The sequence below is a fragment of the Apium graveolens genome, chromosome 9, assembly GCF_009905375.1.
Source record: "Apium graveolens cultivar Ventura chromosome 9, ASM990537v1, whole genome shotgun sequence".
Taxonomy (NCBI): Eukaryota; Viridiplantae; Streptophyta; class Magnoliopsida; order Apiales; family Apiaceae; genus Apium; species Apium graveolens.
In genome coordinates, this window is record NC_133655.1 from 204,573,619 (window position 1) to 204,645,707 (window position 72,089).

General features: G+C 37.8%; 2 protein-coding genes across 3 annotated transcripts; one reads left to right on the forward strand and one right to left on the reverse strand.

Annotated features, from left to right (window-relative positions):
• Positions 1-15,086: 15,086 nt before the first annotated feature.
• LOC141685883 (uncharacterized) lies at positions 15,087-15,404 on the reverse strand. Its single transcript, XM_074490959.1, has one exon. It carries the CDS (start codon positions 15,402-15,404, stop codon positions 15,087-15,089), a length of 318 nt encoding a protein of 105 aa, XP_074347060.1.
• Positions 15,405-45,950: 30,546 nt separating this feature from the next.
• Positions 45,951-47,410, forward strand: LOC141684658 (CASP-like protein 4A3). 2 transcript variants are annotated; one of them, XM_074489732.1, is made up of 3 exons: positions 45,951-46,311; positions 46,484-46,628; positions 47,069-47,410. In XM_074489732.1, exons 1-3 carry the CDS (start codon positions 45,983-45,985, stop codon positions 47,249-47,251), a joined length of 657 nt encoding a protein of 218 aa, XP_074345833.1. In that variant the 5' UTR covers positions 45,951-45,982; the 3' UTR covers positions 47,252-47,410. The 2 variants fall into 2 exon arrangements, with proteins under 2 accessions (XP_074345833.1, XP_074345834.1); XM_074489733.1 differs by having other exon boundaries at positions 46,484-46,569.
• Positions 47,411-72,089: the final 24,679 nt, after the last annotated feature.

A 72,089-nucleotide genomic window follows, 5' to 3' on the forward strand; every position in this document is an offset into this window, starting at 1 on the left:
TGTAAGACCAAGAAAGTGTATTTAAAGACGAAGAGTGGAGAGAAGGTAGTATTTAAGGGGCAGAGGCAAGAGCAACTATTTCTTACAATTGTTCAGGCTAAGAAGCTACTTAGAAAAGGTTGTGAGTCATTCCTAGCTTATGTGGTGGATTCAGAAAAAGGCAGCCCTAACATAGAAGATATTCCTGTAATTAACGAGTTCCCAGATGTGTTTCCCGACGAACTACCAGGCTTGCCACCAGATCGACAAATCGAGTTCGAGATCAACCTTGCTCCAGGAACGGAACCAGTTTTAAAGGCCCCATATAGGATGGCACCAGAAAAAATGAAAGAGTTGGCGAGCCAGCTACAAGAATTGTTGGATAAAGGAGTGATACGGCCAAGTACGTCGCCATGGGGAGCACCCGTTCTGTTTGTAAAGAAGAAAGATGGGAGTATGCGATTATGCATAGACTATCGGGAGTTGAATAAGGTAACGATCAAGAACCGCTACCCGCTACCCGCTACCAAGGATAGATGACCTTTTTGACCACCTGAAGGGAGCAAAATGCTTTTCAAAGATCGATTTGAGATCGGGATACCATCAATTAAAGATCAAAGAAGAAGATATTCCCAAGACAGCATTCAGGACCAAAAATGGGCATTATGAATTCCTAGTAATGCCGTTTGGACTGATCAACGCCCCGGCCGCATTTATGGATCTGATGAATCGAGTATTTAAGAAGTATTTGGACAAATTTGTCGTGGTATTCATTGATGACATCCTTATTTATTCTAAGTCGGAAGAAGAACATAAGCAGCACCTCTGGATAGCATTGGAAATACTTCGTCAAGAGAAGTTGTATGCCAAGTTTACCAAATGTGAGTTCGGGTTAAAGGAAGTTCAATTTTTGGGGCATGTCATTGGAGATGAAGGAGTTAAAGTGGATCCGGCAAAGATTGAGGCAGTTATGAGTTGGGAGAGGCCAAAGACTCCTACGGAAGTGTGAAGTTTTCTAGGGTTGGCAGGATACTATAGAAGGTTCGTCAAGGATTTTTCGAAAATCGCCACGCCATTGACCAAGTTAACCAGAAAGAATCAGAAGTTCGAATGGAGTGCAGAATATGAGGATAGCTTTCAAGAGTTGAAACAGAGATTGGTAACCGCTCCGGTGTTAGTGCTACCAGATGATCAAGGGAACTTTGTAATATTCAGCAACGCTTCACATAATGGTTTGGGTTGTGTGTTGATGCAACACAGTAAAGTGATCGCATATGCGTCAAGACAGTTGAAACCGCATGAGTTAAAGTACCCGACGCATGACTTGGAACTAGCCGCCATAGTGTTCGCACTTAAGATTTGGAGACATTACCTCTACGGAGAGAAGTGTGGAATCTACACGGATCACAAGAGTTTAAAGTACATTTTCACTCAGAAGGAGCTCAATATGAGGCAGAGGAGATGGCTGGAATTGATCAAGGACTATGACTGCTCGATAAATTACCATCCTGGAAAGGCGAATGTTGTGGCCGATGCTCTGAGTAGGAAGGAGAGACTGAATATGATGATAACATCAAAAGAGTTATCTAAAGAAATCGAGAGATTTGAACTGGAACTTTGTGCTTGCGGAAAAGTTGAGGAAGTTTGTCGTGCAATGACCTTTCAGCCAACACTAGTGGAAAAGATAAAGAGGTGTCAAGAAGAAGTAATGGAGAAAGAGAAGAATCAGTTATCTGGAGAGGAGATTAATACTCAAAGGGATGAGCAAGGGATACTAAGGTTTTCTTCCAGAATTGGATTCCTCATGTACCTGAATTAAAGAATGAGATCCTCCACGAAGCCCATAATTCGAAATTTTCAATCCACTCGGAAAGTACCAAGATGTATCGAGACTTAAAGAAGAACTTTTGGTGGCCAAATATGAAGCGAGACGTGGCAGAATGGGTTGCGAAGTGTTATACTTGTCAGAAAGTGAAGGCAGAACATCAACGACCAAGCGGATTAATTCAGCCTCTGAAGATTCCAGAATGGAAATGGGAAAATATCGCTATGGACTTTATAGTAGGACTACCGCGAACGAAATCCGGGCATGACGCAATTTGGGTTATAGTTGATCGTCTTACGAAGTCGGCGCATTTCCTTCCAATAAACGAGAAGTCGTCATTGGACAAATTGGTTCATCTGTATGTGCGCGAAATCGTACTGAGGCATGGAGTACCCGTATCAATAGTTTCAGACAGAGATCCCCGATTTAACTCGAGATTCTGGAAGCAATTTTAGGAATGTCTTGGCACGAAGTTGAATATGAGCACGACATACCACCCGCAGACTGATGGTCAGAGCGAAAGGACAATTCAAACAATCGAAGACATGTTGCGCAGTTGTGCAATCGATTTTGCAGGAAGTTGGGACGACCACTTGTCGTTGATTGAATTCCCTTACAACAATAGCTATCATTCCACTATTGGCATGCCACCATACGAAGCTTTGTACGGGCGAAAATGTAGATCACCAACAAGTTGGAGGAAGTAGGAGAAGGAAGAATTCTCGACTCGGAATTGGTACAACAGTTGCATGATTCAGTCAAGTTAATTCAGAAAAGGTTGCTTGCTGCTCAAGATAGACAGAGGAAGTATGCGGATCCAGCGCGTAAGGATGTTCAATTCCAAGTTGGCGAAGCTGTTTTGTTGAAGGTGTTACCTAGAAAAGGGTTGTCTAGATTTGGCATGAAAGGGAAGTTAGCACCTAGATACATAAGTCCTTTTGAAATTTTGAGTCAAGTAGGGAAGGTGGCCTACGAGTTGGCCTTACCACCTCAGTATCAGCATGTGCATAATGTGTTCCATGTGTCGTTGCTTAAGAAGTATAATCTTGGCGCCAGCCATGTGATAGCATATGAACTTGTAGAAATTCAGGCAGACCTATCATTTATGGAGCAACCGGTTAAAATACTCGACTTGCAAGAGAAGAGCCTTAGAAATAAGTCAGTAAAGTTAGTAAAAGTGCTTTGGAGGAACCCTAAGGTCGAAGAATTGACTTGGGAGTTAGAGTCTGATATGCGTTCCCGGTATCCTCATCTGTTCTCTTAGATTCTGGGGACAGAATCCCTTAAGGGGGAGAGGATGTTACAACCGGCATTTCCGTGTAATATTAATTGTAAAATTTGGTGTAATTATAAAGCCGAATGCCAATATATTCAACTAATGTAAGCTTGTGTGAATGAGAATATCTGCGTCTTAAATTTTCGATACGTGGTATATGATTTTTCAAATCAAAAGTTTAATTATTTCTTTCATTTTTGATTTATAAGGAATATCTTAAACCTTGAATAAATATCTTTTTAAAAAGTTATTTGTTCACAAAATTCAAAAGTAGTTTTATAAATTTTTTAAAAATCCAAGTTATTTTATGGTATAAATTTTATAATTTTTGAACTTGCATTTTATTTTATAAAAATAAATCTTTATAAGTGTTAATTGTCATAATTAGCAAATTACATAGTTGTCCTTACATGCAAATCCTTTCTATTCAATTCAAAGGGCTAAAGAGGCAATTCCAACCCCACTAACTCTTATTTTTCTAGCCAAATTCCTTCTTTACCCTTGCATGCAAAATGAACCAAGTATAAGTGGAGGGATAGTCTTGTAAATTCCCATTCCCACTCATTTTTGTCAAATCAAAAACCATAAAACAAGCAAGTGCCATTATCATTTCACACTCCACTTACCACTACACTCTTTCTTCCCTCCCTCCTCCCTCTCACTCTCGGCCCTCCTCTCCCTCCTCTCGGGTTTTCAGCCGAGACCAACCCCCTCCCCATTTTCTTCATTCCTCCACCAAGTTTCCACCTTCTACACAAGTAAATGTTACTTCCCATACCTTGATCATATATATTTCAAAGAGTTTTGAGTAAAAAGTTCAAGTTTTAAAGTTGCATGTTAAGGTTTTAGTTGAAACTCAAAATACAACCTTGATTCTTGTGAGTTTAGGGTTGTTTTTGAAAAGGACTACAAGGAATGGATAAGCGCCAAGTCTTGAGAAGGAAACTCTTGATGATTAAATGGCCATTCCCTTCCATTTCATTCGGCCATGACCATAGGGGAGCCGAATGAATGGTCCTTAAGACTATTCTTGTTGCTTTGTTCAATTTTTGCATGTTTATGTGATAATGGCTTGAATTTTATGGGGAAAATTTGATGAAACTCCTTGCATGCTAAGTGATCATCTGGATATAACTCATTCTAGGCTTGCATGTAAATTTCTTGGTAAAACATATTTAGAAAACATGTTGTTTGGCTTGCAAAACTCGAGGACATGCATGCATGTGGATTTCTCTTAGAATGTTATAAGATTTTGATCATTTGGAAAGATTTTGTTAGTGAGCTTTAATTTCAGTAGAAATAAGGTGTTAATATTGATTAATGCTCCTTGATGCATGGTAATAATGCGTGGTTATCTTTTATAAAAATGCATATCTTGTTATTTCAAAAACTAGATGATTTGTGAGTTGTGAAGTGTAGTTTCTTTTGTTTTGCCATAATTGTGCCATAGGTAAAGGATGATCTCTACCAAAATTATTTTGAGAATAAGGGAGTTAGTTCAGTAGATCACCATGATTAAGTCTTGGTTTGGGTATTGGGTTGTTGGTAGTTGAGTTTGTCAAGTCAAAACCTTGGAGAAAGGAGAGTTATAGTTTCTGCAGAAAAATCAGTTTAGTACCCTGAGGTTTAGAGTGAGTTTTGACCATGTCATTGATGTGCACTTTGAGGCCCAAGCCACCAGAAGTTAGTATTGGGAGTATATAAAAGGTTTTAGGTGTTGGTTGGAGGTTTGCATGTCATTTGGTTAGGTGCACAAGTAGAATAGCAAAATCTGTGCAGCAGGGGACAGTTTTGTGGCAACTTAGAAATAGGGAGATTTGACCATGTCATGGGTAGGCCCTCATTAGGCCCTGTTGGGTCTTAGTTAGAGGGAGTGTCAGAGAAGTTTTTCCAACCATATTTCATAGGATATGAGTTAGAATCATGTGTCAAAAGTTAATTCAAGTCAGGGCGTTTTCTACCCAGAAAAACAGGGGAACCTTGGACTTTTAGCTTAGGCCCAAGAAGGCCCAAGCCAGGCCCTTGAACCACATCAAGTTTAGGAGATGCCCTTAGGTCAGTAGAGTCTTGTGTAAAAGTTTTGAAGGAAAACTTGTAGTTTAAGAGTGTCTAATGCACTCAAGAAACTTTAGTTGTCATTCTGAAATTTGCACCAGTAAGCACTTTCACTTATCACATAGTTTTAGAATACTTAGGAGTGAGATTTAGGTTGACCACCATAGTTGTAAGATAGTATAAGGTCAGTAAAGCAAAAGGCACAAGTGAAGGTCAATAGGTCTTGGATAGTTTAGTAAAGGCACATCGACTTAGGAAGCCAAAAATTTGAAGACTTTGTCTAGTTTAGCGACCAAGTGACTTAAGTTGTGAGTCGAGATCATCCAAGCCTAGTGTTGCATTATGGTGTATATGGTGTTATTTGGTATTAATATATGATATGTGATTATGTGGCTATGTGTGTACATTTGTAATTTAAAAGTGAATATAAAATTAAGTGCATATAGGCCTAAGTGCCATCCGTGTTTAATTTTGGGTTGTAAATAGGTTAAGTTGGTGAGAATATATTATAATGAGGATTATTATTATTTATGTAGGATCTCGAGATGAGAGAAAACTTGCCATAAAGGTCGAGTGAAGCTCCAGTTGCTCCTACCAGTCAGACCAGACCAGCCTTTCTCAAGGCATGTGATTCGACTTGACCTTCGTATTTACTGCTAATAATTCACACATTGCTACAACTATCCTGTGTCATTTGATATATTAAATGAAGCGTATCTTATGTTTATCTTTGAATTATATAGAGATGCCATGAACCCTCGAGTACGTATTGCAGGTAGTTCAAAAGTCTTTTCATGATTGTTGAAGGCCATGATAAAATAAAGAGTTATTATAATTCTTGATTGATCCTCTTGATTAACATGCTAATGATTCCTAAGTATTAATATCTCATCTTGATACTTGAACCCCTATAGAACCTTACCTTGAACTCTGATAGTCAGATACTTACTAACGTGATTCCTCATTGATTGATACCCTCTTTCTTATCCTAAAGCTTGACAATTCTGATATGTCCTGAGTTAAAGATCATTCTTCATACCTTAACACCCTTAGTATTCATGAAGCTTACCTTCTTGATGATCCAGCACTTGAACCTTGATGAGAAACCATTGCTTAAAGCCCAATTTGGCATTACCCTTTTATAATATCCAATAGCCTCACTAAATCCCCTTATCTAAATCTTTGATATATGAAAACCATTCAATTACTTTAATAGAGTATAGTTTTGTGAATCATGGCCCTAAGATTTAGTACCATATTTCCCGTGTTTCGAGTTGATCTATAATCCCTTGATAAAAATGTTTACTGTAAAAAGAGATTTTGTTATAATTCGGCATCAGTTTTTGAAATAAATAAAATGTGGGTTTTCAGTCCCAAAGGGGGATAAATGTTTTCTTTGAATGGTGGATCTGGACTGAGACGCGAGTCCTTTCCACACTTATATTAGGCTTAAAAGTTGCCTAGGGATTCCCATTAATGTTTTAGAACCCAGCGAGGTTCGGGATTACTTTACGGCTGATCACCGGCCGTAATCCATAGCGTCATAAAATGATTTTGATTAAGACATGATTTTGAAATTGTTTTGATACAAGTCAAAATGATGTCATCACTCATAGTTTTATCCCTCGTTATCATTGGTTATGTCTTTCCATTGTCATTCTTTAATGTATATCTCGATTTATGTATTGTATCGTACTATTAGCACTTGTTGAGCATTTGGCTCACTCCTTGCTTTACCCTGATATTACAGCTAGCAGCTATGGTTAGATTCAAGCAGACTGCCCGTAAGACCTGTGATGCTGATGATTATGTTCGAGCCCAGGTAGAATAAGAGATAGTAGTTTTGTGTGAGGACTCGCTATTTAAAATCAGTTGTAATAGATGGTAGTGTTGGGCTGTTCCAAACCCTAAACTGTAAGATCTTGGAGTTGGTTATGTATACTTCTTTTTAAAATGTTGTAATAGTTATATTTAATTTGCTGCTTAAGTTGGGGGCGTGACAAATGGTACTCCCCTAATAGCTTCTTCCCTTACTAGAAAATCACCTTGTGTTTACCACCTCTCCCGTACAATAGGATCCGTAGCTACAAACAATAATGGTGTGGTGTAGTGTACATGCGTAGGATCTTTTTCTTCCTCCCTGCTATTTGTCCCCCTTAGTTGAGGAATCCTCCAAACTATTACTTAAGCTTTTATCTCCCCCTTAAAGAAGGAATGTATGCCGTCGTCTGAAGGAGTTCTCATATTTCACTTGGTTAGAAAAGAAATACCAATTGTTTCTCTTTCTTCCTCACTGTGAGTGTGTGATTCTGTTTAGTGTACCTCACATGTATTTCACTCTTCTCTCCACTCGTGTTTACACTCATTCTCACAAGTGTATCACTCCACTCATAGCTCCAAAAATCAGCTGTACCTGCAAGGAAAATCACCTTAGCCATCCTTAAGGAGGTCACAGGTGGTCCAATGAGAGTTCACAAATCCCCATCCTTGTTAAACTCGTCAGATGAATCTGAGTCATAATTTACAAGTTGCTAGTTTCCCTTTTAGGGTTCTAGATTTGAATTCTGGGAAGGTAAACAATGATCCAACGAATTTAGCATAAAGATCAAAGTTCCCTTCTAATGTCTGTGAAGACATTTCCTTGTGACTCATCAGGTAATATCTGAATCATTATCAACAAGTTGCCGATCTGCACCTATGTCAGATTCACTATCCGCAGATGCATCCAGGGGATTTAAGCCTGAAGAGGTAGACACTGACCACTGACATATGGCTTTTGGATCAGTATCCTCTCATAACACCCGTAAAGGCAATTGGTCCATTAATGAACCTTAAACAATCGAATCTGACCTTAAAATGGTTGAAACTCTTGTTTCCGTCAACTCATCCTTTGTGTGTGTGACCTCTCCTTGTGTATCAAGAATTGTTTATGTTTGAAGTGGTGATACTACATCGGATACCTTGGCCGACAGGCAAATTTCAATAGACGCACCCTGTTGAGAGAATGAATCTAGTAACTGTTTTTGTGCCTTTTCAGCCATTACATCTTTTTGAGAAGATGTATGGGGGCTAGCAGTTGTCTCGGTTTAAATATTACTCATCTATGTAGGAGACAGAGCTACTGGGTTGACTACAGAACCTTCCTTATGTGGTGCACTAAGGCACTATCTCCCTCACGCTCATTCATACTACATTTAGTGGTAAGAGAGTGTTGGTTGGTTCTGTTTCTGTGTTTGTCTTTACAGTCTGGGATAAATGTTGTGGATTTTCAACCTCATGACTGTCAATGAAAGAAAGCCATTGGAGACTGAACCTGTATCACAGAACATAGGGCAATATAGAGAGATAAAATGTACTTAAGATCTATAATGAATGAAAATTATACATTTAATCTTTTGAGAGAGATGATGTACAATAATGATTTCAAAGGATTTTACATGAAATAAGAAATCACTAATGTAGAAAGAAGTTTGATTTACTCCTAAAACTCACTGCACATATTAAAAAATATGATTGTGTCCAGTGATTAGAGAGTTATAAATATGACGATTGCTTGAGCAGTACACTAGTTCATACCAACCTGAAGTGAGATTGTGAAGAAGAGATTGCATAGTCCAATAGATCTGCAACTGCAAAGTCCATGAACTGAGGTGCATTGACTTCCTCTTTTGACTCACCAACCAGGAGTACACTTGTACACATCTTACTAGAGTCCAATTCCAAGTGTAATGTGCATCAGGTGCCTGATATGTTGTAATATTCTCAAGTCTCGTCACTGGTGCTATATGTTAGATACTGCTTCCTGATAATAACCTAGCACAATATACAAATTTACAATGATAACATTCCCAGCTTACGAACAGCCATATCCCTCAGATAAACCTTTGTTGTTATCTCCAAAGGTAACCAGTGGGCCAGCTTTCTCAATCCACATTTGATAGCAGGGCTCTATCTCCGGTCATATGTCTTGATGATCCACTTGTCAAGAATCCACACTACCGGTTACACCTGTATACTGCCCTGCACTTCAAATGGATTAGACCTTCCTCGGAACCTAAACTTGGTTGGGCCCGGCATACTTGTAGAATTGTCCTTTGTCAGGCAAAACAACATTTTTAATTTTAATGGTCTCAACATCCTCAATGACTGAACATTTGACCTTGTAAACAGCCTTAACAAATTTCTGTTTAGGCTTAGGTACAAATGTCTCCTTTCTAGCCTTAGAAGGACTAGCAGTCTTAGACCTATCATGCTTCTTGTTATTCACATGCTGACGAGGAGTAGTCTTATCATTAAAAACATGCTTACCATTAAAATAAGCATACATCAAATTAAAAGCACAAGACATACAATTAGCAACACCACATGCTTTATGAGAGTGATTAACAGCAGGCAATTTATGCATGGTAGACATGTCATTTTTGTTATCCAACTCATGTGTGTCTGAGTTAGTCTCAGTTGCTTTCACAACTTTGACTGGAACTTTCGACACACTTGACTTGGAAACAACCTTCTCATTAGCATGATCTTCAGCACATATTTCTTCCTGAATAACAGAAGAGGTCGCATCAAATGGTTCAGCAATTGATGTTTTATAGAGGGGTTCATCAACACCCTTAAGCACATGTGGTACTTCCCTCCCTTTAGCACAGACATGAGGAGGGGAGTTTATGCCTAATTCTCCAATAGCAACATTGTAATCATAACCTATTTCAGATGTTTGATTAACAGCTTGCTTACTGTAGAACTCTTTAGCCTTCGAACAAGAATTGAAGTAGGCTCTAACCTTAGTCTCAAGACCGGTGATCTTGTCTTTGAGAATAGTTTCGAGTTTTCTATAACAGTCAACTCTATTCTCTAGAAAAGATACTTGTTCTTTTAACTTGGCTTTATTAAATGTGCACAAGTCTTAATTCATTGACCTCTTTCTCAAGGTCTTTGATCTGTAAACTTAACAGTTCATTATCACGATGAGCACATTCTAAGTTACCTCCTAGATGATAAACTAATTCAGCATCAGTATATTTTACCTCTTTTCTTGACGATGAAGCTTTTCCATCAATAGCCATAAGAGCAAGATTCCCTTCTTCTTCATCTTCACTATCAGTATCATCCCAGCTTCTTCCCTTTTCCAGATAAGCCCTTTCAGAGTTACTCTTCTGATTTGAATCATAAGAGTTCTTCTTTACTTGCTTTGGCTTCCTGCATTCTGTGGCAAAGTGTCCCAACTCATTGCAGTTATAGCATCTAATGGTGCTCCGATCAACCATCCCTGTTTTGTATCCACCACTACTGGTGTTAGAGGATGAAGATCCACCTTTCTGGAATTTGTTGTAGTTGGACTTGTACTTGAACTTGGGATTTCTCTTGAATCTGACATTGGAGAATCTCTTGACAATTTGGGCCATTGACTCATCTTCTAATTGCTCCAGCTCTTCCAAGGAATAAAAATCATCACTGGATTGATTTGTAGTAGGAGGATCATATTCTGCTACTATCACATTTTCCTCAGCCTTGGAAAACTGTACCATTCTCTTTGACTGTTGAGATTGTTGTTGTTGTTGACCTTCAGCTACAAGAGCAGTAGATGTGCTGACCATTCTATCTTTCCCGTAGACTTCCTTCTGCTGAATCTGCTCCAACTCATAGGTTTTTAACACACCATAGAGTCTATCCAAAGAAATCTCACTCAGATCTCTAGCTTCTCTAATGACAGTGATTCTATGTTCAAGATGAGTTGGCAGTGTTAAAAGGAACTTTTTGTTGACCTCCCTGATTGAATAATATTTCCCATTTATGTTCAGGTTGTTGATCAACGCATTGTACCTCTCAAACACTTCAGTAATTCCTTCTCCTGGATTTGATTTAAAATATTCATACTCAGAGATTAGGATCTCCAACTTGTTCTCCCTAACTTCCTCAATGCCTTCATTAATCACCTCAATAGTTTCCCACATGTGTTTGGAATTTTTACAGTTCATCACATGTCTGTTCATCAAGGGATCAAGGGAATCAATTAATATTAATTGAAGGCTGGCATCCAAAGAGGCTTCTTCCTTTTCAGCAGGAGTAAAATCTTCAGGCTCTTTTGGATAGGTTCTAGCTTTGGTAATCACAACATCATCTTCTATTACTTCTGGTTCAATAACCATCGGAGTTTTTGGACCCTTCTTTAACAAGTTCAGATATTTGGGATTTGCAACTTGTAAAAATAATAGCATCTTCTTCTTCCACATGATGTAATTTTCTTTATCAAATAGTGGAATTTTAACGGTTCCAACTTTTTGTGAAATCATTATGAATTTTTGAATAAATAAAAATTCAAGGAGTTTAAAAATCACAAAAGTCTAGGATCTTGATTTGTTCGTTAATCAGAAGGCTCTGATACCAATTGTTAGGTCCCAATGTGTTTGTAGAAGGGGGGTTGAATACAAACAGTACCGAATAATCGAATTAAATACGGAATAAAAAATGTGAAACAAAATTCAAGTTAAATAAAAATATTATTAAACTTGAAAGGTGTTACAACAACTGTATCGATTACAAGGAATTAATCTCAAATTAATTATCACAAATTTAGAATAAATTCGACATGAACTTTTTCTATTTTTGCAATAATTAGAATCAAATGCTAAACGCGATTTGAGATTAAGTTTTAGGGATTTTGATCCGCTAGATTGTTACAGAAGAACAAGAGAATGATTTCTAGTTGATTGGATTTAACTTTGCAAACTAGAAATTTGATCTTGAATTTAGCAGAGAAGATATAATGTTTCAGAGGTGGCTGCTTTGTTCTTGAGTTGTGTTCTGTGTTGATTGTTTTACTTCTGTTCTGCTGCTTTCCTTTTTAACAAATCAACAGACATGAATAAAGCTGGCATGACAATCCTTTTAGCTGGTAGGACATTCGGTGAGACTATCCTTTTGAACTAGCAAGACAATCCCAATAGCTAGCAAGACTATCCTTTGAACTGGAGAGACTTTCGGTATGACTATCAAAATGAACTAGCAAGACTATCTCCTCCCAGTGTAACTTTCGGCAAGACAACTATTTGTACTAGAATGACTTTCGGTATGACTATTGATTGTCATACCGATTGTCATATTAGTACAATCAGATTTGTCTTGCTGAATTTAAATGAATTTTAATCCAATTTAAATTCTGAAAATCCTTAATATTAATTCATAATTAATTAATCAATTAATTCAATTAATCAATAAATTAATCTTTGCAGATATAATTTATTTTCTTAATTAAATTATATGACTTAATTAATTAATAGAGAATTAATACTAATCTTGAGCAGCAACCATTCTTCTACAAATCTTCTGAAAATCACTGAAAATTATGAATCAATTCCACCACTTCAATGTTGACACTCGATGTACTGTCTGGTTCATGAGTGACTAACTTCCGTGACATTTCTTCATGTCTTGACTTTGACAACTTGATTTTCTTCAGATTAAATCCTTGTAATTCTCTGATACCCTGACGAGATCTCTGTCACTTGATTAAATCCACAATCTTGATTTATATCACTGAGGCTTGATCAATTTCTTGAGCTTCTTCCAGTGAATTAATTCCTCAATTCTGTAGATGAACCTTGTTTCTGAATCCTTTGAAAGATGTTACTTTGCGAGATCTCTTTGACGGTAGATCCACTATTTACTTATTACATTCTTATTTGAGTTGAGTTAAATCCTCGAATATACAAATAGGCTATGACATATGCCTTACATTGTGTTTAGCCTCAGCCAAGCTTTTCTGATCATTTTCTAGTGAACGTTCTATTCGTCATGAAACTTATTTTCATGGATGTCCTAGTCTTCACGAAATGTGTTTTCATGGACTCTTTATCCTTCGCGAAACTTGTTCTCATGGACGTCCTAGTCTTCATAAAACTTGTTCTCGTTGGGCACCTAATTTTTCAAGAATTCTCAAGGAATTTCATAAGAGTTCACCAGAAAACCTTTAAGAGGGTCTGGATCAACCCCACATGGGTTCCTGTCGGCTATAAGGCCTTCATGTGGCCTGGTCGACCAATTCTGCTCTTTTTGGACGTTTGGCCCTTTTTCTAGTGAGCGTTATGTACTTGTTCTCGTGAACGTTCTACTCTTCACGAAACTTAATTCCCTCCGTGAGGGTTCTAGTCGGCCTAATCCTTCCTTGTGGAGGACTAGGCGTCACTGACTCTTGGTAGGCCAGAATCCCACCTCTGTGAGCGTCTTACTCTTCATGAAATTTATTTTCCTCCGTGAGGGTTCTAGTAGGCCTAATCCTTCCTTGTGGAGGACTAGGAGTCACTGACTCTTGGTAGGCCAGAATCTCACCTTCGTGAGCGTCTTACTCTTCATGAAACTTGTTCTCGTGAACGTCCTATTCTTTACGAAACTTGTTTCCATGGAAGTTCATGTCTTCACCAGGAGCATCCCTTGGCTCTAGTTCATGGTTTTCCTGGAACCTTCTCTAAGGGGCCATCCATATTAGTTTCGGACGTCTGTAGACGTTCCTTGGAGGATGTCCTAGTCAGCCTAAACCCTCCATGTAGAGGAGTCAGCTTCAAGGACTCTTGGTCGACCAAAGAGACCAAGCCCTTGAGGCCCTGGTCGGCCGTAACCTTAATGTCTAGAGCTTCTTGGCCCTTTGGGATCTTATTTCGTGGAAGTTCTTGAACTTCAATCTTCTCAATATCAATTTTTGGATTAGACTTCTCTCTTTTTTATTCGAGGGGGTGCCTTGCCGGGTGGGGGCCTTATCCAAGGACCCTTTAGACGGTCAAAGATCTTTATGGATGGCTACTCGGCCTCCTCTGGTCGGTCAAGGGGAACCATATTTTCTTTCTTGGATAACATATCTCGATGGGCCTCGAACATAAACTATCATGTTCGTGTTCTTGATGGGTCCCTATAATTCAAAGGAAGCTTGTTAAATTTGGCCTAACCCCTCCTAATTTTCCATTGGTTAAATTTGTTCCAATTAGGGGAACAACTTCCTGAGGCGGGGATGTGCGGGGATCATGCCTTGTATTTGGTACATCTATTCTTTTTAGAACTTTCAATACTTCAAATTAAAGGAGGAGCCTGTCTTGCTTAAGGCACCCCTTGGAGGCCGGTCTGCTGGAGCCCTTTCCGAGGGATCCTGAGTTGGTTAAAGGCTTTCTTTTGAGGCTGATCAGCCTTCTTCGGTAGGCTGGAGTCTGTAATGTATACTTTAGTCGACCAAATATATTTCGTGAAGTTAGCTTTCTAATATTTTTTTCTTATTAGGCCAACGCCTACTTTGCAGCTTCTTTCACTAAGAGTGCAAAATGAAGGAGTGGGCACATGGGCATTGATGAAGAAACTTGAGAGAAAGTTTCAGTATTGGGATTCTAAAGCTCTCTTAGTGTTTATCAACAGTCGGAAGACTTATTCAAGATGATGGACACCCATGATGATGAGGTGCGCTCTGTTAATATGTCCATTGGCTCTGTTCATAGCTCTTACCCGGATATGGTAAATTTACGGGGCTTTCCTAGCCTTTGGGTTGTTTCTGAGGTTGCCATTATTGGCCAATCATCTAATTTTGGACTATAGATTGTCCTTCAGTGTATAGGTCTTGCATGGCTTTATTCGCCGTGTGTGGCTTTTATCTATTTGTTGTCCTTCATGGACTTAAACATCTTCAATGCGTAACCTAATTGTTCATCATGACTTGATTTCTGATCCTTCAGGATCTCCTGCATTCATTGTTTGATATTTTATTCATCTTTTATTTTCGGTACTCTGGTCCTTCGGGAATTTTATTCATTGGATGCTCGTACACTGGTCGACCTTATTCCTCCGTTTATTACTAAGTACTAGGAACATGTTTTTCATGTCCTGAACATATTAAACCTTCAGCTTTGAAACGCGCCAAGTATGAGGCACTTTATCACCGCTCAGGATTTCTGACTTGTAGGATCCTCTTCCTCATGTTTTCTTGACCTTATACGGCCTTTCCCAGTTAGGGGTTAGCTTTTCTTTCTCTTCAACTCTTGAAGCCTCAATCTTTCTTAAGATCAAGTCTCCTTGGTAAAAGAACCTTTGTTTAACCCTTCTATTAAAATAGAGGGAGGCTCTTCGTTGATGCTCTGTATTGCGAACATTGGCCTCATCTCTGACCTCGTCAATGGAATCGAGAGCGAGCCTCATGCCTTCTTCATTGGTTTCCGATTCATAATCTTCAATCTTAGGGGATCCATGTGTGATTTCAAGGGGCACCACTGCCTCAAGTCCGTAAGCTAGCATAAATGGGGTAGCTTCAGTTGTCACTTTGCAGGTGGTACAATATTCCTATAGTATAGGCAGCAACTCATCCACCCAAGTGTTTCTCGAGCATTCAACCATATTCTTAAGTCCATCAAGGATGATTCTGTTAGCAACTTCCGCTTGCCCGTTTTCTTAAGGATGTACAACCGAGGTGAAGCGAAGTTCTATATTGTTATCGTCACAGTAATCTCTGAACTCTGCATTATCAAATTGTTTCCCATTATCCGTGACAAGGATTCGTGGGATTCCATATCGGCATATCACATTCTCCCATAAGAATTGGGAAATTTGCTTGGTGGTTATCTTGGCTAGTGCCTTAGCCTCAATCCAATTTGTAAAGTAGTCTATGGCTACCACAATGAATTTCCTTTGTTCCTATGCTACAAGAAATGGTCCAAGTATGTCCATTCCCCACATTGCGAAAGGGATGGGTGTGCTGATCGATGCAAGCCTCTCTGGGGGCTTTCGTACTATTGGAGTGTGCCTCTGGCATCTATCACATTTCTTCACATAAGCCTTTGCATCGGCTAGCATAGTTGGCCAGTAGAATCCCAACCGAGTTATCTTGTGAGCGAGGGCTCTGCCCCCTAAGTGTTTTCCATAAATCCCTTCATGGGCTTCTTTAAGTGCCTTATCTGCTTCAAGAGGTTTTAAGCACTTCAAGTACGGAATAACAAAGGGCCTTTTATAAAAAAGGCCTTCAATCAATAAATATTCCAATGCTCTAACCGACAGCTTGCGTGCCTCCTGGGCATTTTCGGGGAGCCACCCAGTTTCTAAATGGGTCTTGATCGGGTCTATTCAACAGCTTGCCACACCAACCGGTGCTGTCAGATTTATGACATGAATAGTAGGGGTCTTCAAGACCTGGAAGTAAATACTTCTCGGATAGTTCTCGATTTCAGACGAGGCGAACTGAGACAAGGCATCCGCCGCAGTGTTCTCCTTTCTTGGAACATATTCTGCGTACCATTCATCGAACTGAGTTAGTATTCCCTTTACGACTGTCAGGTACTTGACCATAGTATCATCCTTGGTCTCAAAGAAAAAAATTACATTTTTTTTTCAATAAATACTATTAAAAAAAGGGCCCCATTAACTTGAGCAATTACAAGTCTTGAGTCTCCGCAGACCTTCAGGTTTTTGGCCCTCACGGCTCTAGCCAAGCCTAAGCCAACTATCAATACTTCATATTCTGCTTCATTATTCGTAGTCGGGAAATCCAACTTCAAAGCATATTCAATATAAACCCATCAGGGCTTTGCAAGACTAGGCCTGCACTACTAGATTTTGTTTTGGATGCTCCATCAAAATGGAGAACCTAATACTCTTTCAAGGTTATTTCTTCATCCTTCTCATTCTCTCCTCCTTCTGGGGTTACTATCTCTTGCCCCCCGACTTCTTGGTCATTAATGTGCATTCAACCATGAAGTCTGCTAAGCCCTGAGCCTTGATGGCCATTCGAGGCTTGTACTTGATATCAAATTCTCCTAACTCAATTGCCCATTTGATGAGCCTTCCAATGGCCTTCGGGCTATGAAGAATGTTCCTCAAAGGTTGGTCTGTCAGGACTTCGATCTTGTGATCCTGAAAGTATGGTCTCAACTTCCTCGAGGCTGTGATGAGAGCAAGCGCGAACTTCTCCGTGATGGAGTAATTCAACTATGTTCCATGGAGTGTCTTGCTTACATAGTATATAGGCTTCTGGAGCTTCTGCTCTTCCTTCACGAGGACCGCACTCACGGCTTGTTCAGATACCGCGAGGTACAAATAAAGAGTGTCCTCCAGACTTGGTTTAGCCAAGAACAAGGCTTCAGTCATGTACTTCTTCAGCTGTTCAAAGGCCTCTTGGCTCTCAGATGTTCACTCAAAGTCCTTCACCTTCTTAAGGGTTTTGAAAAATGGTAGGCATTTATCTCCAGACTTGGAGATGAACCTCCCTAGAGTTGCGATTCTTCCTATCAGCTTCTGAACGTCCTTGATGGAGCGTGGTGGCTCCATGTCTAGGATTGCTTTGATCTTGTCGGGGTTGCCCTCTATTCCCCTTTTAGACACCATATGACCCAAACATTTTCCAGGCCTAACACCAAAGGCACACTTGGTTGGGTTTAACATCATCTTGTGGTGCCTCAGCACTTCAAATGCCTCTCTGAGGTGACTAAGATGATCGGCCTTGCTTAGGATTTTGACTAACATGTCATCAATGTAGAGCTCAATGGTATTCCCAATTAGATGGGCAAATATCTTGTTTACAAGTCTTTGGTAAGTAGCTCCTGCATTCTTAAGTCCAAAAGCCATAACAAGATAACAAAATACACCAAAGTCAGTTATGAAGGATACCTTGGGGGTGTCATCCTTATGCATTCTAATATGATTATAACCACTAAAGCCATCCATGAAGCTTAGCATCTCCTGTCCAGCAGTGGTATCGATCAGGGTATCAATCCTCGGTAGGGGGTAACAGTTCTTGGGACAAGCATCATTTAAGTCAGTGAAGTCAATGCACATCCTCCACTTCCCATTGGCCTTCTTAACCATTACGGGGTTGGATAACCATTCGGAGAATTTCACTTCATTAATGAATCCAGCTTCTAAAAGCTTCTCGACCTCCTGCTCAATGGCTTACAGCCTATCAGGGGCATAAGTTCTCTTCTTTTGCTTTACAGCCTTCCGAGTTGGATCAACGTTCAACCTATGAGTTATAAGGTTTGGGTCAATCCCAGGCATATTAGCTGCTGTCCAAGCAAATATATCATTATTTTCTTGGAGGAAAGTTGTCATTCGGCCCTTCAAGGGCTTGTCCAAAGATACCCCAATGTACGTGACCTTCTCCGGATCTAAGGATCTAAGGGAATTGGGACCAAGTCCTCGGCTGGCTTCCCTCGCAGTTTGTCATTCTCTCGGACATCCATGTCTTCTATGGGGAGGACCTGCCCCCCGGTTCCATCGGGTCTAAGTGCTGCAATATAGCAACTGCGATCCATTTTCTGATCTCCTCTCACTTCTCCAACACCATTTGTAGTTGGGAACTTCAGTACCATGTGGTAGGTTGAGGGCATAGCCTTGAAAGCATGGATCCTTGTTCTACCCATAATAGGATTGTAAGTAGAGGCTTCCTTGACAATCTGAAATTTCAACATCTACGTGGCCTTCATGGGCTCTTCCCCAATAGTTACGTGAAGTTGTATTGCTCCTTAGACTTTGCATTCCACATGGTTAAACCCATAGATGGGTGCTTCAGATGGAGTTAGTTGAGAATCATTGTAGCCCATACTTATAAATGTGTCATGGAACAAAATGTCCACGGAAACTCCATTGTCCACTAGGGCCCTCATAACAGGACAATTTCCAATTATCGGAGTGATATCTAGAGGATCATCCTGAAGAAATTTCAAAACTTCAAGTTATGTGTCACCAAATTCAAGCTTCAAATCTGACTTGGACCGCTTAGATGGCTCTCCAACTATGCTCATTACTTCTCTCGCATAAGCTTTTCGGGAGTTCCTTGTAGTACCAGCTGCTGTAGGTCCTCCTGAGATCATATTGATCACTGGCCCTCGGGGATGTGGGTTGCGATCTCTGTCATTACCCCTTTGATCGTCATCTCTCGATCATTATCTCTCTTTTGGCCTCAGGCCTCTTCACCGTTGGTGAAACGTCCGAACTTTCCCCTTCGGATCAGATACTCAATCTCATCATTGAGTTGCCTACAATCGTCAGTATAATGACCGACATCCTTGTGAAACCTGCAGTATCTATAACGACTCGTGTATTTTTCTTTTTATTCTAATATTTGGAAGTGTAATAAAGTTTTAAGTAAATAAATAAAATATGTGTAATGGTTTTGGCAGCAGTTATTGATTGTTATTTAATTATTTATGATTTGTTGAGATGTGGAATTAAATTGTGTGATTTACCAGTGAGTTGTACGATTTTATTTGACTTGTAACAATGATATTATTGTAGTTTTAATTCCATAAATATTTGGATTTTCTTTAAAATTGGTTTTCTAATTTTATAATTCCAATAATTATTTTTAGGATTTTATAAAATTGAGAAATCAATATTTCACTAATTATTTATTTTTAAATAATTTTCTGAGTGTGTTTATTTGTAAAATCCATATATAATTCAGAAATTCTTTAAAAATCACGAAACTTATATTTTATCAAGTTCGTATTATTCAGAGAATTTCAAAATTATTTTGGAAAATTTCGGGAATCGTTTCACCCGCGCGTTATTTCGTTATTCGTTAAAAAGCGGGTATAAAGCATACCTTAAAAATTATTTTAAAATTTCAAAATTTATGATTTAAATAACTTCGGGATATTTGTACCATCTTAAGCCTATTTTGGCGATGTTCTGATTAATATTTATTTACGAATTGTACCCTTAAAAATAGATTAAAACGACGTGTCGGGCTTGCAGTCAGCTAAAATAAAAATAAAACGACATGTATCCAACAAAGTTGGACACGTGCCGTGTGTTGGTTGTTTCAGGAGAGTAAGTAATCACTTAAGGGGGATAAACATCAATTCTCTTTGTCTCTCTCGGCTGTGCTCTCGATTGTCTCTCTTTCTATTCTGTTACTTCTCATTTTTCTTTTCTTTTTCGGCCCGTCTTCTTCCTTCCTCCTTCGGCTGCTCTTGCCCTGTGTTTCACCGTCTTTTTCCGGCTTGTTTTTCCGGTGAGCCACTGCTGTTTTTCAGTTTGGCTTGGTTCAATTTTTGCTCATTTGGTATACATATATATATATATATATATCTGTGTGTGTGCCCTGTGTGTGCATATGTGTTGTGTTGTGTGTGTGCTGTGATGTGCTGTGTGTAACTGTGTTGAGTGTGTGTGTGGGCAGCGTGTGGCCGTGTGTGCTGCGGTTGCTGCTCTGTGGTGTTTCTCAATTGGGTTGCTCAGCTGGGCATCTCAGTTGGGTTGGTGGTTTGGGCCTTGTTGGGCCATTCATGTTCTGTTCATTTGGATTATTGGAAATTTTAATTTTAATTCCTTTTATTGCAGGGAATTATTGATTAACATTCGTGATATTAATTATTCGTGTTGGAAATGATTTTTAAAATAATTGGTAGAATTTACAATGGAAACCCGAAATTAATTGGGTACCCGTAAATTTTACCGTCGTTGACGATGAACATCGGTGAGTCAACGGTGGACCATGATGATCATTATTTGAGTCCTAATCTTAATAAATAAATAAAAATAAATCGTATATTGGAGTTGTACATAATAATTGCGTGATTGTGGAATTGGTAGAATATCGAGACTTGTGATTTGTTGGTTGTTGACGTCGACTGGAATCGACGGGTAGTCTTATAAACAAATAAGATGCTGCCAAAAATTTTCTAAAAATATACTGTAAATGTACATAATTATGTTCTACGTGTTACCCCTATTTATGTTCGGGATATGTGATTATGTTATTATGTGTATAATAATAATACGATTCGGTTGTCGGATTTGGGTTATTAGGATTTGAGGATATCAAGCATGTCGGTATAACTAATTAGGGTACTCTGTATTTATAGATCCCAGTCGAGTTTTTCCAGGATCAAAGTCAACGTGAAAGCTACTTAGGGTTTTGTAAAGCGTTGCAAGGCAAGTACCCTTTACCATTCTTTTACGGTTAAGTGCATATGAATAGCTAAATGTTTTACCTTCGTAATGGAACAGAAAAATTTTAAGTTGCGTATCCCCGTAGTTATAAATCACTGTTTTCAAATTGTTTTGGGGAAAAGTAACTTCGAAAGGTACCTATCTCGAGTGGAATGATTTAGCAAAATGAATTTTATATGTGTGCTGGTTAAATAAATGATTTTGAAAATGAGATAGGTACAAGTGTTTTGAAAACTGGAGAAAACGGTCAGATATGGAATACATTGGGGCCAGAGTAGGCCTATTGAGGTGGCGTAAGAGGTTAATTCGGTTGCGCGCACTATAAAACCGATTAGTCCAGCAGGTCAGAGAGCTAGTTAGTCTCTGAGTTCCGGAACAAGGTAAATGGGATGGCAGTTAGAGGCATCTGGTGTTGATAGCCTGATCATCTGTCTTCATATATCCGCTACGTATCTGATTGGGATTTTTGATTTACATAAGAGCATAAGTAGTTAATACAGCGGTTTTATAAAAGTGATTAGCATGCTAAAATTGGACTCTGGTATTTACACAACACACTACTATGTTGTTTTAACAAAGCATGCTAGTTAATGATATCCAGTTATCTCTGATTTTCATTATAAAATGTTGATATCATGATTACAGCTCTGTTTCTATTATTGTTATATTATTTCTTTTATTCCGTTATTCATATGTTGGTGTTGCTGAGCGATTATGCTCACCCTTGCAAACTGTTTTGTATATCTCGCAGATGCCTAGAAGATCAGTCAGACCGACCCATGTTCCCTCCCCTACTGGACCCGGCTCCTCTGAGGTAGTTTGTATCAGACCATGAGGTCTGATGAGTTGCTGAATAAAGTTAGTGTGTGTTAGATGTTGAATAAAGAGTTTGTAATAATGAGAACCTGAATTATACTTGAACCTGGATCAGATCTTAGTTTGGAGTCAAGTTAGTATATTTTAATAATAATCTTGTTATTTATATTTTGGTTGTTGTGTTTGGTGACGTCAACTCCTGACCCCGGGGTTGAGGCCGTCACAGTTGGTATCAGCGCTACAGGTTCAAGTCCCTGATTCAGGTTAGGGATTGTGTCTAGTAGGTGATAACGTGAGTCTTTAGGTGTGAGTCAACAACTCATATATTGGAGCAAACCTTTAGAGAGACCCTGGCATTTATTAAATGTTTGATAGAATTGCCTTGACCTGGTTGTGTCTTCCCTGTATATTTATTATGTTGACAGTGTCCTATTGCGATTTCGAGTTCTCCATCTCGGGAGAATCCCTCTAATTCGGATAGCTCAGATTCTGAGAGACCCCCTGATGTTGCTACTGAGGAGACCCCTATGCCACCTCCATCAGCTCCTTCCTTTATGCCGAGAGACATCCCTGGATCTGGTCCTCGTCCCCGTTGGGTACATAGGTCTGTGTCTGCTGTCAGGGATTTCCCTCCCGGCTGCGGTCCCAGTTCTTCTATGATGAGACCTCCAATACCTCCTGTGGCCCCTAGTGGTACTTCTTCACTGATCTCTTACCATGTTCACCGAGTGATGAACACTTCTTTTATCAGAGATCAGAGTCCGGAGTTTGCTGCTCAGTTTGATCAGGTACCTATTGAACCTTTCCAGGGTATTTCTGCCCCTTCCCCTGAGGTGCGAGCCCGTGTAAGAGCATTGACCCAGATGGCTGTAGAGAGGGCTAGATCTGTTGACCGTTTCATTAGTTCAGAGTTCAGAGCTGTGTAGGTATCAGGACCTAGTGAACTGGCTAGTGTTTGAGCTAGGTTCCATTGGTGGCAGTGGTAGTTGCTTGACATGATTGCAGCAGAGAGATACAGAGCTCAGAGTTGTCTTTTAGGAGTTCTGTAATTGTTTACTTTGTATATGTACATTATGTTGTGATAGTTTGTAGTAGGCAAGGCTGCTATGACAACCAATTTTGGTGTGTATTCGGATAGGTTCTTTCCAGTTGAATTTTCAGTTGTACTAGTTGGACTCTGTTGGTTATTGTTTTTTTAGATGTTTTATCTTATTGTTCAGTTTTTATATATTGTGCGTTGCTATTATTGTTGTTATTATTATTGTTGTTTCTGTTGCTGGCATTTTTAGATTATAATCATTCACTCAGGACGGATCCAATCAAACTAAGGATGAGAATTTTGTCTTAGCGGCAACGCTCTCCTGATGCATAAATATAAACTGCTGGAGCAATCCATTTTCTTATATATAACTGTTATGTTTCAGGAGATGCCACCAAAGAGAAACTCTCAACCCAATAACGGATCTGCTGGGGATCCTTCCATGAGTGACTTGATGAACTTGTTGCGTTAGCAGACTGTACAGCTGGCCCAACAGCAACAACAATTCCAGCAGCAGCAACAACAATTGCAACAACAACAACAGCAACAACAGCTCATACAGCAACAACAACAGCAAATCCAACAGCAGCAACTACAAATCCAACAGCAGCATGAGATGAGAGGGGCAAATCAGGGTGTTAGTTTTAAGTCTTTTCAAGTACTAAAGCCCCCAGAGTTTAAAGGAGAAGTAGATCTTGTTGCTACCAGGATATGGTTAAAGGAGATGGAAAAGGCGTTCGCGCTCACTAAGGTGAGTGAGGAATTAAAGACTGACTATGCTAGTTATTTTCTAAGGAATGATTTGAATTATTGGTTGAAATCTACGTGAGCCCTAGAAGGAGAAGGTCCAGTTCCCTGGGCCAGATTTACAGCGTTATTTTTGGAGAAATACTTTCCGGACTATCTCCAAAGTCAAATGGAGATGGAATTTTTAGAATTGAAACAAGGAGATAGGAGTGTTACGGAATATGAAGCGAAGTGTACAGAGTTGGCCCGTATAGCACCGGAATATGTGAGTTCAGAAGCTCAACGAGCGAAGCGGTTTCAACAAGGGTTGAAGCCAGAAATAAGGAGTGGAGTTGTAGCCATACAACTCAAGACCTATACTTCGGTAGTTCAGGCTGCCTTAGTCATAGAGAGTGATCAAAAGTTAGCGGCAAAGGAGCAGGGTGAGAAGAAGAGGAAATTTGAAGGTGGACCCACTAGGTCAGAATCAGGAATAGCAAGTCGGAAGTTTCAACGTTGGTTTGGCAAGAATAAGAATAAGAGGTTCAAAAGGCAGAACTTTCCCCAGGCTAAACCCGGTACTACTTCAGTTAACTCTGCCTCGAAGAGGATGAGTAAGCCAATGGTTGATTGTATGACATGTGGGAAGAAGCACAGTGGACAGTGCCGAGAGAATATCAATTATTTTAAGTGTGGACAGAAAGGTCACTATTCCACGGAGTGTAAGTCTGAGATTCAAGGAGTTACTTGCTTTAGTTGCGGCAAAGTGGGACACATAGCTAGAAATTGCAAGTCAGTGACCCAAGGTAATATTGGAAGGAGTGTGTCCCAAGGATCAGCAACTAGTACTGCTAGAGCTAGGACTTTCAAGATGACCCAGAAGTCTCCAGTTCATGACTCCGATATGGTTGCAGGTACGCTTACTCTTAATTCCGTACCTGTTAACGTTTTGTTTGATTCGGGAGCGTCCAAATATTTTATATCTGTAAATTGTGTGAATAAAATGCAATTGATGTTAGAAGACCTAGACGAACCTTTGACCATAGAAGTGGCTAATAAAGATAAAGTACCTGTAAAATAATTTTGTCCAAGTTGTTCCCTAGAGATTTCAGGGTATATGTTCCTTGTTGACTTAATACCTTTCGAGTTGGGGGGACTTTGATGTTATTTTAGGCATGGATTGGTTGTCTTTACATAAGGCGAATATAGACTGTAAGAAAAGAGAGTTGTTATGTACACCCCCGATAATAAAAGAATCAGTTACCAAGGACAGAGACAAGATAAAAAGTTCCTCTCAGTAATGCAAACAAAGAGATTGTTGCGGCAAGGATGTGAGGCATATTTAGCTTATGTGGTGGATACAGAGAAAGAGACCCCTATTTTGGAAGAGATTCCTATAGTGAGCGAATTCCCTGATGTTTTCCCAAAAGAGCTACCAGGATTACCACCTGATCGAGAGATAGATTTTTCCATTGATTTGATACCTGGAGCTGGACCAGTTTCTAAGGCTCCATACCGGATGGCCCCGATGGAAATGAAAGAATTGGCTAAGTAACTTCAGGAATTATTGGATAAGGAAGTTATTCGACCCAGTATTTCCCCGTGGGGTGCTCCAGTGCTATTTATGAAGAAAAAGGATGGAAGTATGAGATTGTGTATTAATTACAGAGAGCTGAAAAAGTTGACGATAAAGAATAAGTATCCTTTGCCATGTATCGACGATTTATTTGATCAGCTTAAGGGAGCATGCTATTTCTCAAAGATTGACTTAAGATCTGGCTACCACCAACTGAAGATAAAGCCTGAAGATATCCCCAAGACTGCATTCATGACAAGGTATGGCCATTACAAGTTTCTAGTGATGTCATTTAGATTGACGAATGCGCCAGCGACTTTCATGGATTTGATGAATAGGGTATATAAGGAATATCTGGATAAGTTTGTTATTGTATTTATTGATGACATCCTCATATACTCGATGAATCCGGAAGATCATGCAATGCATCTACAGATTGCCCTTCAGAAGTTAAGAGAAAAGCAATTGTATGCGAAGTTTTCCAAGTGTGAGTCTTGGTTGACGGAAGTACAGTTTCTTGGTCATGTAATAAGTAAGAAAGGTATCAAAGTAGACCCAGTAAAGATTGAAGCCATATCAAAGTGGGAGCAACCGAAGACACCAACGGAAATAAGGAGTTTTCTTGGATTAGCAGGATATTATCGAAGGTTTATGAAAGATTTCTCGAAGATTGATCCCCATTAACCAAGTTGACCAGGAAGAATGAGAAGTTCGTTTGGATGGAAAAGTGTGAAGAAAGTTTCCAAGAATTAAAACGGAGATTAGTGACAGCTCCAGTGTTAGCATTGCCAGATGAGACGGGAAACTTTGTAATCTATAGTGATGCTTCTTTGAAAGGATTAGGTTGTGTGCTAATGCAGCATGACAAAGTGATTGCTTATGCCTCCAAACAGTTAAAGCCTCACGAGCAGAAATATTCAGTTCGTGACCTTGAGTTGGCAGCTATAGTGTTTGCTTTGAAGTTATGGCGTCATTACTTGTATGGAGAAATATATAATATTTATACAGATCATAAGAGCCTGAAGTACATATTCACGTAGAAGGATTTGAACATGAAACAAAGAAGGTGGTTGGAATTGATTAAGGATTATGATTGTTCGATTAATTACCACCCAAGTAAAGCCAATATGGTGGCTGATGCCTTGAGTAGAAAAGAAAGGTTGAATATGGTTAAGATTGCGGAGGAATTAGCACAAGACTTGGAAAGAATGGAGATTGAGGTCCGAGTACCTAGTGAGAATCAAGAGCAACTATATGAAGTTACTTTTCAACCGGCATTGATGGAAAAGATCAAAAGGTGTCAAGAAGGAGTTATGGAACATGAGTCGGATACTTTGACAGGAGAAGAGTTATGTACTCAAAAAGATAGTCAAGGTTTGTATAGATTTTTTTCCAGAGTTTGTATTCCTAATGTAACGGAGTTGAAGAACGAAGTATTGCAGGAAGCGCATAACTCTAGGTTTTCTATCCACCCTGGTAGTACTAAGATGTATCAAGACTTGAAGAGAAACTTTTGGTGGCCAGGAATGAAGAGGGATATTGTTAATTGGGTAAGTAAGTGTCATGTGTGTCAAACGGTGAAAGCAGAGCATCAACGACCGAGTAGATTGTTACAACCTTTGGAGATTCCCCATTAGAAATAGGAAGAAATTGCTATGGACTTTGTAGTGGGATTGCCAAGGACGAAAGCGATTCATGATGCTATTTGGGTAATTATTGATAGATTGACTAAGTCAGCGCATTTTCTTCCGATCAATGAAAGGTATTCGTTGGAAAAGCTAGTTAAGTTATACTTGGATGAGATAGTTACCAAACATGGGGTGCATGTTTCTATAGTGTCAGATCGAGACCCGAGATTTAATTCCAGGTTCTGGACTAAATTTCAAGAATGCCTAGGAGCGAAGTTGAATATGAGCACCGCTTATCATCCTCAGATGGACGGCCAAAGTGAAAGAACGATTCAGACCATAGAGGATATGTTGAGGGTCTGTGTTTTGGATTTTAAAGGTAATTGGGATGAGCACCTACCTTTGATTGAGTTTTTGTATAATAACAGTTACCATGCCAGTATCGGGATGCCGCCTTACGAAGCTTTGTATGGATGTAAGTGTAGACCACCGTTGTATTGGGATAAGGTAGGAGAAAAGAAAGTGTTAGGTCCTGAGTTGGTTCAGCAAACTAGAGATGCCATAGTGTTGATTCAGAAAAGGTTAGAAGCAGCCCAAGACAGACAGAGAAAGTATGCAGATTTACATAGGAAATATATGGACTTCGAGATAGGAGCTCTGGTGTTACTAAAAGCGAGTCATTGGAAAAGAGTATATATCTATAGTAAGTACATTCGAAATCCTCGAGTAGAAGAGTCTACATGGAATCTAGAGTCAGATATGCTTGACAAATATCCTCACTTGTTTAGTTAAACCAGATTCTGAGGACAGAATCTTTTTAAGGGGGGAAGGATATAACGACTCGTGTATTTTTGAATTATTTAAATATGTAACTATATAAATTATTAAATAAATAAAATATGTGTATTGGTTTTGACCGCTATGTGTTATTTGACTAATAGCTATGTGTGAGTTATGGTGTACCGGGTTGTCCGCATGATTAATTATGGAGTTGTATTGGTTTATTTCTAATTTCAAAAGTGGATTTAGTGCAAAGTTATTTGCATAAATATTTGGAATGTCTCTAAAATTATTTTTGTGATTTTATAATTACATTAATTATTTTTAGGGTTTTATAAAATTAAGAAATCAATATTTTATCAATTATTTATCTTTAAACGATTTTCTGATTATATTTAATTGTAAAATCTGTATTTAATTCTAGAATTTTTCAAAAATTATGAAACTCATAGTTATTCACGTTTGAAATATTCCGAGAATTTTAAAATTATTTTGGAAATTTTTGGGATTAATTTTACCCGCGCGTTGTTTCGTTTATTTGTTAAAAGCGGGTATAAGTGCATTTTAGAAATTATTTTAAAATTATAAAAGTTACATTTTTATTTACTTCGAGATATTTGTAATATTTTAAAGCTATTTTCGTAATTTTCGGAGGCTGTTTTATTCGCACCTTATTCCGTTAATTTTGAATTTCGGGATAAAAACCGGGTCGCGGGAAGTTCGTGTCAATCCTTATTGCTACGTGTTATAATTCTGTTAATTTGCAGACACGTGGTAGCTGTTGGTTTACAAAAAAAAAATAAGATAAACACAGACTCAATTGAGCCTGTGTTCACCCCTCCCCTGTTTTGTTTACTTCCTCGGCTCCTTTTTCTTCCATTGCTTCTCTGTTCCATAGCTTCCTTGTTCCCATTTCCCCTGTTACTTTTGTTTCTCGGTGGAATTATTTCCGGCGCCTGTTATCTCCGATTATTTTGTCGGTATTGCTCCGGTTTACTCCTGTATTGGTGCGTGTATATGCATATGGTTGTGTATATATATCCGCTATATTGTGTAGTTACTATGTGTGCGGTATTTCTGTTTGCCGCCCCTGTTCCTTCGGATTTTCGGTTGCCGCCGGAGTTTTCCGGTGAGGCGGCCTTGTGTTGTGATGTATGCGTATAGACTGACCCTGTTTGTTTAATCGATCCCGATGTTAATTTCTTTTAATTAATTCAACAATATTTTATAGATTATTCGATGAGATAAATTGTGGTATGTACGGGAAATAATTATTTATCGGTAGAATACGCGTTGGAAACCCGAATGGGTCGGGTACCCGCGAATTTTACCGCCATCGGCGATGAGCCTCGGCGAGCCGACGGTGGACGGTGATGAATTTAATCTGAGTCCTAAAATTTTTTAAAATAAAATTTAGTGCGTGAAATTAATTTTGAAGCGAAAACCTTATGTTATATCGAAGTTGGGTAGATAATTGGATTGTGATTGGATTATTGGATGGTGGTTATTGTGAATTTGATTATTGTTGGTTTGACGTCGAATTATTTCGACGGGTAGTCCGATAAACAAAGGAAACGCTGCCCGATTTCCGGAAAACTTACCTACGAAAATACGGGAGCGTATCCGATGATTATCAGAACGTCGAGTGGTTATATAAATACATATGTGTTTTATATGGAACTTGATTGAACGATGTAATGAAATAATTTGCTAAAATCCATAACCCTGATTTTGCGAAATTACAAATATACGTATTTTCGGAAAGCGAACACCAAACCGATTTCTCGAGAATGTGAACCCTCACTGTTGGGTGTGTTGTTATATTATAATAATCCATATAATTACGAGTTGGGTTTGAATATCGTTGAGTAAAAATTAGTATTGAGGATATGTCAAGCATACCTAGACATCTAACGTAGGGTATTTTCAACCCTGTAGGTTATAGTCGGGAACCTGAAAGTGGACGATGGACTAAAGATAACCTAGTGGTCAGTTGACGAGCTCAGTAGAGTTTCAACAGAAAGACCTAAGTGTCGGAGTCGAATCCAATGGGATCTAGTGGTTGGACGTAAAAGCCTAAGCGGCAGAGTTGGCCCAGAATTGATCAGTAGTAGTTGTAAAGCCTTGTAAGGAAAGTACTTCCAAACTTTTCCTCAAGTTATATCACAATTATTTTCGAACTATTTCATAAAATGTCGCTCTTATTCATAATAACTCTTGTTTACATTGCAAGTGCATTAAACTATTTACCCTTGAATCCCTGATTTTTCTTGATTTTGAGCCGTAAGCCTCATTCTTTATAAACCATCCTTTGTTGATCCTCAGACACTAAACCACACAAATATTATACTATTTCCTAAATGTTTAACTACCAAACACCAGAATAAAATGGTTTAAAAACACATAAACTTTTATACTCCAATCATTCTTAGTAACATCAAAGAACCATATCCTGAAAAAAATCATTACTGGTTTGATATCTGACCCTTGTGCAAACTGAAAACCGTTTCTTATACATACCCTGATATACCCTTGAGATATCCATGAGTTTTCTTACGTTTTTATGCAAATGTTTAACATTATCGATTATGATCTTGTGTTATTGAATCATATTGTTATCATATTGAACTGCTTTAGGATTGGATAGTTTTTATATATGTGGACCAGATTCGTGGTCAGACCATACCAATGGTCAATTTAGGCCAATGTGTGCCTTGGATCCAGTAATTAGAGCAGTGCTGTGTGCTTTGCTCGGGGTTAGTGCGTGACTGATCAGTAGCCTAACCTTGGTTTTATAACTTAAAATGAATATCCAATTCTAATGATTAGTTAAAAAGAAACTTGATTCCTTTGAATCATCTTATTTGGTCATTGTTTAACCTTAGTTATCACTATTATGACTTGCTGAGCTAGTTAGCTCACCCTTGCGATTCTTTTATATATTTTACAGTTGAAAAGAATATGGATGATAGTAAAGTTCCTCGGTCCAAAGTGCGGGCTAAGGTTCCAGTTGAGTTGAATTGAGCTAGCAGAAGCGTCATGCGGTATAGAGATAGTCAGATTGTAAGAATGATTTTATTATCAATTGTAAGTTAAATTCGTTGGAATTTGGTATGTTGTAATAAAGGTTAGGATTGTGGCTTGTTTTCATACTTTAACCTGTTGCGATCCGTAGTTATGTAAAGCAGGGTCATTGCAAATAATATTTCTTATCCAGGTTTATATATTGTATATGTGTTGTGGACCCCAAACTTCTGACCCGGGTTTGGAGGGCGCCACAGGTTGGTATTAGAGCTACAGGTTATAAGTCACTGAAACAAGCCTAGATTGTCGGGATTGGGTAGAGGGTTAGGATTAGGAATAGGAAACAGAAAGATAAGACGTTGTGAGGATGACTGCGACTATATAGCAAGTCTTCGGCACGGTTCGTGTTGTGATTCGGGATTCTCAGCTTGTGACGTGATTTTCAGACAAAGGCAATGGTAGATCATGATTTCCCGGTGTCATTTGATCATTTGGAGCTTTCCGTTCGAGGATCGTCATCTTCTTCCAGATTGGAATTGCACCTTGTTCCTCCACCGGTATTAGTGGCATTACCTTATGTTATAACGGTTGCACTTCTTCAAGCTATTCTATGCTACTTTTGCACCTTTTGATATGAGATCACCTATTCAAGAAGCTCCATCTGTTTATTCTTGTTTCACTGGACATTTGGTTGTGAGCGTATCTCTTCAGTTTACCCTATATCCTGTTCTATACCCCCAGTTTAGAACTTGTCCTATGAAGCGATTGTATCTACAAGGATGGATTCGAGAGTTATAGTAAATGGGGAGCGCTTGAGGGATAAATAAAGGTGAGAAGAAGTTTAGAGAGAAGATTTAAGTGTTTCAGAGGATAGTTGTTATCGGGTTAAAAGAAGCCATTAGTGACTAAGCCACCCGTGAATAAGTATGGGATGAACTAGATGAATTTTGAAAGAGTAAGAGAGAAAAGTATAAACCTGGGATTTTTGTAAAATTAAATGATGATGATATGATAAATGCGATATGTAAAGTAGTAATGTGATGTGATACGAGCAACCTTTGTTCTATGAAATAGACTTATTGACTATTGGATAGCCTGTTTTACTTAACTATTGCAACAGTAATGTCGGGAGTATTACCAGTATGGAAGCTTTGACATGAAGCTACGAATAAGATATCATGCAACGACAATTAAAGTTTCATCAATTAAGGAAGGCAAATGGACCCGATGAAGGAGAAAAAGTAGATTGGAGTGAATGAATTTTTATGTAATTATTTCTTTAATATGGTATCTTGCTATAGGTTGGAAGGACAACAATCAACTCATATAGTAAGGACAACCAGGTTTGTGATTTTCCAAACTTTTAAATAAGTTTTCGAAAAAGATTTCCCTTTATAAATTTCTAAAAGCCTTTTCAAATAAAATGATTTTTAAACATTGGTTGTCAAGTTACTCCTTGAGTTTCTTGTTTGTTAGAAAGCCCGGATTACCTGGAAGGATGTTGTTTCAGACTTAGTATTGCTAATTTCGAGAACGAAGTAACCTATGATTATGAAGAAGTTGATTATTCCTAACAGTAAAGTGCAAGTATTGTTTGATAAAATTTACAACAGAATCAGCGTACGGAGTAACTATACATTCAATTACTAGGACTATCAGAGTTCGAAGAATTCATTGATTTAACAAAAGTCGGAGCGTGATCGAAGAAGATTGGAAAGATTTCCAGACCTCTCTCAAAACAGAATATTATTAACAAAAGGATCGTTATGTCGAATGGTACGTAGTTATTCTAAATTAAAAAGAGAAATCTTGAAGTTACCTGGTAGGAACACCATTAAGATCGAATTGTTAAAGTATTATCCGTGTGGGTGCGATATTAAAGACGCAAGACATGACAAGTAGGAATCTACCATAATGCTTAATTTGCAAAAGCATTTCAGTGTACCCTCTAAAGTTGCTATATGATGCAATTGGAATATGATCGAACAAGCTCAAAAGATGAATACAAGTGAAATATGGATGGTGACCAATGGTGTCGTTCTTGTCTTCAATGTTACAGCGTATATTCCTCTTTAATTTCTAAAAATATATGAACTTCTTCTCTTAATAAACTCCTTATGATGATATCAAAAAGGTTTCAAATTTAAATTGTTCCCCTCAAGTTTTACTCTCTGATTGGGACAAACAGTGTTATGGTGAGACGCTTTGTCAGGATGACGAAGAGTCGGGTGGGACGCCACCTAATCATGTGCTGTATGCCATATGGTACGAAAGACTGGCCATCTTAAGTACCAATGTGGTTGTCTCATTCATATTCAAATCCTTGTTTCTTCTTTCTTTTTAATTCTAATTTTTGTTGACTTGTGAATTCTAGTTATTTCATCGTATTCTCGTTCTTTGCAAGAGTTTTTCTAACAGAAATCAACATATTATGGACCAAGCGGGCAAAGTTCCATCTACCTCTTACGCATGGAAAACAAACAAGGACATATGGCGAGAATTGTAAATCACTAACCCATTCAGGGATACACTAAGGATCAAGGTTATCTACTCCAATAAGGAATACGTCTCCAAGAACGAGAGTTTACGATTTGTCTGTGAAATGTGTTGTTCAGAATACGGATGTGATGACGAGAATGATTATTGCGGATACCTTACGCGTTAAGGTATGGAAAGATGTGGGAGCAACTTGATCAATTATCTCTCAAGGTTGTGTTGATAAGATGAGTTACCCTGTTGAATTGATAAGATTATGACTAAAGGATTAGCAAATCAAGAATGTGTAATTATTAAATAAGTAAGTACCAATGGTGGAATTGAGATTTCTGGCAATAAGTTGTGAAAATTTGATATCATTTGATGTAAGAGGACTTGACGTTATTCTAAGGAATGAATTAATTATTTAAGTGTAATGCCCAGACAAACCAACGTGATGAAGAGATAATCCCGAAGACATCAAATGGAAAAAAAATGAATGAATGATGAGGTATAAAGGAAGAAGGAGGGTAAAGAATTTGTTAACGATAATTACGGTGATCAAGATGTGAGCATTATGGTGATTAGGAGATAAATAAAAGTCAGAAGCAAACAAAATTTGAATATTTTATAGCAATTAAAGAGTTTCAAGATATGTTTCCAGATGAGTTTTCAATATTTCCTCCCGATAGAGAAATGAAGCTCGCGATTGACTTAGCACCTGAGACGAAGCCAGTGACCAAGGTCTTACATAAAATGGCACCAGTTAAAATGAGGAAGCTAGCAAAGCAGATGCAAGAGACGTTCGAAAAAGAAGCGATTAGACCTAGTGTATCCCATGAGGTGCACCGGTACTAATTACTAATAAGAAAAGGGAAGTATGAGATTATGCGTCGACTAAAGAAAGCTCAACAAGTTTACTATCAAGAATAAGTACATGTTACCTCGAAGTACTGATTTGTTTGATCTAACAGGAGAAGCAAAGTATTTTCTAAAATTGATTTAAAATTTGGGCGTTACCAATTGGAGATTGAACCTATGCACATAATCTTTAAGGAATATCTGGATGAGTTGTAATTATGTTACTTAAAGTCAACGGAGGACCACGTGAAGCATTTAATGACAACTGAGGAGTCGGAGATGAAAGAAGTTGTATATAAAGTTTGCAAGGTGAAAGTTTTGATGATAGAAAGTATAAGTAATCAGTGAGGAGGAGACCAAAGGAGATCCAGTAGAAATTAAAGTTACTACGAATAAAGAAAGGCTAAAAGTACCAACAAAAGTAAGAAGTTTTACCATGGACCGGTTATATTGCAAATTTGCGTAAGATTTCTTGAAAGCTGCGATACCTTTGATGAAGCTAATCAAGAAAAGCAAGAAGTTTTGTGAAGTGGAGAAGGGTGAAGGAAAGTTTTGCGAAGTTAAATGAAAGGATGGTTACAACACCTGTTTTATCAATTTAAAAGTATCAAGGAGGTTTGGTAGTTATAGTGATGCTTCTCATTAGGAAATAGGATGTGTGTTGATGCAGCACAATAAAGCTATTGTATATACATTCGGACAACCGAAACCTTATGAGAAGAAGTATCATACTCATAATGTGGGATTAACAGTAATAATATTCGCTTTGAAAGATTGGGAAACATGAGATGTATGAAGAAAGGTGTAAGATCTATACGGGCCATAAGAGGTTGAAGTATATATTCATGAGGAAAAACAAAGATAGAGGAAAGTGATAAGCAAAAAGGAGAAAACGAACATAGAAACTGTACCAGAAGAATTATCTATGGAATTTTAGAAGTTGGAATTGGAAGTCAGAGTTTATAATCCAAAAAGGAGCAAGGATGGATAGTATGACCTTTCAGTCAAAGTTGTTAAGGGAAAGATAAGGAGATGTCAAGAGAAGATAATGGATCACGATGTTAGCAGTTAATAAAAGGAAATTTATGCGCCCAGGAGAACAAGCACGATATCCCCAGGTTTTCGTCCAGCACTTGAATGCTACAAGTAAAAGGATTAAGAAATGAGATCCCACAGGGAATTTACAATATAAAGTATTTAATCTATTGAAGAGAGGCCAAGATGTGCGGAAATTTAAAGAAAAATAGTGATAACAAGGTATAAGAAGGAAATTTCAAGATGAATTAGGGAGTGTTGGATATGTCGAAGTATTAAGACGAAGTATTGGAAGGCCTAGTGGATAAGGCAGACCCAGGAAGTGACTTTACAAGAGGCGAATCGTAAAGCGTACAAGTGATGTTAAGAGAGAAAAGGAATGAAATTATAAGGGTATGTACTGATTATCGGGAGTTTAACAAAACAACGAATAAGAATAAGTGACCCCTACAAAGAATTAATTTCCTACGAGACCTAATTCAGGAAGTGTGTTATGTTTCGGGGATTAACTTAAGTTCCGACCTGAGAACATATCAGAGATTATGGTTAAAGTGAGTTATGAACATTGCAAGCTCCGGTGATGTTATGCGAGATAACAAGTGTATCAGTTGTCTATAAGGAATTAATGAACATTTTATATAAGGAGTACTCTATTAAAAAAATGTATTTATTGATAACATCATCAGCCATTCGAGGAATAAGAAAGTCTGTGTGGAATGCCCAAAGATTTCTCTTCATAGATCTGAAGGAAAGCAACTATAGGTTGAGTCTTCAAGAATAAAATTATGACTAAGGTTAACAAAAGATTCTGAATTAATCCATTAACAACTACCTAAGCAAAGCCGTATGGTAACAGATGCCTTAGGCCGACATAAAGGATTGGATGTAATTAAGACCACCGAGGAGTTAATAAACGTATTGGAAAGAGTGGAATCTAAAGTTCAAATACTTAAAGATGATAATACGTGAATATATGAGATTACTTTTCAGCCTTAACTAATGGAAAAGAGTAAGAGATGTTTTAATGTTTGGAAACCAAGTTGAAAACGAGCACTGCCTATCATTCTTAAACGGAAAGTCAAAGTACAGAAGTGATTCAGGAAATGTAAAATATGTTGAGAGGTTGAGTTTTAAAGAAACACTGGAATGATCATTTATCATCAATGTCAGCTTTGGAATGCCACTTTATCAAGCTTCATGTGAACGCAAGTGTAGTTCCCCATTTCTATTAAAATAAAGTGGGAGAAAGAAAGTTATCAAATTCTAAGTTAAATCAGAACACCAAGACCATAGTAATATTGATTAAAGCAGCTCGGAGTAGACAAAGAAAGAAGACGAAATTGTATTGAGAGAAAGTTTGAGTATAGAAATAGGACCAATAGTGTTAGTAAAAGTGTCGTCTTGAAAGAGACTGGGTAAGTCTAAGTAGAAGGGACAGGTTAAGTCCTAAAATTAGTAAACCAGTCTCAAAGTATTGATAAATATAGATAAAGTTGTTCATGAGTTGATGTTACCGTCACAAATTTGTGTACATATACTGTGTTTGTCCTGTCAAAGTTAAAGCGATAAGTATTTGATTTGAATCAAGTGATTGATCAGGAGCCAATGGGGCTCTTGTCCAAGTTATTTTGGATATAGTGAGTAATCCAAACTCTTGATCGTTAAAAGCGAGTCATTGGAAAAGAGTATATATCTATAGTAAGTACATTCGAAATCCTCGAGTAGAAGAGTGTACATGGAATCTAGAGTCAGATATGCTTGACAAATATCCTCACTTGTTTAGTTAAACCAGATTCTGAGGACAGAATCTTTTTAAAGGGGGAAGGATATAACGACTCGTGTATTTTTGAATTATTTAAATATGTAACTATATAAATTATTAAATAAATAAAATATGTGTATTGGTTTTGACCGCTATGTGTTATTTGACTAATAGCTATGTGTGAGTTATGGTGTACCGGGTTGTCCGCATGATTAATTATGGAGTTGTATTGGTTTATTTCTAATTTCAAAAGTGGATTTAGTGCAAAGTTATTTGCATAAATATTTGGAATGTCTCTAAAATTGTTTTTGTGATTTTATAATTACACTAATTATTTTTAGGGTTTTATAAAATTAAGAAATCAATATTTTATCAATTATTTATCTTTAAACGATTTTCTGATTATATTTAATTGTAAAATCTGTATTTAATTCTAGAATTTTTCAAAAATTATGAAACTCATAGTTATTCACGTTTGAAATATTCCGAGAATTTTAAAATTATTTTAGAAATTTTTGGGATTAATTTTACCCGCGCGTTGTTTCGTTTATTTGTTAAAAGCGGGTATAAGTGCATTTTAGAAATTATTTTAAAATTATAAAAGTTACGTTTTTATTTACTTCTGGATATTTGTAATATTTTAAAGCTATTTTCGTAATTTTCGGAGGCTGTTTTATTCGCACCTTATTCCGTTAATTTTGAATTTCGGGACAAAAACCGGGTCGCGGGAAGTTCGTGTCAATCCTTATTGCTACGTGTTATAATTCTGTTAATTTGTAGACACGTGGTAGCTGTTGGTTAACAAAAAAAAATAAAAATAAAAAATAAGATAAACACAGACTCAATTGAGCCTGTGTTCACCCCTCCCCTGTTTTGTTTACTTCCTCGGCTCCTTTTTCTTCCATTGCTTCTCTGTTCCATAGCTTCCTTGTTCCCATTTCCCCTGTTACTTTTGTTTCTCGGTGGAATTATTTCCGCCGCCTGTTATCTCCGATCATTTTGTCGGTATTGCTCCGGTTTGCTCCTGTATTGGTGCGTGTATATGCATATGATTATGTATATATATATGCTATGTTGTGTAGTTACTATGTGTGCGGTATTTCTGTTTGCCGCCCCTGTTCCTTCGGATTTTCGGTTGCCGCCGGAGTTTTCCAGTGAGGCGGCCTTGTGTTATGATGTATGCGTATAGGCTGACCCTGTTTGTTTAATCGATCCCGATGTTAATTTCTTTTAATTAATTCAACAATATTTTATAGATTATTCGATGAGATAAATTGTGGTATGTACGGGAAATAATTATTTATCGGTAGAATACGCGTTGGAAACCCGAATGGGTCGGGTACCCGCGAATTTTACCGCCATCGGCGATGAGCCTCGGCGAGCCGACGGTGGACGGTGATGAATTTAATCCGAGTCCTAAAATTTTTTAAAATTAAATTTAGTGCGTGAAATTAATTTTGAAGCGAAAACCTTATGTTATATCGAAGTTGGGTAGATAATTGGATTGTGATTGGATTATTGGATGGTGGTTATTGTGAATTTGATTATTGTTGGTTTGACGTCGAATTATTTCGACGGGTAGTCCGATAAACAAAGGAAACGCTGCCCGATTTCCGGAAAACTTACCTACGAAAATACGGGAGCGTATCCGATGATTATCAGAACGTCGAGTGGTTATATATATACATATGTGTTTTATATGGAACTTGATTGAACGATGTAATGAAATAATTTGCTAAAATCCATAACCCTGATTTTGTGAAATTACAAATATACGTATTTTCGGGAAGCGAACACCAAACCGATTTCTCGAGAATGTGAACCCTCACTGTTGGGTGTGTTGTTATATTATAATAATCCATATAATTACGAATCGGGTTTGAATATCATTGAGTAAAAATTAGTATTGAGGATATGTCAACCATACCTAGACGTCTAACGTAGGGTATTTTCAACCCTGTAGGTTATAGTCGGGAACCTGAAAGTGGACGATGGACTAAAGATAACCTAGTGGTCAGTTGACGAGCTCAGTAGAGTTTCAACAGAAAGACCTAAGTGTCGGAGTCGAATCCAATGGGATCTAGTGGTTGGACGTAAAAGCCTAAGCGGCAGAGTTGGCCCAGAATTGATCAGTAGTAGTTGTAAAGCCTTGTAAGGCAAGTACTTCCAAACTTTTCCTCAAGTTATATCGCAATTATTTTCGAACTGTTTCATAAAATGTCGCTCTTATTCATAATAACTCTTGTTTACATTGCAAGTGCATTAAACTATTTACCCTTGAATCCCTGATTTTTCTTGATTTTGAGCCGTAAGCCTTGTTCTTTATAAACCATCCTTTGTTGATCCTCAGACACTAAACCACACAAATATTATACTATTTCCCAAATGTTTAACTACCAAACACCAAACACCAGAAGAAAATGGTTTGAAAACACAGAAACTTTTATACTCCAATCATTCTTAGTAACATCAAAGAACCATATCCTGAAAAAAATCATTACTGGTTTTATATCTGACCCTTGTGCAAACTGAAAACCGTTTCTTATACATACCCCGATATACCCTTGAGATATCCATGAGTTTTCTTACATTTTTATGCAAATGTTTAACATCATCGATTATGATCTTGTGTTATTGAATCATATTGTTATCATATTGAACTGCTTTAGGATTGGATAGTTTTTATATATGTGGACCAGATTCGTGGTCAGACCATACCAATGGTCAATTTAGGCCAATGTGTGCCTTGGATCCAGTAATTAGAGCAGTGATGTGTGCTTTGCTCGGGGTTAGTGTGTGACTGATCAGCAGCCTAACCTTGGTTTTATAACTTAAAATGAATATCCAATTCTAATGATTAGTTAAAAAGAAACTTGATTCCTTTGAATCATCTTATTTGGTCATTGTTTAACCTCAGTTATCACTATTATGACTTGCTGAGCTAGTTAGCTCACCCTTGCAATTCTTTTATATATTTTATAGTTGAAAAGAATATGGATGATAGTAAAGTTCCTCGGTCCAAAGTGTGGGCTAAGGTTCCAGTTGAGTTGAATTGAGCTAGGAGAAGCGTCATGCGGTATAGAGATAGTCAGATTGTAAGAATGATTTTATTATCAATTGTAAGTTAAATTCGTTGGAATTTGGTATGTTGTAATAAAGGTTAGGATTGTGGCTTGTTTTCATACTTTAACCTGTTGCGATCCGTAGTTATGTAAAGCAGGGTCATTGCAAATAATATTTCTTATCCAGGTTTATATATTGTATATGTGTTGTGGACCCCAAACTTCTGACCCGGGTTTGGAGGGCGCCACAATGTTGATGCCCTATGTCCCTAATTCGAATCAAGCCATAGAATATGAACCGATTGAGCTTCAGCCAGATTTGTCCTATGTGGAACAACCGATTCAAATCTTAGACCGTAAGGAACGAGTCCTTAGGAATAAGTCAATTCCTATAGTAAAAGTTTTGTGGAGAAATCCTCGAGTAGAAGAGTCTACTAGGAAATTAGAGTCAGACATGCTTGATAAATATCCTCATTTATTTAGTTGAGTCAGATTCTGGGGACAGAATCTTTTTAAGGGGGAAAGGATATAACGACTCGTGTATTTTTCTTTTTATTCTAATATTTGGAAGTGTAATAAAGGTTTAAGTAAATAAATAAAATGTGTGTAATGGTTTTGGTAGCAGTTATTGATTGTTATTTAATTATTTATGATTTGTTGAGATGTGGAATTGAATTGTGTGATTTACCAGTGAGTTGTACGATTTTATTTGACTTGTAACAGTGATTTTATTGTAGTTTTAATTCCATAAATATTTGAATTGTCTTTAAAATTGGTTTTCTAATTTTATAATTCCAATAATTATTTTTAAAATTTTATAAAATTGAGAAGTCAATATTTCACTAATTATTTATTTTTAATTATTTTCTGAGTGTGTTTATTTGTAAAATCCATATTTAATTCAGAAATTCTTTAAAAATCACAAAACTTATATTTATCAAGTTCGTATTATTCTGAAAATTTTAAAATTATTTTGGAAATTTTCGGGAATCGTTTCACCCGCGTGTTATCTCGTTATTCGTTAAAAAGCGGGTATAAAGCGTACCTTAAAAATTGTTTTAAAATTTCAAAATTTATGATTTAAATAACTTCGAGATATTTGTAACATCTTAAGCCTATTTTGGCGATGTCCTGATTAATATTTATTTACGAATTGTACCCTTAAAAATAGATTAAAACGACGTGTCGGGCCTGCAGTCAGCTAAAATAAAAATAAAACGACACGTATCCAACAAAGTTGGACACGTGCCGTGTGTTGGTTATTTCAGGAGAGTGAGTAATCACTTAAGGGTGATAAACATCAATTCTCTTTGTCTCTCTCGGCTGTGCTCTCGATTGTCTCTCTTTCTCTTCTTTTACTTCTCATTTTTCTTTTCTTTTTCGGCCTGTCTTCTTCCTTCCTCCTTCGGCTGCTCTTGCCCTATGTTTCATCGTCGTTTTCCAGCTTGTTTTTCCAATGAGACGCCGCTATTTTTCAGTTTGGCTTGGTTCGATTTTTGCTCAGTTGGTACACATATATATATATATGTGTGTGTGTGTGCCCTGTGTGTGCATATATGTTGTGTTGTGTATGTGTTGTGCTGTGTGTAACTGTGTTGAGTGTGTTTGTGGGCGGCGCGTGGCCGTGTGTGATGCGGTTGCTGCTTTGTGGTGTTTCTCAGTTGGGTTGCACAGCTGGGCATCTCAGTTGGACTGGTGGTTTGGGCCTTGTTGGGTTGTTCATGTTCTGTTGGTTTGGATTATTGGAAATTTTAATTTTAATTCCTTTTATTGCAGGGAATTATTGATTAACATTCGTGATATTAATTATTTGTGTTGGAAATGATTTTTAAAATAATTGGTAGAATTTACGATGAAAAACCCGAAATTAATCGGGTACCCGTAAATTTTACCGCCGTTGACGATGAGCTTCGGTGAGTCAACGATGGACCGTGATGATCATTATCTGAGTCCTAATCTTAATAAATAAATAAAAATAAATTGTATATTGGAGTTGTACATAATAATTGCGTGATTGTGGAATTGGGAGTATATCGAGACTTGTGATTTGTTGGTTGTTGACGTCGACTGGAATCGACGGGTAGTCTTATAAACAAATACGATGTTGCCAAAATTTTCTAAAAATATATTGTAACTGTACATAATTATGTTCTACGTGTTACCCCTATTTATGTTTGGTATATGTGATTATGTGATTATGTGTATAATAATAATATGAGTCGGGTTGTCGGATTTGGGTTATTAGGATTTGAGGATATCAAGCATGTCGGTATAACTAATTAGGGTACTCTGTATTTGTAGATCCCAGTCGAGTTTTCCTAGGATCAAAGTCAGCGTGAAAGCTACTTAGGGTTTTGTAAAGCGTTGCAAGGCAAGTAACCCTGACCATTCTTTTATGGTTCAGTGCATATGAATAGCTAAATGTGTTACCTTCGTAATGGAATAGGAACGTTTTAAGTTGCGTATCCCCATAGTTATAAATCACTATTTTCAAATTGTTTTGGGGAAAAGTAACTTCGAAAGGTACCTATCTTGAATGGAATGATTTACAAAATGAATTTTATATGTGTGCTGGTTAAATAAATGATTTTAAAAATGAGATAGGTACAAGTGTTTTGAAAACTGGATAAAATGGCAAGATATAGGAAACATTGGGGCCAGAGTAGGCCTATTGAGGTGGCGTAAGAGGTTAATTCGGTTGCGCGCACTATAAAACTGATTAGTCCAGCAGGTCAGAGACCTAACTAGTCTCTGAGTTCCGGAACAGGTAAATGGGATGGCAGTTAGAGCCGTCTGGTGTTGATAGCCTAATCAGCTGTCTTCACATATCCGCTACGTATCTGATTGGGATTTGTGATTTACATAAGAGCATAAGTAGTTGATACAGCGGTTTTATAAAAGTGATTAGCATGCTAAAATTGGACTCTGGTATTTACACAGCACACTACTATGTTGTTTTGACAAAGCATGCTAGTTAGTGATATCCAGTTATCTCCGATTTTCATTATAAAATGTTGATATCATGATTACAACTATGTTCCTATTATTGTTATATTATTGCTTTTATTCCGTTATTCATATGTTAGTGCTGCTGAGCGATTATGCTCACCTTTGCAAACTGTTATGTATAACTCGCAGATGCCTAGAAGATCAGTCAGACCGACCCATGTTCCCGCCCCTACTGGACCACGCTCCTCTGAGGTAGTTTGTATCAGACCATGAGGTCTATTGAGTTGCTGAATAAAGTTAGTGTGTTAGATGTTGAATAAAGAGTTTGTAATAATGAGAACCTGAATTATACTTGAACCTGGATCGGATCTTGTTTTGGGGTCAAGTTAGTATATTTTAATAATAATCTTGTTATTTATATTTTGGTTGTTGTGTTCGGTTACGTCAACTCCTGACCCCGGGGTTGAGGCCGTCACAGTATCGACTCTTGTCTCTTTTCTCGGGGTCTCCCTTAGTGGCTTCGGCCATTTAAACTCTTTTTCCTTCTCAATTTCCATAAGGATTTGGCTCCTTGAAGCGTTCAACCTTGCATACTCAGCAAACTTTGGTCGCTGATTTTTCTTAAAAGCGGAGGAGTCAAAGTTTTTTCCAATTCGTGGATACCTGTCCTTAGTGTCGTACTCCTGATTCGTCTTCCTCTTCTTGATTCAAGTAGGTTAATTATTCACGGTTGTCTTCTTCATACTCTCCTCCACCTTAATATATTTCCCGGCTCTATCCTGGAACTGCAGCATGCTTTCGGGAGGGCGTTTAGCCAAGGACATCTTAAAGAACTCATCTCTAGTCCCTTGCTGCATGGCTATCATAGCTACCTTATCCTCCAGATCAGGGACCTTCAAAACCTCCTTCGTAAATCGATTCAAATATTCTCTCAGGGACTCCTTCCCTCTTTGGACTATGCCCATGAAAGAGGTTGAACTCTTCTCGTGCACTCTGCCACTTATGAACTGCTTGATAAAAGCTTGACTCAAGTCCTTAAAGAATCCAATAGAGTTTGGGGGCAGACGACTGTACCACCTTTGAGCCATGCCCGATAGGGTTTGAGGGAAGGCCCGATACTTGATAGCATCGTTCACGGGCTGTAGCAACAGGGCCTTAGAGAACGTCCTAACATGATTAACAGGGTCGCCAGTACCATCGTATGCTTTGATGATGGGCATCTTGAACTTCCTTGAGATATGAGCATTCATTATCTCATCAATGAATGGTGGGTTTGGATCATCAGGATCTCTTAGGGGCATAAGATCACTTAGATCAGCCCTTGGGGCAACTGCCCTTCTTGGTATTGGACCATTCAAGTCTATGATCAGAGGAAGGTTTCTCCGCCTCGGAGCAAGTGGGGGTCTCGGATTCAGATGCGTCTCCAGGTCACGCTTCAGCCTTTAGATCTGAGCTTCATGATCCCTGATCCTCTCTTGAACATCTTTGGGGATTCATCCCTTGAGTGCTCCTAGGGCATTGTTCAGTATCAGCCATTGGCTCTTTGTTAGCACGCCTCCTTCTTGGAGAAACATCATCATCTGATGATTCGGAGTTATCAGTATAAGGTCTAGAGAATTCTCGATCATTGGGAATAGGAGTCAAGCCACGTATGTATTGGGGCATCCGCCCTTGTGCTTCACTCCTAATAGAGTGTCAACTCCATCCAACTTTGGGCTATAGAGGCATCCCGTAAGGGGGTTAGTAGTCACAATCGTCGAGTACTCATACCCAACGGGTTGAGAGTTCACAGGTGCATGTAGCTGCTGAAATTGGGGATTCGTCCCTTGAGGAGCCGGGGGATTCGTCCCTTGTGGCAGAGCCTCAGTTGCCTCTACCAGGGTTCCTCCTTGGGTGGAGGCATACGTTGAGTGCGGTAGTACCTCTACCACTGATGCGATCGTTCGCGGTGGAACAGGAATGTCTGTTCCACTATTGTTTCTACTCCGTGTATTCACCATGGTTGTTGTAGTTGTCCCACAGACGGCGCCAAATGTTGTAATAAAACAAAATTACATAATAATAAATATGTAAAAAAATATATATTATTAAATTAATTATCATTAGTATTTCGATCAGTTATTTCAATGAATTCCCGATTATCCCATTAATTCATTCACATTATTGTTACTGATTACTCCCTCCGTTCCTAATTACGTGTTCATTTTATTTTTCTAGGTGTCGAAATTGAATAATTTTTGATTTAATATTAAAAATTATAGACTGATTATTTTTAAAATTTGAAAATTACATGTTAAAATAAACAATATGTAATTTCCAATCACATATTTTTTTTATTATTTTTTGTAATTATATAATCAGTATAAATTTCAGTCAAAATTTGATCAAATTAATCCGTAAATAATTAAAGTATTTAGGGAGAGAAGGAGAGACTCATATTCCCAATGGCACACGTACAGAAATTACAAAATCATGCGCACACGGATATGAAAGACATGCATAAATTGCCATCAGCACTAATATATGAACGGGTGTGTCTAAGGGCACATAATAAGTATTAACTCCCATCAATTTGGTGTATTGTGATTGGTCGTCTAATCATAAATATTGATGGACCCTCCGACATTTACAATAATTTCATCAATAAAATTGCACCAAACTCATAAAATTTAGTGCTTATTTTATGCCCTCGGACACACATTAGAAAGACCGATGTACGAAATAATATGCAATTTTTTTGTTCCAAATATTATTTTCAATAATACAAGATCCCATTCAACAACTTATTCAACTTAAATATCTAACTGTTCCCGTGTATTTTTTGTTATTCAGTATTAATCAATTTTTTTTATATATTATACTCCTTAAACACGGTTAATTTATCATTTCTACTTTACAAAAATATTTTTAAATTTAAGTTTATTGTTTCGTAAGAGGTCTTAAATCCATTATAATAATGAAATTTCAATTTATCTGACAAAAGCGTTGTCCTAAATTGATTCGAATTTGAGTGCTAAATAAAATAACTTTTTACTTCATTTTAAAATTTTGTAATAATAAATTGGCCAGATGATAATATTATTTATTAAAAGTAATATTTTTATTAATTATATTCCGTTTTACTAACTTCCCTCCAAATGAAAACTCATCAATTGCTTAGTTCATTTAGTTGACAGTTGACAGATATATTTTTCTCATGGACAAGCAGCAGAATTTCCGACAACAAAAAAACTCTCCTCCTCCGCCATATGACTCATCCATATCTTCTTCTTCTCCTTCATCTCTTAGTCACGACGGAGAAGGACCTGAACACAGTTTACACCGCTCACCAACTCCGCAACAAGAAAGTAGTAGTAGTATAAAGCATCCGACAAAAACAAGAAGGGATGATGAGCTGCTTAAGAAGGTGAATTTATGGTTTCGAGTTTTCGGGTTTCTGTTTTGTTTGATTTCATTTTCCATAATGGCTGCTGATCGTAATAAAGGCTGGACTCTAGACTCGTTTCATCGTTATATTGAATTTAGGTATGTGTGAGGTTTGCTGGTTAGTTTAATTGGTTTAAAACTTCAATAAATATTTCGACTTTCACCAATACGTGAATTTGTTTCAAAAGAAACGAAAAAACCTCTTGGTTATACCAATCCCCTATATTATGGATATAGTGCAAACTTACATATTTGGAGCTGCTGAATGCAGGTACTGTTTGACGGTGAATGTGATAGGATTTATGTACTCGGCTTTACAAGGAACTGATCTTGCTTACCAGTTATTCTCCTCTGCTGGTAAACTTCATGTTTCCGCCTCTCATCTCCGTTATATTATTGATTTTGCCGCTGATCAGGTGCCTCTCTTTTTCCTCATTCTGCCTTATTCGACTTGGATCTACAATATTTGTTCGATTTTGAGTTTTGTGTCTATTATGGACGTTCTTGGTGTGATTTTGAGTTGAGAGCTGATTTACGAGAAACACTTAGATGACGGATCAATTTTACTTTGGATAGGTCTCTTTATATTTGAATATAATTAGGTCATTATTAGGATGACCGGGAGATATATATTATGATCTTTCTTCCTAATTAAAAGGTTCTGAATGATAAATAGAGTATTATTTAAGTTTGTACCTATGATATAAGGTCACCTTACAAAATTGTTATTTAGGTGAAAATTTTAGTTTTTCTTCAAATTTGCGAGTAGAAACTTATAATATATCTCTTCCTTAGTAATTTGTTTTGTAGTGTGCGTAATTTATTAATTGATGATTGGGTCCAAAAATACATGCAGATTTTGGCCTATCTTCTACTGTCGTCTTCGTCGTCAGCAGCGACAAGAGTTGAGGACTGGAAATCTAACTGGGGCAAAGACAAGTTTCCGAATATGGCTAATGCATCTGTGGCAGTTTCTTTTATGGCATTTGTGTCCTTGGCCTCTAGCTCTCTTGTCTCTGGTTATACAATATGCACTTAATAAATTGTATCCAGTATTATATATCTCCTACATTACTAGTACATACATTTAACTCTCTTATGTTAAAATACTGTATATAATTATGGAATTCTCTAATATCCGAACAATTTTGGGATTTCTTTTGTAATACTTAACATTACTCTTCTTATATACATAAAGAATGCCTATGCAATATGGTGGGTAGGGTGTTTCTTCTTTTTTTTCGGTATCCGTTAATTGTAGGCCAATGATGTGCCACAAGTATTTTTGGCTAATCAATATCGTCTCGTAATTCACAAGAAGGGTTGGTTGAACAACAGGCTTTTCTTTTTGTTCCTTTCAAGTTTCAACATCTCTTTGAGCCTTTTTAAAGTAGGTAAGAACTTGGCCCCGAAAAAAAGAAGAATACAGAGGAAGAAGCAAATATTGGACTACTGGTAGGGCTGATTACTGCAATATTGTTGCGTAAAATCGCTTTCGTTTCAATGCAATTTAATGAAATGATAAGATACCATGACGATGACAGTTTTAATTGGGTACACTACTAATGAATTCTAAGGTTACAGAACATGATCTAGTTGACATGTTTTAGAGTACGTTAACTTATAAATGACCCTGCTATACCAGACTCTGAATCCAACACGAAATGATAGAAACTGATGAATTTCGTGAAGAAAGACTCTGATAGATTTTTTAACATAGAACGCAGAGCTGAAACGTGAGACTCTCACGAGAAGTTTGGACCATATATCGACTATCTACTATAAGCGCAACTTCAGATATCAGAGGCAATACACAAGTGCCATATTCAAATGCTCCAAAGTCCAAAAACACAGTAGTTCTAGTTGCTTAAGAATCTCTGTAAGAGGAACACAAGTACGATCGCAACATAGTAAATGCTGTTATTGTATATGCAAAATTTCATAGAAAGAGTTGCTTACTTTTGTTACCAGCTACTTGAGTGAAAAAAACTATTGAAAGTGATGGAAGCCGTTGACCGAGGAATCTGGTAACAACAAAGATTGAGGTTTCTTGCCGGAATTAAGATCTATGACGGTGGTTCTTCGTCGGAAAATCAAGCGGTGTGTGGTGGTTTGTGGTTCTTTTGGGATGAGATTGATCAGAGTAAGTTATGGCTCCTTTAGAGCTCTCAACTTCTTACCCTCTCAATGTGCCTACGTACCCTTTATATAGGGATCAAGCCTGACGTAGTTCTTGTGGAACATGAAATCTAATGGGCTTAGACTTCTTATCCCTAGGCCCGGTAGAAACCTATACAGAATCCATCTTCTACTAGCTTTAGGAATGTCCAACTATAAGGCTCAACTGCGAAGGCCCAAGGCTCATCAGTAATCGCAGGACTTCACGGATAGTGCATCTCTCTGCGCAAGGATAACACCCCGTTACAGCTATCTCCCTTGATTTACGGACGCAGATATAGCCACGGTTCACCCCAAGTGCCGGACGCATCCCTGTCCCCCGAATGGGGATAACCCACCAGATAACAGGACAGGTGATCCCAAGCTTTTGGGTGCAAAGTGCTGGATGACTCCAAAGTTCTCCAACGAGGACACCCGTTGAATACAAGAACAGAGCTCCCAAAACACACACCAATGTTAACCCCACATCTCCAACGAGGACACCCGTTGAATACAGGAGGAGACCTTCAATCATCAGGCATACCCCTGGAGGCCTTCAAGCTTTTCACGAACATCCCCCTCTTTGACCGTCTCAAGGAGGGAATTCTTCAAAAAGTACCTGCAACAAATACGTTAGTAGAAATAATCTCCATTGCTCCCTTTCAAGCATGCTTTTCCTGAATGATCCTCATGAGAGAGCACTCACCAAACACAGGACACGTCCTATGTCGTTCGGCGCGTCCTCACCTCCATGACGCCTGTAGCGCCTCCCTAATATTTTCCTTTCACTTCCTTTCACAATGGCAGGACGCGTCCTGAGCAGGACAAGCGCGTCCTCCAGCTTATATTGCCAAAAGATCACAACTGCTGGACACATTCACCACGGTGGACGCGTCCATAATATTTGGGTGCGTTCTACCCTAACCATGTGCTCCCAAGATTCCTTATTATCAAATCATCTTCCATAAAACATCTCCTCAGCTTTGGGCGCGTCTTGTGCTCCTGGACGCGTCCTCACCTCTTACAATGCAACACCGAGTTTGACTGTAAGTAGCCCGCATTTGACCCGAGTCAATTCAATGCCAAATTTTGGGTATAACAACTACCCCCAAATTCCATTTGCATTTGAAGATAAAATTGGAATTTTTATTCAAAAAACCACAAACAAAAATTTACATGGGCCCACGGGGACGCATCCTATTGTCGTGGACGCGTCAACCCTTTAGTCATTCAAGATTGACCGTTGCATGACAGCTGTCTTGTACACGTTAGCCATCTATTTCTATAAATATCTTCCCCAACCCACAATGTTACTTTACCTTTTCTCTCTCTCCAAAACCTCCATTACCGCCGCTGCAAGAAGATAAATTCGAAAATCCAACGAATCCACCGACCATTTCCAGATTTCTCTAGCTTAATCCAACTCTCAACTTACGAGGTACGTGAATCTTCTTTTATTTCTTCATTTGGTCGAGTAAATCGTTCATACTAAGTAAAAGACCTTTCGTATACCTTTCTTCTTTATGAACTGTTCTTATTTTCCCCATGTATGTATATGTGTATATATATCATAAAACCCCCTATTTTTCTTGTTTGATTGTGAATTAAACGTTTCTAGGGTTTCTAATTGAATTTCCCCAAATTGATCACAATCGTTCCAACTTCTCCCATTATTATGGATGCGTCTACCGTCCAGGGCGCGTCTTAGTTACCACAAGTTAAGTTGTTTCAATCATAGAATTATATAGACGCACTTCTTCACCTAGGACGCGTCTCCTTAGCATATTTTCTACGGTAGACGTTTAGGACGCGTCCTCACGATCTTCTTCCTTCTTATTTTACATATTTTCAGTATATATTTTTTATAAACATGGACGCGTCCTCAAGATCTTCTTCCTTCTTATTTTAGCTGGAGGATGCGTCATCTTCATTACCTTTCCATCCATTTAAAGTTCTTAACAAACGCCTTGGGATCTACTCCCCACATCTGATCTCTTTTAAAACTGAATTTCCTGAATTTCACAGGACGAGTTCCTTTCTTGAAGCAGAAACACGCGTCTTTGAATCTCTCAAATCAAAGGTTTTCATAATGTTTGATTCCAGTTCCGATTTTATGGATCACGTCCCCATAAGCTCTAGAATGAAAAAGAAAGGATTCAAACGAAAAAGAACTTCAATTCTCAATACTAGGGCTGACATCGAAGATTGGACGGATGATGAGATTATACCCACAACCAGCCAACAGCCCTTATGCATGATTGTTTCAGATGAGGACGCGTCTCCTACTCAGGATGCGTCGGTAGCTTAGGACGCGTCAACTTCTTAGGATGCGTCCCCTCTTAGCGTAAGTGAATTCAAAAAGAGGATTCCTGACCCTGATGTATATCCTATGTCCCCTCAAAAATCCGATCCTCCCCTAGAACACTGGGAACCCTCAGATGTTGAAGTGGATTGTGATTGGGCAAAGCTTGGTGCTCTAACAGAACCAGAGAAAAATGCCCAGAGGAAAAAAGAAAGCAAGCTAGCTTGTGTAGCCCTTGACTCTACTGCAACTGACTTGGAGATCCAGTGGCACATGAAATACTACGACATGGAGGGCATCTGGGCGCGCCCTCTTCGTACAATGAGGCCACACATTTTCAATATTGGGAACCAAAGGATCCCCAGAATGGTGCTCACACCAAAACTGATCTCTCTAGGCGTGGGCGCACCCTTACACCCGTTTATCAAGAAGATCCTGAGATGGTACGATGTAGCCCCTATGCAAGTATCCCCTAACTCTTACAAACTAGCTTGGGCTTTGTACATGATGTATCACAATCTTGGTCTGGGCGCACCCTCTATGAAGAAATTCAGCTTCTTCTACAGTATCAGGAAATCGATCCCAGGCTATCATTTTCTTGTAGTCAACAAGTGGCTGAATAATAAAGGTTTCAACGAGGGGAAAATCAGCCACAAACGAGACTGGAAAGAGCCTTTCTTCTAAATCTTTGATGTAAAGCGAGCCCGTGTCCGTTTTAACCTCGAGCCCCATAAGTTTCACTCTTTGGACGCGTCCTGTAGTTATGACGCGTCCTCTTTCTTTTCCACATATCATTGTATTACTTACTTTTCCTCTATTTTCTTCTAGACAAAAGAACCCAAAAAGAACTAAAAGGGAAAAAGAAGAAGAGAGCGGAGAAAGTCTTAAAATATGCTGAGGAGCATTTCAATCTCAAGGATATGATCACAGAAGACAACCTCAAACTAGTAGGCGCGTTGTTCGCCCGGGTTGGTTCTATCTGCAAATTCCGTGAGTTTCACAACGGAAAACCTGTACTAACAGCCTCGGAAAAGGCTAGGGGCCTCAGTGTTGTATAAGTGATTGAGATTGACACCAGTAAGCAATTTGATTTAGAAGAAGGGAAGTACATGTGAGGAAGGACGCGTCATGTATCTTTGGACGCGTCCAAAGCTACAGATTTATCTTCTCATTTTAAAAATACCATCTCACCAAAATTCTTAGGACGCGTCATATGCTTGTCCTTCCTCTTGAACGCACAACTTAATTTGATTCATGGACGTTTCCTACATACTTGTTCTTGGGTTTGGACGCGTCTTAGTTTTAAGACACGTCTTATTTTAATATTTGGAACTTATGTTATTTGCCCATTGCTAATACTTTTCCCATAATTCACGTTATGGTCAATGTGTCCTTAGGTAGGGCGCGTCATAACTTTAAGACGCGCCATCCTTGCTTTATTTGACACATACATGCATTCCTCATGTCTTTATATATATTTTCTTTGACATGTCTTCATGCTTTTACATGTTTTAATATTCATTCTAATTGACATTTAAACATGCATTGACCACCTTTGATTTATGCTCTCGGCGCGTCCTACTATAAGGACGCGTCTTCCTTATTCGACTAACATTTTATTTTTATGTTTATATCACAGACATGGCTTCTCTCCCAAAAGGGTTTGCTATTGGAGCTTCCAAGAAGCTGAGAGCCAGGAAACAGGCCCCTGCGAAGCCTGATCCAAAGGTTAAGACCCTTACTCCTGCTGTGACTCCTTCCCCTCCACCAAAAATCATTGACACTACGGTGATGGACATCCCGGAGAAGGAGGACGCGCCCTCAAAGCGTCAGAAAACAGTGCCAGATGAATAATCCTTTATTCACCGATATCTGGGCGCGTCCTCAGCTGGCTACTTCACTGAAGATGAAGTTCGAGGCTGGACGTTCAGGATTGAGGAACAAACAGAAGAAGCCATGGTGAGGGCTGCAGCCGAGCTTCATTTGCACGCCAGACAAAGTACCAACATGGCTGCTAGAATCAGGGCGCGTCTTGTTGTTACTGACACTGCTAAAAGCCAGGCTGAAGATAAAATCAAATCATTGGAAAAGTACATCAACTTGCTTAGCCAAGAGAAAGATGTTGAGATCAAGCGCCTACAGGAGGACAGGACGCGTCTTGAGGGGGAGAAAGCTGTGTTGGAAGGTAATGTATCCTCTATGGAGAAAGCGATGGAGAGTGTTATCACACTAAATTCCACCATGCAGCTGGAGTTTGACACTCTGAACGATGACAAACTGCATGGATGGAAAGAGGAAAAGAAGGTAATCTATCAGAATGGTTTTGCAGCTGGGTTCGAGGAATGGTGCTCTGGGTTTATTGTAAATGAACCAGAGTATTCTTTTTCCAAGTTTGATGAAGACACCCAGAGATGGGTAAGTGATTTCAGAATCAGAGCTGCGGATTCCATCAAAAGCAAGAGGATTTTTCTAGGCTTGGAGGAAGGTGACGCGTCCCCAACGCATTCTCCACTTAACATTCAGCCTCCTCCTCCAGAGAACCAAGACAAGCCTCAGGACGCGCCTCCTTCCTCGGACGCGTCCTATGTCTATTTTCTCCATTTTATCTGAACTACTTTAAAGGTGCGGGCCCCTTCAAGCCTTGCAACTTGTAATGATTATCTTTGAACTCCTTTTGCTTGCACTTTTTATGATATTTCTCTTTTATTACTTTTATGCATATCATTTTACTTTCTTAATCATGTTTTATCATAGATAGGGGTGCGTCATATGATGAGGACGCGTCAACATTGGAATTTTGTTGTTATTCCCTCCACTGTCAAATGTCAAGTAATTTTTCTTAATGGGCGCGTTTCCTTTAGTTTGGCACGTCCTTGAATCATCTGAATAGTATATACTTCACGATCATGATATCATGTTACACTTGTGTATTTAGATAAGGCACAAAGCAAGAGGGTGCGCGTCCTAATGTCTTGACGCGTCTACCCTTTATTTTAAAGATACACTTAGCCTTTCATACTGGACGCGTCCTTTGTAAGAACATGTCTTTCTTTTTAGTTATGAAATGTCGTAATCAAAGAAATATAAAACTGAAGGAGCATCAGCCAAGATAACTTGAGGGCGTCCTTGGAAATAGTACACGTCTTAGTTCCATTTTTACTTTGATTTTGTTGTTCCCTTTAACAGTTACCGTTTCTATTAAAATCTGTAAAGAATTACCACTCAGGGCGCGTCCTGGGATTAGGACGCGTCATACAACTAAGTAAATTAACAAATAAACAGCCCTTTGGAGTATTTTAAAGTTTTTATTAATAATGCGCTCTGGTGTCAAAGGTGCACCAGTCCCACGGCTATTATCCTCAGTGGGGAATTTATTCAAAAAAATGATCATTCGACTAGTTCCAAGGTAAGTAGTACATGCACTAACCCCCCTAGGCTAGGAAGAATTATATTGCTTCTAGTCTATAATCTGGGCATAACCCTAAGTAGATAAAAAGACACGTAAGGGGCCAAAGCCGCGCCTTACTGATAATACTTCCAGAGATGTTTCGCGTTCCAAGCTCGCGGAACTAGTTTCCCTTCTATATCCTCAAGGTGATAAGTCCATTTCCACAAGATGACTTTTATCTTGTATGGTCCTTCCCAATTAGCTCCAAACACTCCATGCTGGGGATTTTTCGTGTTTGGCATCACCTTCCTGAGCACCAAACCCCTACCTTTAGCAACTGTCCCTTTACCTTCTTGTTATAATACCATGCGGCACGTTGCTGATACGCCACAAGTCTCAGCTGAGAATTCTCCCTTATATCTTCCAAGAGATCCAAATGAAGCCTTTGATTAACCTCTGCATCCTCCTCATCTATGTAACGATCTCTGTGAAGTGATCCCGGACCAACTTTCACGGGGATCATAGCTTCATAGCCGTAAGTCAGCATAAAAGGAGTTTCCCCCCGTAGTAGATCGTGGAGTAGTGTTGTGGGACCACATCACTTTTGGTAGTTCTTAAGGCCAATTCCCTTTGCGCTCTTCCAGTTTGGTCTTGAGGGTGTGTTTTATTATTTTATTCACGGCTTCTGTCTGTCCATTACTTTGAGGATGATAGACTGCTGCAAACTCCTTCCTAATCTTCAGATCCTCACATAATTTTCATAACTCCTTGCTATCGAACTTCTTTCCGTTGCCAGAGACAATTTTGTAAGGAATACCAAACCTGCAAACAATGGAGTTGAAAATGAAATCTCTGATTTTCTTTACCGTGATAGTTGCCAATGGCATAGCCTCTGCTCACTTATTAAAGTAATCAACCGCGACCACCGCAAACTTGACATCCCCTTTAGCCTTAGGCAACTCCCCAATAAGATATATCCCCCACATGGCAAATGGCCACGGGCTTATCATAGATGTCAAGAGTGTCGCTGACATAGATGAGTAGTTTGCAAAGCTCTGGCAGCGATCGCATGCCCTGACGAAATTTGCAGCATCCTCTTTCATTGTAGGCCAACGAGCTACCCCCCGAGTGATTGCCACAGATTCCTTCATGCACATTCCTTAAGATATAATTTCCTTCCTCTTTATCAACACATCTAAGCAGCGGTTGATTGAAGCCCCTCCTATACAGAATTTCATCGTACACCACATACCTTGTAGCCTGGTAGCGGAGTCGATGAGCCTTGAACTTATCTTCGGGGAGTGTTCCCATGTGAATGTAGGCAAGAAGGGGCATCATCCATGTTTCCTTGGGAGCCTCATCTACTTGCATCGCCTCTATCTCTGGGATACTAGGAATTTTTTGAATCTCTAAAGGTATGGATCCCAATAACACAGCCTCTTGCTGCGACCCTATTTCGGTAAAACATCCGCGTTGCTGTTCTTTTCCCGCGGTACATATTACAACCTAACCTCTTTGAACTTTCCGATCAGGCACTGCGTACACCTCAAGTACAATTCTGTTCACGGGCCTCGCGCTTGAAACCCCCCATTCACCTGATTCACCACCAGCTCCGAGTCACTCCTCATAATTAGGTTTCGCACCCCCATTTCCAAAGCGATCTTTAAGCCATTAATCAATGCTTCATACTCCGCATCATTATTCGTTGCATAAAATTTGAAGTGAATTGCACTCATCAGATGATGGCCTTCTGGAGACACGAGTACTATGCCTACACCTGCTCCTCCATTGTTAACTGCCCCATCTACATGTAAGATCCACCAGGGATGTGGGAACTCTTCTTAAGATTCTTCATTACGAGTGGGCTGTAGCACTATCAAAGCCTTATCATCAACAGCAGAATCAAATTCTAACAAAAAATCGGCTAAGGCTTGTCCTTCAATTGCTGTACGGTGCATGTATTCCAAGTCAAACTATCACAACTCTACGGCCCATTTCAACATCCTCCCCAATAATTCTGGCTTGTGAAGGACTTGTCGTAGTGGATATGCTGTGCAGACTTCAATCCTATGGGCCTAGAAGTACGGACGTAACACCCTTGACGCAAGGATCAAGGCATAAACCAGTTTCTCCATGCTTGTGTAGCGAGTCTCAGCATCGTGTAATCGCTTGCTCACATAATACACTGGTGACTGTTGCCCGTCTTCCTCCCTTACCAGAACAGCGCTAATTAAATACTCCGACACGGCAAGGTACAGTATTAGAGATTCTCCATCTAACGATTTTGACAACATGGGAGGGTTTCCCAGTTGTTCTTTGATCCTTCTAAAAGCCTCTTCACATTCTGACGTCTATGCAAAATCTTTCCCTGCCAACTTAATCGCCTTAAAGAATTCCTTGCATCTGTCGGACGATTTGGAAACAAATCAATTTAGCGCAACGATCCTTCTAGTTAAGCTTTACACCTATTTTACATTGGTGGGTGATTTCATATCCAACAATGCCTTGATATTTGCGGGGTTAGCTTCAATTCCCCTATGGTTGACAATGTATCAAAGAAACTTGCCCGACTCCACGCCGAACACGCACTTTTGTGGATTCAACTTCATGCGAAACCTCCTTAGAATGTTAAACATTTCCATCAAGTGCTCGATATGGTCATTCGCCTCCTTGGATTTTACCAACATAACATCCACATACACCTCCATGGTTCTCCCAATCTGGTTTTTGAACATCATATTCACCAACCGCTGATAGGTTGCACCAGCGTTAATCAATCCAAACGGCATTCCCATATAGTAGTATAGCCTCCTGTCGGTGATAAAGGATGTATTCTCTTGATCGGGACCATACATGGAAATCTGATTGTAACCAGAGTGGGCATCCATGAAACTTAGCAAGGCATGCCCTGCCGTCGCATCAACAAACTGATCAATTCGTGGGAGCGGGAAACTATCCTTTGGACATGCTTTGTTGAGATCTGTGAAATCTACACACGTCCTACATGTGGCTCCCTCCAAACCCGGGTCAGAAGTTTGGGGTCAACAACACATACTCAATATATAAACCTGTATATAAAATATTATTTGTAATGACCCTGCTTTACATAACCACGGATCGCAACAGGTTAATGTATGAAAACAAGCCACAACCTTAACTTTTATTACAACGTACCAAATCCCAACTAATTTAATTTACAACTGATATGAAATTATTCTTACAACCTTACTACCTCACTACTGCAATAAGCTCCTGCTAGCTCGATCAATCATAATCTGGAATCCTAGCTCGAACGTTGAACTGGGAAACCTCGCTATCAACCGTATCCTTCTTAACTGTAGAATACATAAAAAGATTCGCAAGAGTGAGCTAACTAGCTCAGCAAGTCATATTATCAATAATTGCAGTTAAACAATAATAAACGAGATGATTCAAAGGAATCAAGTTTCTTGTTAAACAACCAATAGAATTGGATATTCATTTTAAGTTTTTAAAACTAAGGTTAGGCTGCTGATCAGTCACGCACTAACCCCGAGCAAGCACACAACACTACTCTAATTACTGGATCCAAGGCACACATTGGCCTAACTTGACCATCGATATGGTCTGACCACAAATCTGGTCCACACAAAGAAAACTATCCAATTCTAAAGCAGTTCAATATGATAACAATAAAATTTAATAAAACCAGATTATAATCCATAACAATAAAACATTTGTATAAGAGCATGGTAGAATTCATGGTTACTGAAAGGGGATGTCAAAGTACATAAAAGAAGTGGCCTCCAGCCTGTACGACAATCGGGTATTAGATGAATAATGTTTTTACAGGGTTTTAATACTTTGATGTCACAAGGTATGGTTGAGTATAAAAGTTTCTGTATGTTTAAAACAATTTTGTTCCAGTGTTTGGTATATGATGGTTATATATTTGTGGAGTAGTATCGTATTTGTGTGGTTTAATATTTGGTAAATCAACAAGAAATGGTTCACAAAGAATAAGGCTTACGGCTCAAAGATCAAATGATGTGGCTCAGGTTCAAGGCTGAAGGATTCAAAGTATTTCCAATATAAAACATAACTATTTTGAATATTAACAATATATCACAAGAGAATTTAGAAATATTTGTAATATATCTCGAGAAAGGTTTAGAAGTACTTGCCTTATCATAATCGAATTCAACTTCACTTGTACTCGTCTAACGACTCTATTCAACAACCACTCATCTGCTTCTCCGATCCCTCGCTTCTATCCTCTGATCACTTGCTGTATTTTCTACATATCAATTCTATTTTCTGATCACCTGCTTCCCTTTCTTACGCCTTGCTTACTCTGCTAGGCATTATAAATATCTATCAATATTTAACTCATACGATTCTAACTGACATACATTTCTATCTACCCTTCGTTTTACCCAAATCCGGTTAACGGATTGAAAGTTATGCTATAAACAAGTAATCACCGAATATATAGACCGACAGTCAACCAACAAGTCACATATAACACATAACACATCAAATAATCAATGGTATATCATTTATAAAGAAGTCTCGGGTCATAAACAGGCTTTCGGGTATTTAAAATGATTTTTAAAACATTTTTCGGAATTAAAACGGGTCGTTGGATCAATTTCAAAGTAATAAAAGGGTTCAGTTTGCTAAATCTAGCTTCAAAAAAATTTTATAATAATTATCGAGCCTTGAAAACAATTTAAAATAATATTTTAAAGCTCAAAACTATTTTTCGGAATTTTTAAATCATTTAAAAATAATTAAATCCAATTAACTAATCAATTAATATCAATTAATAAATAATTAAAGTAATTAATCAACTAATATTTAAATTAACTGATCAATCAATTAATTAATTATTAATTAAAATTAATTAATTAAGTAATTTAGATTTATTTTTAAGTTAAAGATGAATTTTAGAAATAAAATAAATGATTTTTCGAATTAAAATAAATAAATAAAAACAATTTTTTAAAAGTATAAATTCCAGGGGGTAAAGTGTAAAGTTTTGAAACTTTATCCGCAAGGTGCAACCTGTAAAAATTGTAAAGTTCAGGACATAATCAGAAGTTTCAGAAAATCAGGGGATTAAACGGCAAAACCGCCGTCTTCTCCGCCTGCCACCGGTGGTAACCTCGCCGGCCAATCTTTACGGGTCCAGAAAGGCACAGAAAAGTGCAGAATGGTTCTTCTCAGTGCCAGGAATTACTATCTGCAAGTGGTTTTTACCATCGATTATCAGAGCGGCCGGAAATCTTGTACGAAAAACCGCCGCCGCCACCGTGTTCAAGAACTCCGGTGACGCGGTTTCGGCCTCTCCTGAGTTCGTTTGATACTCTCAAATATACCATTCGATTGCCCAGTGAAAAAGGAACATAATCCAACTAACAGAATCAAGCAATAACCCTTAATCAAGAATTACCCAAAATTCGAATATAAACCCTAAATTAGAAATTTACAGATTATCAATTGTTCGAAAGATTTGATGGCATAAACAGAGAGAACATAAAAATCTGAACATTATGGTTACTCATATTTTAAATTCTGAAGTCTGCATCACCCTCAAATTTGGGTTTGATTCTCAGAATTTTTCAAGAACACCAAGAACACATATTCAAAGAATTTTCAGAAAATCAAACCTTAATTTCTATATGATATTGAACCCTATTTTTGAAGTATAATATACCAAATTGACCAGAAAAACATGCTCTACAACATGCAATCATCAAATCATTCAAACAATCATCCGTACAAAAATTCATAATTTAAATACCAAGAAATTCGAATATATGTAATTAAATAGAGAATAACCTGATGTTTCTGGGTTGAAATTGATGGAAGATTTGGATTCTAGATTTCAGTAGCTTCGTTTTGAGTATATGTGCGCCAAAATCGGATATCGATAACGCCTTCGAATTTGTGTTTGATTACGAACAACAAAATATAATTATAGTATTTTCTCTGTAAAAATTCTGTAAATACTGTTTGCAAATGATTTCCGGTACAAAATAAAATACGGTAGAGGCTATTTATAATTTTGGAAAATTAGTATCCCGTTGGATCATTTCGGATGTAAAACGATACGTTTATTTATAAAAGCTGATCCGAACGGTACCGGTTTTCGAGATAATTATCCAAATCTGTACAATTTATACTGCGGTCTTGGTCTCAGCGCCTGGTTACACGTATTACGAGGTGATAATTGTGATAGTTTAATAAAAAGCTCCCGTTTATCGAGAATATGAGTTTTATTGATTTACCGAAACGAATATTGTATCGAAAATGTTGCGCCGGGACCCGCGCAGGACAAACCGTACGCCGGATCGAAAAAGTCGAAACATGGAAAATGCTCGGAATATTGCAATTAGGTTAGGAAGGAGTTCTCGGAAGAATTTCGGGTTATAAAAACGTAAAAATGAATTACGTCGGTTGGTTCCCGTTTTTATAAAATAGGTTTTAAATACCCGGAAAAATATTTTATAAAATCCATATGATTCCTATAAATTCATAAATCAACATAAAAATAATGAGGAAGATATGACAATTATCTATATTTTATTTGGAACATATAAAAATTGAAATACATAATTAATAACCATTTTAAACATTCAAACACATTTAACACTTAACAAATAATTCACAGAATAGATACTGAATACATATAATAACTATTTATTAGCAAAAATAATTACACGATATATCCCGGATATTACATCCTTCCCCCTTAAAAGGATTCTGTCCTCAGAATCTCCTAAGAAACAAATGAGGACACTTTGCTCTCATATCACTTTCTAACTCCCAGGTTGACTCTTCAACCTTTGGATTTTCCACAATACTCTTACTAATTTTATCACTTTATTTCTCAATACCTTATCTCTTTCCTCTAGAATCTCTATCGGATTCTCTACATATGACAAATCTGTCTGGATCTCTATTGACTCTTATTCTATTATATGCTTGGAGTCTAGATTATACTTCCTAATCATCGATACGTGAAAATATTGTGAATGTGCTCCATGTGCGGAGGTAACGACAACTCGTAAGCTACTTTTGCAAACGTGCTTTAAAATCTCAAAAAGATCCGACATATCTTGATCTCGGTTTTTCCTTTCTTTCCAAACCTCGTTAATCCCTTCCGCGGTGATACTTTTAGTAATATCAAATTCCCTTCTTCGAATTCCATATCTTTCCTTAATTAATCTGCATATTTCCTTTGACAATCGTGTGTTACTATCAATCTTTTCTGGATAACTTTAATAGCTTCCTTTGTCTGCTGTAGTAATTTAGGTCCAAGTATTTTGCGTTCTCCTACTTCGTCTCAATACATTGGAGATCTGCATTTGCGTCCACAAAGGGCTTTGTAGGGTGGTATCCCAATACTAGCGTGATAACTGTTGTTGTCAGCAAGTTCTACCAGAGGTAAATGCTTGTTCCAACTTCTTTGAAATCAATAGTACAAACATGTAACATGTCTTCGATTGTCTGGATCATTCCTTCACTCTTGCTATCCGTCTGCGGGTGGTAAGTCGTACTCATTTTCAGTCTCATTCCCAAACATTCTTGAAAACTCTCCCAATATCTTGAATTAAATCTTGGATCTCGATCGGATACGATGGACACAGGAATTCCATGACGAACTACAATTTCTTTTAAGTACATATGAACTGACTTGTCCAGTGAAAATCTTCCATTTTTAGACTGAAAATGAGCTGACTTGGTAAATCTATCCATTATAATCCAAATGGTATCATGATTAGCTTTTGTGCTTGGTAACCCAACTATAAAATCCATGGCGATATGCTCCCACTTCCACTCTGGAACCTCCAATGGCTGTAGCAATCCACTTGATCTTTGATGTTCTACTTTAACTCTTTGACGTATGTAACATCTGCTAATCCATTCCACATTTTCCCTCTTCATATCTGGCCACCAATAATTTTCCTTTAAATCTCTATACGTCTTGGTATTCCCTGAATGGATTGAATACCTTGAATTATGAGCTTTCTGTAAAATTTCATCCTTCAATTCCATCACTGGTGGAATCCAAATTCTAGAAGAAAACCTAAGAATACCTTGATTGTCTTTTTTTTTGCGTGCACAATTCTTCACCTACTAAATGATTTATATCCTAATCTATTACCTCTTCCTGACACTTCTTTATCTTCTCTAACAATTCCGACTGAAAAGTTATATTTATACATTCTTACTTCTTTTTGGATCATGAACCCTGACTTCCAATTCCCGCTTCTAGAATTCCATAGCTAATTCTTCTAGTACAGTCTCTATGTTCATTCTCTCTCCTTCTTACTCATCTCTTGCCACTACATTCGCTTTTCTTCGAGAGTTCATAATTCAAACTCTTATGGTCCGTATATATCTCACATCTTTCTCTATACTTATAATATTTCCCAATCTTTCAAAACGAATATTCTTGTTGCTTTTAATTCCCAGTTATGAGTAGGGTACTTCTGCTCATAAGGTTTCGGTTGTTTGGATGCATATGCAATAACTTTATTGTTTTGCGTCAACACACATCCTATTCCCTTACGAGAAGTATCACTATAAACTACCAAATCTCCCTGATCCTTTCAAAGTGATAAAAAATAGGTGTTATAACCATTCTTTCATTTAATTCGCAAAACTTTCTTCACCCTTCTTAATTTCACATAACCTTCTTGCTTTTCCTGGTTAGCTTCATTCAAAATATTGCAACTTTCGAGAAATATTGCATAAATTCTTGATAGTAACTGACCCATGATAAAACTTCTTACTTTTGTTGGTGCTTCTGGTCTTTCTTCATTCATACTATCTTTAAATTTTTCTGTTGATCCCCTTTTTGTCTCCTCCTTACTGACTGTCTATACTAAGAATTATACTTCCTGCCATTAAAGTTTTCACCTGGTAAACTTTTTATACCGCTTCTTTCTTCTTTGACTCCTCAGCTATCATTGTATAGGTTGCATGGTTCTTCTTAATTAACACAAGTATATCTTATCCAAATTCCTCCTTCAAGATTCTACTCATCAAATTTAAATATCACTGGTATCTCAGTTCGTCCAACTAACATTTCTAGGATTTTATAACAACAGTATTGAGTTCTGAAAATTATCTTTGATATGTCCATAAGTTCAATCTTCACTTGGTAATATATCCAGTCTTAAATCAATCTTATAAAAATACCTTGCTTCATTCATATAATTAAATAAATCATTGGTTCAAGGTAACATATATCTGCTCTTGAGGATAAACTTGTTGAGCTTTTGCTAACACATAATCTCACACTTCCATCTTTCTTATTAACACATTATGCCGGTGCACTTTAGGGGGTACGCTAGGTCAGTTGCTTTTTCTTCTAATTATCTCCTGCGTTTGCTCTGGTAACTCCTTTATTTTATCTGGTGCCATTCTGTACGGGGCTTTGGACACTGGCTTCATTTCAGGTGCTAAATCAATCATAAACGCATTTTCTTTATCTAAAGGAAATATTGGTAACTCGTCTGAAAACATATCTTGAAACTGTAAAATCTTCAAGTTCGGTTGGCTCCTGACTCGTATTTATAATCGCCATAGCACTTATATTTTGGTCGCTGTAATCTTAAGTCATTCTTAACAAGTTCTTTACTTTCCTTTGTCCTTTAAATTTCTTCATGTTCTCATTTGGCGTTTTCAGAACTATCTTTCATCACGACGGTCTACCTGGGCATCACACTTGAATAGTTAATCTACTCCTTGGAATAATGTCAAATCCTCTTATCTCAAATGATATCAATTCTTCACAACTTATTGCCAGAAATATCGATTCCGCCATTGGTACTTACTTATTCAATAATTGCACGTTCTTAACTTGCTAGTCCTTTAGTCATAAACTTATTGATTCGACAGGATAATTCATCTTATCAACAAAACCTTGAGAGATATATGATCAAATTGCTCCCACATCTTTCAATATTTTAACGCATAAAGTATCCGTAATAATCTTCCACGTCATCACATCCATATTTTAAATAACATATTTCTCAGGAAAATCGCAATTTCTCGTTCTCGGAGATGTATTCCTTATTGAAGTAGATTCCCTTGACTCTTAATACATCCCTGGCTAGGGCCAGAAATTTGCAATTCTCACCATATACCATGGTTTCCTTTCCATGCATGAGAGGTAGATGGGACATTTCCCGCTGAGTGTATAATACGTTGACTTTTGTTTGAAAAGCTCTCGCAAGGAACAATGGTACAACGAAACAACTAGAAGGATTCACAATTTTAATAAACTTAGAGTTGAAAAGAAGGAAGAATTAATGATTTGAATATGAATGAGACAACCACATTGGTACTTAAGATGTCCAGTCTTTCATACCGTATAGCATACAGCACATGATTAGGTGGCGTCCCACCCGACTCTTCATCATTCCGACAAAGTGTCTCATCATAACACTGTTTGTTCCAATCAGAAAGCAAGACTCGAGGGGAATAATTAAATTTGAAAGGAATGCAAAATCCTCCATTTTGATACCATCAGATAGAATTTATTAAAAAAAAGGAGTTCATACATTCTTAGGAATTAAAAAGGAATATATGCTGTAATGTTGAGGATAAGAATGATACTATTGGTCACCATCCACATTTCACTTGTATTCATCTTTCGAGTTTGATCGATCATATCCCAACTGAATCATATAACAACTTTAGAAGTATGCTAAAATGCCTTTGCAACTAAGCATTATGGTATATTCTTACTTGTTAAATCTCGCGTCTGTAACGTCGCACCTACACGTATAATACTTTAACAATTCGATCATAATAGCATTCTTATCAGATAACCTTGAGTTTCCTCTTTTTAATTTGAAATAACCATGAATCATTCAACATAGCGATCATTTTATTAATAATATTCTTTCTTTAGAAAAGTTTGAAAATTTTCCCAATCTTCTTCGGTCATGCTCAGGCTTCCATTAAATCCATGAATTCCTTGAATCTCTGATAATCCCAGTAATTGGATGAATAGTTACTCCGTACGCTAGTTTTGTTGTTAATCCTATCAGACAATACTTGCACCCACTTCTTCATAATCACAGGTTACCTCGTTCTCTGAATTAACAATGCTGAGTCTGAAACAACATCCTTCGAGATAATCCGAGTCTTTTAACAAAAAAGAAACTCAAGTAGTAACTTGACAACCAAGGTTTAAAACTTATTTTATTCAAAAAGGCTTTTAGAAATTTTGTGAGGAAAAATCTTTTTCGAAAATTTGTTAAAAATTTTGAAAATTTTGAAAATCACACCTCTGGTTGTCCTCACTATATGAGTTAGTTGTTGTCCTTCTTATGACCAAATACCAAGTTAAAGAACGATCACTCAAAGGTCCATTCACTTCCATTTATCTCCTCTCCTTCATTGGGGTCTATTACTTTCCATAATCAATGAAAACTTCTGATGTCGTTGCACGTTATCTTATTCGTAGCTTCACATTAAGGCTCCCATACTGGTGGTATTCCCGTTAACCACTTTGTAATCATTAAGTGGAACAAACTATCCAATAGTCAACAAGTCAGCTAATGTGACATCATCTTGTTAAAATATATATCACATCATTACAACACCATTAATTTAAAGAAATCTTCAGATCCCTAATCTCCTCTAACTCTCTCTCTTCAACACTTATCTACTCCATTTCACAAGCTAGTCATGAGTGGCCTAATTATTAATAGCTTCTTGTAACCTGATAACAGCCATCCTCCAGAATACTTGAATCTTCTTTCTAAACTCCTTCTCACCTTAATTTGTATCTCAATACTCACCATTTACTACAGCTATCATGTCCCTTCTCGCAAATGCTGTTGTTTCATTGGAAAAGTTTTTAAACTGAGGATATAGAATATGGTGTATAGTAAACAGAAAAGATACATTCATAGTTGAATGTTCAAAAGAACAAGAATAAGTAAATGAAGGTTCTTGAATAGGTAGTCTCATATTGAGAGATGATAGAATAGCGTTGAATAACTTGGAAAGGCGCAATTGTCATAACAGAAGGTAATACCGCTAATACTGATGGAGAACAAGGCGCAAATCGAATCTGAGAGAAGATGACGATCCTTAAACGGAAAGCTCCAAACGATCAGTTGATGTAGGAAAATCAGGATCTTCCATTGCCGTTGCCTGGATATCACGTCGCTAGTTAAGAATCCCGAATCGCAACACGAATCGTGTCGGAGACTTACTATACAGTCGCACTCGATACTCACGATGACTTATCTTTCTATTTCTTATTCCTAATCCTAACGCTCTACCCAATCCCGATAATCTAGGCTTGTTTCAGTGACTTATAACCTGTAGCTCTGATACCAACCTGTGGCACCCTCCAAACCCGGGTCAGAAGTTTGGGGTCCATAACACATACTCAATATATAAACCTGTATATAAAATATTATTTGTAATGACCCTGCTTTACATAACCACGGATCGCAACAGGTTAAAGTATGAAAACAAGCCACAACCTTAACTTTTATTACAACGTACCAAATCCCAACTAATTTAATTTACAACTGATATGAAATTATTCTTACAACCTTACTACCTCACTACTGCAATAAGCTCATGCTAGCTCGATCAATCATAATCTGGAATCCTAGCTCGAACATTGAACTGGGAAACCTCGCTATCAACCGTATCCTTCTTAACTGTAGAATATATAAAAAGATTCGCAAGAGTGAGCTAACTAGCTCAGCAAGTCATATTATCAATAACTGAGGTTAAACAATAATAAACGAGATGATTCAAAGGAATCAAGTTTCTTGTTAAACAACCAATAGAATTGGATATTCATTTTAAGTTTTTAAAACCAAGGTTAGGCTGCTGATCAGTCACGCACTAACCCCGAGCAAGCACACAGCACTGCTCTAATTACTGGATCCAAGGCACACATTGGCCTAACTTAACCATCGATATGGTCTGACCACGAATCTGGTCCACACAAAGAAAACTATCCAATTCTAAAGCAGTTCAATATGATAACAATAAAATTCAATAAAACCAGATCATAATCCATAACAATAAAACATTTGTATAAGAGCATGGTAGAATTCATGGTTACTCAAAGGGTATGTCAAAGTACATAAAAGAAGTGGCCTCCAGCCTGTAGGACAATCGTGTATTAGATGAATAATGTTTTTACAGGGTTTTAATACTTTGATGTCATAAGGTATGGTTGAGTATAAAAGTTTCTATATGTTTAAAACAATTTTGTTCCAGTGTTTGGTATATGATGGTTATATATTTGTGGAGTAGTATCGTATTTGTGTGGTTTAATATTTGGTAAATCAACAAGAAATGGTTCACAAAGAATAAGGCTTATGGCTCAAAGATCAAATGATGTGGCTCAGGTTCAAGGCTGAAGGATTCAAAGTATTTCCAATATAAAACAGAGCTATTTTAAATATTAACAATATGTCACAAGAGAATTTAGAAATATTTGCAATATATCTCGAGAAAGGTTTAGAAGTACTTGCCTTATTATAATCGAATTCAACTTCACTTGTACTCGTCTAACGACTCTATTCAACAACCACTCATCTGCTTCTCCGATGCCTCGCTTCTATCCTCTGATCACTTGCTGTATTTTCTACATGTTAATTCTATTTTCTGATCACCTGCTTCCCTTTCTTACGCCTTGCTTACTCTGCTAGGCATTATAAATATCTATCAATATTTAACTCATACGATTCTAACTGACATACATTTCTATCTACCCTTCGTTTTACCCAAATCTAGTTAACGGATTGAAAGTTATGTTATAAGCAAGTAATCACCGAATATATAGACCGACAGTCAACCAACAAGTCACATATAACACATAACATGTCAAATAATCAATGGTATATCATTTATAAAGAAGTCTCGGGTCATAAACAGGCTTTCGGGTATTTAAAATGATTTTTAAAACATTTTTCGGAATTAATACGGGTCGTTGGATCAATTTCAAAGTAATAAAATGGTTCAGTTGGCTAAATCTAGCTTCAAAACAATTTTATAATAATTATCGAGCCTTGAAAACAATTTAAAATAATACTTTAAAGCTCGAAACTATTTTTCAGAATTTTTAAATCATTTAAAAATAATTAAATCCAATTAACTAATCAATTAATATCAATTAATAAATAATTAAACTAATTAATCAATTAATATTTAAATTAATTGATCAATTAATTAATTATTAATTAAAATTAATTAATTAAGTAATTTAGATTTATTTTTAAGTTATAGATGAATTTTAGAAATAAAATAAATGATTTTTGGAATTAAAATAAATAAATAAAAACAATTTTTTAAAAGTAGAAATTCTAGGGGGTAAAGTGTAAGGTTTTGAAACTTTATCCGCAAGGTGCAACCTGTAAAAATTGTAAAGTTCAGGACATAATCAGAAGTTTCAGAAAATCAGGGGATTAAACGGCAAAATCGCTGTCTTCTCCGCCTGCCACCGGTGGTAACCTCGCCGGCCAATCTTTACGGGTCCAGAAAGGCACAGAAAAGTCCAGAATGGTTCTTCTCAGTACCAGGAATTACTATCTGCAATTGGTTTTTACCATCGATTACCAGAGCGGCCGAAAATCTTGTCCGAAAAACCGCCGCCGCGACCCAGTTCAAGAACTCCGGTGATGCGGTTTCGGCCTCTCCTGAGTTCGTTTGATACTCTCAAATATAACATTCTATTGCCCAGTGAAAAAGGAACATAATCCAACTAACAGAATCAAGTACTAACCCTTAATCAAGAATTACCCAAAATTCGAATATAAACCCTAAATTACAAATTTACAGATTATCAATTGTTCGAAAGATTTGATGGCATAAACAGAAAAAACATGAAAAACTGAACATTTTGGTTACTCATACTTTAAATTCTGAAGTCTGCATCACCCTCAAATTTGGGTTTGATTCTCAGAATTTTTCAAGAACACCAAGAACACATATTCAAATAATTTTTCAGAAAATCAAACCTTAATTTCTATATGATATTGAACCCTATTTTTGAAGTATAATATACCAAATTGACCAGAAAAACATGCTCTACAACATGCAATCATCAAATCATTCAAACAATCATCCGTACAAAAATTCAAAATTTAAATACCAAGAAATTCGAATATAAGTAATTAAATAGAGAATCACATGATGTTTCTGGGTTGAAATTGATGGAAGATTTGGATTCTAGATTTAAGTAGCTTTGTTTTGAGTATATGTGCGCCAAAATCGGATATCGATAACGCCTTCGAATTTGTGTTTGATTACGAAAAACAAAATAAAATTATAGTATTTTCTCTGTAAAAATTCTGTAAATACTGTTTGCAAATGATTTCTGGTACAAAATAAAATACGGTAGAGGCTATTTATAATTATGGAAAATTAGTATCCTGTTGGATCATTCCGGATATAAAACGATACGTTTATTTATAAAAGCTGATCCAAACGGTACCGGTTTTCGAGATAATTATCCAAATCAGTACAATTTGTACTATGGTCTTGGTCTCAGCGCCTGGTTACACGTATTACGAGGTGATAATTGTGATAGTTTAATAAAAAGCTCACGTTTATCAAGAATACGAGTTTTATTGATTTACCGAAACAAATATTGTATCGAAAATGTTGCGCCGGGACCCGCGCAGGACAAACCGTACGCCGGATCGAAAAAGTCGAAACATGGAAAATGCTTGGAATATTGCAATTGGGTTAGGAAGGAGTTCTCGGAAGAATTTCGGGTTATAAAAACGTAAAAACGAATGACGTCGGTTGGTTCCCGTATTTATAAATTAGGTTTTAAATACCCGGAAAAAGATTTTATAAAATCCATATGATTCCTATAAATTCATAAATCATCATAAAAATAATTAGGAAGATATGACAATTATCTATATTTTATTTGGAACATATAAAAATTGAAATACTTAATTAATAACATTTTTAAACATTCAAACACATTTAACACTTAACAAATAATTCACATAATAGATACTGAATACATATAATAACTATTTATTAGCAAAAATAATTACACGATATATCCCGGATATTACACTCCACTTCCCGTCCGGCTTTTCTACGAGCACTAGATTTGCAAGCCATTCGGGGTAGTAAGATTCTTTGATCAACCCCACTTCCAATAGTCGATCCACCTCTTCTTTTAATGTTATCTCCCTTTCCCCGCTCATTGGGCGACGCTTTTGTCTTACGCCCATGCAATCAGGGAAAATGTTTAACCGATGACACATTACTCCAGGGTCGATTCCCACCATGTCCGAATGACTCCATGCGAAGACATCGAGATTTTTAATCAGAAAATGAGTAAGTCTTTCTCTCATTTCATCACTTAGCTGAGATCCCACTTTCAAAACCTTGCTCGTGTCACCCTTGTCGACCGGAACAGATATTGTATCTTCGGTCGGCCCTGTCTTCTCAGCGGGCATAGGGGTCCTGGGATTTGGATCAAAATCAAAGTCACAGGGGTCCTCGACGCCCATTTTTACATCCGAGGGCACGTCCCCATGTGTGGGATCATCTACCTCAGGACAAGGCATGTTCTTGTGCAACGCAGATGCGGAGGGCACGTCCTCATTTTGAGGAGCATCAACCTCAATTCCCTTTTCACTCTTCAAGGGCGCGTCCTCTTTTTGAGGAGTATCCACCTTGAGGCTACTTTCGAGAATTTGTAAAATCCCACTTCTTCCTTTCAACTTTTCTCCGTTAACCTCCTTTTGCATGATCTCTTCTATAAGGCTTACCACAACCTCTTCCACGCTACGGATCCTCGAAACATTCCCCAACGTCAAAACAGGGATCTCGGTGGTATGGGTTTCTTCCTCCCCTGGGCCTTCCACAAAATAGTGGGCATGAACCTCTCTACTTGGTTTTATATGAATGTCCTCTGTACATTCAAATGGAAGACCCTTTCCCTCATATCTTCTCTTGCAGAATTCTTTAACAGTCTTGTGATAGCAGTCGCGTGACTCGTATTGTGACCCTCTCAGACTGCCTACTCCGTTAGGTATTGGGAAATTTATCATCAAGTGATGTATCGAGGTTATCACCCTGAACGCCCGTAACCAAGGTCTTCCCACCAGTACGTTGTGCGCAGAGTCTTGATCCAGCACTTTGAAATCTATCATTTGAGTGACAAACAGAGCTCCTTCCCCAAGTGTAACGCCCTCTAAACCCGGGTCAGAAGTTTGGGGCCCACAATACACACACCATATTTAAACTGTTATGAATATAATAATATATATATATATAATGACCCTACTTACCATAATCCATAGATCGACGCAGTTTAAAGTATATCCACAAGCCACAATCTTATTTATTACACAAACGTACCAAATCCCAGTGTATTTATCTTACAACTGAAGTTTAAACTTTATTACAAACTATCAACACAACCAAGCCAAACATCATCTGCTAGTCTATTCCTTTTCAACCTGGATACCTAGCTCGCACACTTGTCCGGGGATCCTCACTACCACCAGTTTCCTTTTTCACTGGAGAAGAATATAAACAGTTTTGCAAGAGTGAGCTAACTAGCTTAGCAAGTCACAAAGACAATAACTGAGATTAACAATGATCAATTGAAATGATATAAGGAATCAAGTTTGCTGATAAGCAATGATTAGAATTGGATATTCATTTTCATTTTAGAAACCAAGGTTAGGCTGCTGATTAGTCACGCACTAACCCCGAGCAAGGCTCTCAGCTTTGCTCTATATATACTGGATCCAAGGCACACATTGGCCTACTGTGACCACGAATCTGGTCCGACCACGAATCTGGTCCATATTCAAAAATAATCCAATTCTAGAATCACAATATGATAAGCAATGTAACTCAATAGTTGAATCATAAATAATATTTGTTTTGAAACATAGGTAGGTCTGTAATTCCATGAAATGACCAGGAAATCATAAAGGTTGGGTTTCAATCAAGGAAAGAAATAGAAAGTAGAAGACTCAAGGGTTCAAGAGTTACAAGAATTGGTATGCG

Excerpts from the sequence above, each read along its gene's own strand:
- LOC141685883 (XM_074490959.1), bottom strand. The coding sequence starts at position 15,404 with ATGCTAGCTTACGGACTTGAGGCAGTGGTGCCCCTTGAAATCACACAT.
- LOC141684658 (XM_074489732.1), top strand. The coding sequence starts at position 45,983 with ATGGACAAGCAGCAGAATTTCCGACAACAAAAAAACTCTCCTCCTCCG. Across the intron at positions 46,312-46,483 it reads CATCGTTATATTGAATTTAG|GTACTGTTTGACGGTGAATG; the intron begins GTATGTGTGAGG and ends TGCTGAATGCAG. Across the intron at positions 46,629-47,068 it reads TTGATTTTGCCGCTGATCAG|ATTTTGGCCTATCTTCTACT; the intron begins GTGCCTCTCTTT and ends AAATACATGCAG.